Genomic DNA, 72089 nt, shown 5'->3' with positions numbered 1-72089 from the left:
GTTAAAAAAAAGGTTGGGAACCACTAGTTTAAGTCAATGTGTAGGAGGATCAGCCCCATGGCTGCTATACACCATACAGGGTTGATCTGCCTTAACCCAGGGCAAGGCCACCTTAATACCCATCTCCTTCTAAACCTAAAAGGTGTAAACTGCTGGTTTTGGATGCTCCAAATGAGCTTTGATTTGCAAATTGCTTTTCTCCCACACTGAGTTGAAGTAAGAGAGAACTTTCACTTCAAGCCATGCCTCCAAAGTGAGCTCTTGAGTTCTAGCTGAAAGTTGGCTAATAAAGGAAAGTTTGTCCGCCTGTCCTTTGGAAGTTATTCACCACAAAGTATCCCTTCCAGAAAATACTTTTATAAAGAGGAAGTAGCCAAGAAGTAAGTTTTACATGCAACCCCACAATATGTCCAATGGGCCTAAAACAGATGTTCTAAGATACCTTTTCAGAATATTGCAATACAGGGAATAGTGCGATACGGGGCTGACATGAATGCAGCAGCATGAAGGATGACCACAGGTTTAGGATTATGTTTTTAATCAGTTTTTATGTGTTTTATCTGTTTTATTAATCTAATATGTTGTATTTATGCAGTGTGTGTTTGCAATATGGCACTGAAGTGGCCAAACTGTAAGCCGCTCTGAATCCCCTTAGAAGAGCGAGGTACAAATATAGTAAAATAAATAAATAAAATATTACAACTTCTACATAGACATCTGCAGCTTTCACTATTTCATGTTACTCTGTTTTCCAAGTTGTTATATTGAACACACAAAATATCTATTTAATGTCATTCTTAGCTTTGGAGCATTTGTTTTTTCCTGACTTTGTGCCTCAACATCATTTTAACTGATTAGGGGGTTTTTGGCGGTGAATAATTTTAACTTGGTTTTGCCACCAATTTTGGCATTTAAGGATAAGCTGCTAAGCATAGATGATAGATACAGATAGATAGATAGATAGATAGATAGATAGATAGATAGACTGACTGTCTGACTGACAGATCGATCAAATTACTAGACAACTCTTTCACAAAGAATAGTCCTCTTAGTTTAATGGAAGACAAGGTCTGTCTTAAACTTCAGAGTATCTGGGGCTGGAGCTACACTGCCATATAATCCAAATTATCTGCTTTGAACTGGATTATATGGCAGTGTTGACTCATATATTTCAGTTTAAAGCAGAAAATATGGATTATCTGCTTTAATATTCTGAATTATATGTCCAATCTGAGAAGCAGAGGTACCTAACCATTTTCACAGGCATATGCTTGGGTAATTTAAATATGCATAAAGTTAAAACCAGATGAAGCCAGGAAGCAGAAAGTGTGAGTGAGAATGGCCACAACAAAAATGCTGATTTTAAAAATGCCATGTGAAAACTATATGGCTGTTTGGAAAATCCATCTTCATTCATCTTTAGTACTGAAGTACTTGTACACTGGTTACTACTTGTAACCTAGATCAATATGTCTCTGTTCCTGGGTGCTACATATGTTAAAAGTGTGTGTCTGTGTCTGTGTGTGCTGTGAACTCACAACATGTACGTCCCCATTGAAGCAGGCCTTTTCTTGCCATTCAGTGGTACTCTTTGTTTGCAGGGAGGAACCATAGAAACCATTTCAAGGCAAAGATGCAATTATGGCTTTTGTTTTCCTCACCTTCCTTTCACTAGAACCTTGGCCTGGCCATTCAGCGTTCGTTTCTCCTCAGGTTGTGTTGTGTCTTCCTCCATTCTTTCATCCCCCGCCTCCCTCAGAAGGTCAGTTAGAAATGAAGCTTCTATTATCTGCAATCTGCCACCAGCTCTAAGCTGGATCCCCTTCTATGCACTGAGGCCTAGTCAAGCATGAAGGAAAATAATTTTGCCCAATCTCTTTGCTCTAACGCACACCGTCCCTCTTCCTATCTTTCCCACAACTCCCCACCAATCTAAAGGGGAAAAGCCCATTCCACAATGAAAGCACAACAAGATAAAAATCTGCTCTAAATGTGATTCCAGCTTTCAATACACCCCCTTTCAAATATCACCATAACCACTGTTTATCCTATTTCTGGGTTTTTTAAAGACCCAAACCTGTAAGTTGATGATTACCCATGTTCTATATAATTGCAATGGGTATAGGGAAGAGAACTTGATTAATTTCTCCCTATGAATTATGCATCACTTTGCTCCCCCCCCCCAAGTCTCTCTGAAGCTTTATTATGTATATTTGTGAATATTGTCACCTGTCCTCTCATTTCTATGAAAGCTTTCTCCAATGAGTATCGGTTAAAAAATGCTTGGTTCTTAATCTGCTATGAGCACATACACACTACACTATATAAGGGTCTGCTTACGAGAGAGAGAAACACTGAGAAGATGCAAGGACACGATGTCTTTATACAGAGCACAGTGGCTGCAGAATAGTTTTTTCACTAGACAAAGCTATGTTGTATTTGTTAAATGGTGAAAAACTAGAAATGTTTGAGGGCGGATCCAGACAGGGCTTTATCCCAGGAGAGTCCGCATTTTAAAAACGTGGATTTTCTTGGGGGACTGTGCACACTCACCTCAGAAAGGACACACGTTCTGGATGGGTGTCCAAATGCTCTCATGGGACTGGCCCATGAGAACATCTGGAGACCCTACACCCTCCCCCAAAGCCCCCAGGCCCAGGCCCGTAGCCAGGATTTTGTTTCGGGGGGGGGGGCTGAGTTCGGTTTGGGGGGGTTGAGTTTGGTTCGGGGGGGGCTGAGTCTGAGTGAAAGAGGGTCTACCCTAGCAAACCTTTTGTATCGTTACCCTAATACCCCCATGCATATGGGATATATTGAGTATAGTGATCAGATCATGATATGAATAAACATAGCAGTTTAAATAATGCACCAGTAAGGCCTTCTCACGGACCACCATCAGAATTTGGGGGGGGGGGCTGAAGCCCTCCAAACCCCCCCCCCCCCCCCCGGCTACATGCCTGCCCAGACCCCTTAGAAAAGTAAAATAAACTTACCCGGCCTCCAATACACACTTGGAGCAGCTCTCCCGGCATGTAAAAATGACACGGCAGGAGAGCGGGGGGGGGGGGGGGTAGTGATTATTTGTATTGTGTTTTGCTTGCTTGCTTGCTTTGTTGTTTTATTGATGTAATTTTGTTGGACTTGGCCTCATGAAAGCTGCCCCAAGTCCCCTTGGGGAAATGGTGGTGGGGTATAAATAAAGTTTTTGTTGTTGTTGTTGTTGTTGTTGTTGTTGTTGTTATTGTTATTATTATTATTATTATTATTATTATTATTATTATTAATGAATACTCATGTTTACTTGACTCCACATTACTTCAAACCTTTTTTTATTCATGTCAGGAGCAACCTGAGAAACTGCAAGTCATTTCTGGTGTGAGAGAATTGGTCTTCTGCAAGGACGTTGCCCAGGGGATGCCAGATGTTTTGATGTTTTGCCATCTTTGTGAGAGGCTTCTCTCATGTCTCCACATAGGGAGCTGGAGCTGACAGAGGGAGCTCATCCATGCTCTCCCTGGATTGGAACCTCCGACCTGTTGGTCTTCAGTCCTGCCAGCACAAAGGTTTAACCCATTATGCCACTGGAGGCTCTTTTGAACCTGAACATATGGTACACATAAATTCTGCTCCTAAAGGCATTTCGCATGTACACAAAAGTAAACCGATGAGATGAGACGACATGCCAAATTCAAGCTAAATTCCTTCTAACTGCCCTCTCTTATCTGTCAAAGCAACTGGCTCATCACATCCACAGGAATAAGTTACAAGAAACATTTACATCCTTTCTCCATAATAGCCTGCTTGTCTTTGAACTAACCAGCCATGCCAATGGCTAGGTGACCAATTCAAATGACCAATTGCAAATACTATTTAAAGACCACACATAAGAAACTACTTTACAATTTACGTGAGTATGCATGAGGTTGAACAATACATAATAATAATAATAATAATAATAATAATAATAATAATAATAATATTTATTTATTTATATCACGCTACCATCTCCCCAAAGGGACTCGGGGCAGTTTACAAGGGTGCACATATAACATACAGCAGGTTAAAATGGTACAAAAGTAGAAAACAAGTCACATAAAACTATAACAACCACCATCAACACATGTAGCATAAAATCAAACTATAGAAGATAAAACTAACTGCCGTCAATTCACAATTCCACCAGAACATTAGGAAGAACTTCCTAACTGTGAAAGCTGTTCAGCAGTGGAACTCTGTCCTGGAGTGTGCTGGAGGTTCCTTCTTTGGAGGCTTTTAAACAGAGGCTGGATGGCCATCTGTTGGGGGGTGCTTTGAATGTGAGTTTCCTACTTCTTGGCAGGGAGTTGGACTGGATGGCCCACAAGGTCTCTTCCAACTCTATGATTCTATGATTCTCAGTGTTGTTCTTCGATGTTGCTCTCTTGTCACAACCACTTTGGCATCCATAGGGACTGTTATATCTGTGTGTGCAGTACTCTCATGTTGCCAAAACTGTTCACACAATAGAAAATAATTAGAAAAGGACCGGGCTGTGGCACAGCTACATAGTTAATAGCCAGATGCATTAAATCACTACTGACTGAAAGGTCATGAGTTCAAAGCCAGCCGGGTCGGAGTAAGCTTCCAACCATTAATAGTGTTGCTGTTGACGTATGCACCCCAAAGACAGTTGCATCTGTCAAGTAGGAAATTTAGATACCACTTTATGTGGGGAGACTAATTTAACTAATTTACAACACCATAAAACCTTCCAGTAGTGTGCCTAAGAATGAGGAAGTACTCCATCAAGGACCCAGTGTCACAAGTGGATGGTGAAGCGGCAGCTCCCCCTGTAGCTAGAATCAAGCATACCCTCATGAAGTCAGAAAGTTGGAATGTTAAATTGCCACTGTGTCTGTCTATATATGCTGCATGTCTATGGCATTGAATATTTGCCATGTATATGTGCATTGTAATCCGCCCTGAGTCCCCTGCGGGGTGAAAAGGGCAGAATATAAATACTGTAAATAAATAAATAAAATAATGGCCTAATTAACAGTCCACTGGGACTGATACCCAAAGGTAAATAAATACATATCTTATTGCTTCCCTTCTAATGTGTAGGTGCAACGCAGCTCATTAATCTATTTGGAAGATGGAGATTGGAATAATCAGTGAGAAAACATCTTCAAAAAAGAACAAGTTTACATATTTGGAAAAGATGGGGGGTCTGTTTCCTATGCCTATATGAGACAAGAAAAAAGAAAGAAGAGAAAATGCAGTGAAACCTGATAAAATCAGTATATACAATATGTAATGAGGCAACGGAGTGGATAATACAAAGGAAAAGTACACCAAGGAACCCTAGCAAATGGCTGTACCTCTGTTGACCCCTAGTGGCCCATAGACACTTCAGCAGGTGCTTGTGGTTGCACGTTTCTTTACCTGTGATGGAAATGGCTGTGGAGTCAAGTTCTGTACCATTAGCAATAGAATAGTTTGAATTGCAAGGTATATTCCACTCCTGAGTACGATTTGTTGCCTGAGGTTAAGCATGCAAACACAGCTTACTTAACCTCTGTTGCTGTTGGCTTGTTTTGCAAATGGAAATTCAATGCAAAAGAAAAGTCTTCAAGACCATGCCTGCAGTATGAAAAGGGAGGAGAATCAAAAAGAAGTACTTTAAGGAAGAAGAGAAGGAAAGACAACCTACAGAGCCTCCAAGGGGATGCTGAAGCCAAGATATGGGAAATTCCATTTCTGAAACTAATGAAAAACTCCTTTAAAAAGAGATCTACTAAAATATAATGCAACAAAGTACCCACTACAACCAGGGAGCCAGCATGGTCTAGTGCTTTGAGTTGTTGGACTAGGAGTTAATCAGAAATGGGACTGAATATACACTGCCAAATAATACAGTTTCAGAATGCAATTTAACAGCATTGAACTGGATTGTAGGTGTCTACACTGTCATATAATCTAGTTCAATGTCTGTAATCTTCATTCTGAAGCCACATTATAGGGCAGTGTAAATCCAGTCTGGATCTGAATCCCTGCCTGGCCATGACAACTCACCAACAAACTCCCTCTGAACAAATCTCACCAAGAAAAACCTCAGGGTCAACATAACTCAGAACTGGCTTGAAGGCTCATTCATCTCAACATACTTCCACCATTGAGCCAAACTTATTTCATTTGTGACTTCCTCTCACATATTTATACATGGCTATCATGTCTCCTCTCAGCCTTCTCTTCTTCAGGCTAAACATGCCCAGCTATTTAAGCCACTCCTCATGGGGCTTGTTCTCCAGACCCCTGACCATTTTAGTCACCCTCCTCTGGACACATTCCAGCTTGTCAACATCTCCCTTCAATTGTGAAGCCCAGAATTGGACACTGTATTCCAAGTGTGGTCTGACCAAGGCAAAATAGAGGGGTAGCATGACTTTCCTGGGTCTAGGCACTATGCTCCTATTTATGCAGGGCCAAGTTCCCATTGGCTTTTTTTGCTGCCACATAAATTGTTGGCTCATGTTTAACTTGTTGTCCATGAGGACTCCAAGTTGTTCCACTATTGACTCAATAGATGCCATGGCTTGATGTTCACCCATTGCACAGTGGTCAGTAAACTCCTTTATCACTGAGGTTTATTTAACAATAGATTTTGCAGACTTGAAATCTATCCATCCACACTACAATGGATTCTGAATTCAAGGAATAAAATATCAATGGCTTGAATGTGTGTGTGTGTGTGTGTGTGTGTGTGTGTATCCCAAATGCAAGCCTTTGGGGGATATTGTCACTTTATATATGGGACAGCATTTTACCATGCCATTGTATATCATGGGACTTGAGCATCCACAGATGCTGACATCTAGAATCAAGCCCCAGCTGATACCAACCACCCTCTATATTTCATATGCGAAATAAAAACGATTTACAATAGCCTAAAGCAGATGTGAGAAATTTCTGTTCTTTTCGTTGATGGAGAATCTGTATTTCCCATACTTACCGGTCAACATATACAACTATGAGGGTTCTGAGAGGGCCATATGTTACTCATCTTGTTCTAAAGGAAGCTAAGGTCAACTTATATGTTACTTTCTTCTCTAAAAAAACTTCTAGATTAGATTTGATTATCTTCCCTAGAATAATCCAAGATGACTCTGCGAACCCCGCCTCCTCCAAGGTGAACTGAACCACCTAAACTGGGCTCTACAGGCCAATGGATACTCCACCACAGACATCAGAAGAGCTGCAAGACCGAGAACAAGCCATGAGAGTAAGGACTAAGATCCACCCAAAGGAAAAGGGTTTTTACCATACATTATGGAAACTACTAACCACATAGGGAAGCTGATGAAAAGACAAAACCTACAAACAATCTACAGACCTACTAAGAAACTCCAACAAATGCTATGTTCAGCAAAGAACAAGAGGGATGCTCTCACCTCTGCAGGAATCTACCATATTCCATGCAGCTGTGGACAAGTCTACATAGGGACCACCAAATACAGCATTGCCCAAACTCAAATCCAGGAACATGAAAAGCACTGCAGACTACTTCAACCAGAGAAGTCAGCCATAGCAGAGCACCTGATGAACCAACCCGGACACAGCATATTATTTGAGAACACAGAAATGTTGAACTACTTGAACAACCACCATGTCAGACAACACAGAGAAGCCATTGAAATCCACAAGCATGTGGGCAATTTCAACTGAAAGGAGGAAATAATGAAAATGAACAAAATCTGGCTACCAGTATTCAAAATTCTAAAATCAGGACAGTAAAGAAAGAATAATAGTCAAAAACAGTTGAATTCCAGACAAGAAACAATCAGGGCCAGCTAATCACCTCCCAACAAAGGATTCTCCCAGGCAGGAAGCAGCCAAGCCTTGAAACTGCAAGGCTTCTCAATGCATATCAAGGTGATCGATTGCACCATTCATACCTGCCTCAAGCAGACAAGAGTTCTTTCTCCCACCCTGGACATTCCACAGATATATAAACCCCACTCACCTTGTTTCCAACAAACCTCACAACCTCTGAGGATGCTTGCCATCAATGTGGGTGAAATGTCAGGAGAGAATGCTTCTGGAACATGGCATACAGCCCAGAAAACTCACAGCAATCCAATAATTTATCTGTTAGAAAGACACTACAAGAGATCTCTCATTACATACATAGAAGGGGCATCAGTATTGTGTGTTGCAAAGGGCAGGCAGGCACTAGACCACTTAAATTCCAGTTCAGCTGTGGAGTTAGTAGCATGATGCAGGGCAGATCGTCATCTCTAAAGGTGCATCTATATTGTAGAATTAATGCAGTCTGACACCACTTCAATTGCCATGGTTCCATGATATGGAATCAGTTTACAAGGTGTTTAGCTTCGTCTGCCAAGGAATACTGGTGTCTTACCAAACTATAACCCCCATGATTCCATAGCATTGAGCCAGTTAAAGTGGTGTCGAACTGCATCAATTCTACAGTGTAGATGCATCCTTAATGTTCAGTGGTCTTCTAGTGCTGCCAATCTACCCACCTCCTTTTCCTGCCAATTGTTCAGGGGAGCTTGGTGACCTTGCATCACAGCCAGGTATTATTTAAGCTCTTCTGAAGGAGGGGAGCTCTATAAAGCTAGAAGGAGATTAAAATATTCCAGAGGGAGCCTCTGTGCTTAAAATGAAAATAAACCTAACGGAAGGATTACAAAACCAAACATGGAACATTACATGAAGCAATAATTACCTCTATTATTTCTCTGCACTCACCAAAACAGGTATTTAAACAAACAAAGGAGAAAAGAAAAGGAGAAAACAGCACTGAAAGTTGTTTTATCTCAGTTAATCCAGGCTTCTTTGATAAGTCTGTAATAGGATCATTTGGCTTTTTTCTCCCAAAAAAGTGCAGAATGTGTAAAGATCCCCCCCCCCCCATTTTTTAACGTAAAGTTGTTATGGGGCTATGTAGATTGATGGTTTGCCCATCCATCTTCAATAGTATTACAGCATTGCAACAAAAGTGATTTTGACTATGTAAAAAAATAACAGATTGGATTGTTTGGTGGTGGTTGTGTTACTACAGAGATTTTGATTACACTTATTTTGTTTTTTGTTTTGGGGTTTTTTTGGTTGGGTTGTTTTTTTGGGGGGGGTTGCTACATAGTACAATTCAAGAGAGCTATTCACAAACAACACACAGGAGCTCATTAAAACAAAATTAGTCTCAAATAAATCACACTGTAATCAATAAGACAAGTTTGAGCTCTAAGGGCTCATTCATGCTGGCAAAAGCTCCAGGGTTTGGTGGAAGATACACTATGCACACTGTGTATCCTTTATCCAAATTGCTCAGGACCAAAAATGTTTGGGATCTAATATTTTTTCAGATATATATATATATATATATATATATATATATATATATATATATATATAATGAAATCTAAAAATGAAGTTCATTTACGATTCCTGTACACTTTCTTTTTAAAAACCCTCTTTTTGCTCTATTGCAGGCCCTGTCTGGAGTGGGCACACTTCAATATCCAGGTTTAATGCTTCCTTAAAGCTATTTCTACTTTCTACTCTAGAGGAGAGGTAACTAAGTGGTAGTAGTTTTCAGAGAATGCAGGTTTTCTTTTTGTTTCCTGGGATTAATTGTTATTATTACTTTAGAAGTATTTGAAAGAGAGGATGGGAAGAAGAAGAAAAGCTAAAAGGGTGAATCTCCCAAGCCCCCCACCCACCCATTCCTGCATGTCTCCAACTCCCAGTCAGTCTAACTAAATAAAAAGAATCAAGAAAATAAAGGAAAATCAAAAAGGGGTGACCAATAGGAGAGGAAGAGATCAGCTACCATGTGGTCCAATTCCAGATGGGAATCTGTGATGAATGGCCCCTTGCTGGTACTGGCACCCAAACAAAATGTAAGAGCCAGATTGGCCAAAGGTAACAGCTAAAAATGGATTCGTGCTCAAGTCTATTATATAGTATTTTAATAATTTTCTACATGAAACAAAAGTTGTATACTTTGAACCATCGAAAAGAAAAAAAACTCAGCCACCCATACAGTATTTTTTTTATTTTTGGATAAGGGATGCTCAACCTGTACTTACTTGGATTTTTTATAATCCATAGACCATATCTCCTGTCCCAGTACTATTTGTCACAAAACACCAGAAATAGGTGAGACTTTTAAACCCAGTGCAGGATATGGATTTTATTTTTTTCCTCCTGCCCTGAGAAATTCTGATAAAAACAGGAATAAAATCCCACATTTGTGTCTTTTATCTTAAGCCCCAGTTCAATGCAGTTAACTATATTATGAGTCTAGGGTCCCTTCTACACAGCTGAATAAAATCCCACACTATCTGCTTTGAACTGAAATATATGGCAGTGTGGACTCAGATAACCCAGTTCAAAGCAGATAGTGTGGGATTTTCTGCCTTGATATTCTGGGTTATATAGCTGTGTGGAAGGGCCCTAACTGACCATATAATGGAGCCTTTGTTCCTCTTGTACTGCTGGGTGGCCCCATTGATAGTGTATTGAATGGGAATGTGATCTTTGACACATAGGTGATCTGATCACTTCTGTTTGGTGACAAAAAGAACTCCCTGAGTATAGAACAGGAGGAAAACTAGTAACATATAGTAGTAATATATAAATGCATTTGAAAGGTGAAAAGGAAAAGTGAGATTATAGGAGAGGTAAAGCCCTCCTCATTTCAGTGCATGGTGTGCACAGACATTTGACCCAGAGAGTTGCCTACTATTGTAATAAATGGGGATTTTTTTTCTTCACCATACATATCTATATAATCGTAGACTAATTCATATCCTTGCCAGTAGTTGTTTGAGATCCATGCTTTTATATGTCTGAAAACTTTATGGGGGGATGAACAGAGGCTCTCTTTCTTTCTTTTGTAGATGGCTGAGTTGTTCCCAAGATCATATTCCCCGAGGAGGAGATCTCATAGTTATATGCCAGTGACTCTTCCTATTCATTGCAATAATGTGAATTGAAATGAAATATCGGCAACCCATCTTATCCGGCATATCTGTATTTCAGATCTGTATTTTTGAAAAGAATATTGAAAAATATAATACCCAGCCTTCAGTAACCTGCTCCACTTTATTATACAGACCATGCGAGTTTTCCATTTTTTATTGAATTGGCCACTCAGTCATACTAAACATGGCAAGAAAATAAAGGAAAATAAAATGAACCAATAAATAAAGCCAGAGTGCCCAGAGCTTTCATACACTGAAGCTCACTGGAGTGATCTTCAAAGTTTATCAGGGAGCAGATTAAAATAACACTGTGCAATGAGACAGAAAATAAGATGTTACTGCAAGCACAATGTGGATGCTCAGGGCAGGACCTGATGTGTGCTTTGAAGAGGAGAGGAGGGTCCTCCCAAAACCTCTAATTTTTCCCTAGTGTGGTCTCATATTTAAATAACACTGGCTCTGTTCTCCTATGGAGTCTATGCCCTAAGAGCAAACTGGACTCTTCGTCAGGGTATAAGTTGTTGAAGCTAAATAAATATTTTCCCAAAGGTATCTGACTTTGTTGCCTTTAGCTTTCATAAGAAAGCTGTTTAGTATGTTTCAAAAGTGGAGGAGTTTAGCTTGCCGTGACATCTTATTTTCTGTTCTACTGCACAGTGTTATTTTAACAAGGACACTGTGCTCTCTGATAAACCTAAAGGGACCTAATACCTTCTAATATCTTGCATTCAAATGTGTGTCTGTGTGTGTGTTGAAAAGAACTGGAGGAGAGAAGCTACAGTTACTTAATAAACAAATTGTGAAGAAGAGAAATTACAGTTACTTACTATACACATTTTCAAGATTTTTGTGTGCAAATGTGTGTGTGTGGTAGGGCTGGAAAGATATTTCTTTGGACCAGATATTTTCACACTTATGGCGACCTATTAGGAGCAAATTCTCAGCTTCCTTCAAAAAGTCATATATTTGTGAGTTTTCCTGGATATTTTCAGTAATTCAAATATGCACAAAACACCATGTGTACAGGTTGAATATCCCTTGTTCAGGATGCTGAAATCAAAAATACTCCCATATCAAATACTGTCCATGTGGATGGCTAAGATAATGACACTTTGGTTTTTAATCTAAATATGCACAAAATATTGGAAAACATTGTGTATACAATAGTCTTCAGGCTGTGTGTAAAAATTGTATATGAAACATAAATTAATGTTGTTGCTGTTTATTCGTTCAGTCGCTTCTGACTTTTCGTGACCTCATGGACCAGCCCATGCCAGAGCTCCCTGTTGGTCATATTTAAATTTGGGTCCCATCTCCAAGATATCCCATTATGTATACGCAAATATTCATTTAAAAAAAACTGAAATACAGAACACTTCTGGTCCCAAGCATTTTGGATATGGGAGAATCAAGTTGTATTTAGAAATGTGACTAACTAAAATATGCATCTTTTTAAAAATATGCAGAAACACAACTTATTCAATAGAGAAAATTTGCATAAATTAGGGGAACTCTGCAAAAATAAATTGTGCAAATCTGCCAAAATGCATAAAAATATGAATTTCAGTGCAAGAAAAAAACCCAAAATAAAATAATGAAAAGAGGACAACGCAAATGAGATTTGAAGAAATTTGAGAAAATCATAACAAATATTTTCACATCCCTGCAGAGTAGTTTGTGCTGGCCTAGGGAAATTAAGGTTGCAACCAGGCATGTAGCCGGGGGGGGGGGGGCTCGGGGGGCTTCAGCCCCCCCCCCCCAAAAAAATTCTCATGGTGGTTCGCCTTACTGGTGCATTACTTAAACTGTTATGTTTATTCATATCATGATCTGATCACCATACTCAATATATCCCATATGCATGGGGGTATTGGGGTAATGATACAAAAGGTTTGCTAGGATAGACCCTCTTTCACTCAGACTCAGCCCCCCCCCGAAACTCAGTGTCCCCCCCCAACCCCCCCTGAAAAAAATTCAGCCCCAGCTGTGGGTGCTGTGTTGATAGGGCCCAGGGATCACGTCATGCAACTTCCGGTTCCAATCCACACAGCTGTTTCAGAATTTTTGGGCTCCTGGAACCTGAAAAACCCAAGAAAACACCCACCCCCTCACAACCCCCCCCCCCCCCAGAAAAGCCTTGAAAAACAAAAATAACTTATCCAGCCAGCATTTTCGTACTGCTAGCCTTCTCCTGGCACATAGAAATGATGTGCCAGAGGAATGGGGGGAGGAGGAAAATCAGTACTCCTCCCCTCCCCGCTTCTCCTGGCACGTGACTTCTAGTTACTAGGAGAGGGCTGACAGCAGGAAAATGTTGGCCAGGTAAGTAATGTTTACTTTTTAAGGCTTTTCCTGAGGGGGAGGTTGTCAGTATAGGGGACCCCCAGAAAGTATGGAGTTTTTTAGTGGTGTGGGGACAGAAGTCTGGCTTGATCCAGATTTTTAAAATGGGTTAGACGGGACTTTTCCCATCTGGATCTGCTCTAAATTAGTTTGTACTCATTTTCACTGCTCCAGTTACAGGTGCAACATCCCCTAGATCTTTCTCTGAGAATCCTAGCAAGACTCAGGATAAGTAATCTTTGATATTCCATGCTCTGTTTCTGAAGAGTTTTTTTTCTTTCCCATGTTTTTTTAGTGTGTCTGTACAAGCAGGGAAAGACATTTCCTACCTTCACTCCCCTTTGGTGAACCTTCTCTCTTTATCCTCTTTCTTCTGTCTGAATTTTGGTTTTTTGTTAACTGTTGTAAAATTCACTTGACTTATGACAACAACTCCAAGGTGCCCTGTTGCCTTTTACCTCTGACTCATATACACTTTCACCTCTGAGCATGCCAACCACTGAGTGTCTTTTCAGCTTGAATCTACTTGTGTGAATAGCAACAGCGCTGCTCTGTGTATCCCAGCACCTTGTGGGGGACCTTCCAAGCTATCTCCTGGTAATATCTTTTTTTTCTTTTGGACTATCATCATAGGGTTTTCAAGATAGAAGCCTTCAGGAGTTGTATTCCATTGTTTTATTCTGTGCAGCACTAACAAGTGTTAGCTATAAATGCTACTGCTGTTGTCTGTGAGGCCCCATCTGCCATATAATGTGGTTTCAGAATACAGTTTAATTGCAATGAACTAGATTATGGGAGTGTACACTGCCGTATAATCCAGTTCAATGCAGTTAGCTGCATTCTAAAACTGCATTATATGGCAGTGTAGATGGCACCTAAGAGATTATCATTAGTATCATCTTCCAGGCCGGGACCCCATCTACACTGCCATTATAATGCAGATCGAACTGTATTATAGGGCAGTGTAGACTTGTGTGATGCAGTTTAACTGTCTTGAAGTGGACTATATGAGTATCAGTCTACACTGCCATATAATCCAGTCCAGTGCAATCTGCATTCTGAAACTCCATTATATGGCAGTGTAGATCCAACCCAACTACTGCTGCAAACCCCATATCCTTCCACCTTTTGCAGACTCAGTCCAGCCCTAGTTATAGTATTAAAGAGCTTAACATCAGCTTGGATCTTAAAACCTTCTTGGCCAAATAAAACTTGCTTATTTACATTAATGTTTTCTCATTATGAAGTAACTATGCTGCATTAGCTAGACTTTCTTTTGTTAACCATTATTGTTTGACATTTATGTTGTAGCATAATATTTGCTAATCCTCCATGCTGCCATTCTTTATTTTATGATTCTCTTACATTTCATAACTTTCCTTTAAGATAACTCTGTGTAGTCAGTTTTTAAGATACACATCCCATATCAAGAGTCCTTACTTTTCTTAAAACGTGTGTGTATCATTCCTGGAAACATTCCTGGAAAATTTGCAGTCTTGCAAACTGTCTTAATTTGCAAGATTCATTCCATATATCTCTCAATAAATCCTATTGTGGAAGGGAAAATGGGTCAATAGTAGGACAGTGGTTCTCATCTTGTGGGTCCCCAGGTGTTTTGGCCTACAACTCCCAGAAATCCTAGTTAGTTTACCAGCTGCTAGGATTTCTGGGAGTTGAAGGCCAAGACATCTGGGGACCCTCAGGTTGAGAACCACTGTTGTAGGAAATATACCTTGCTCTTCAGTCTCCACATCTAATTTGACTTTTAGGTTTGATAACATGTTAAGGACTATAATTTTGTTTCTTCTAATTCCGTGGTGTTTGCTTCATGGCATGCAGCAGCAGCAACAACAATTTTTCTCAAACCGCATATGCTTTTGTGATCTATGATAATTCAAATTGTTGCATGAAGCACAGATGTTCTGGACCACACAAAAAATTTCAAGCTACACATCATTTATCTCTTCCCACAAGTCTCAATCATTTTTTGTATGACCAGGACAACTATTTGCAACAACTATTTGCAACAGCTTTTCCCCCTTCTTTTTCTTCTCTTTTTGGAAACATTTTAATTTCCACATAGAAATGCTTTTAAATAGGATCATGTTTGGAATTAAAATGCAACAATGTATGTCTGTCATTTAAGAGATATTAAACTGGTTTTACAGATATTTGAAATTGTTGTCTTGTAGGAAAGGTACATACTCGATATAAGCCGACCCGAATATAAGCCGAGGCACCTAATTTTACCAAAATAAACTAGGAAAACAGATTGACTCAAGTATAAGCCAAGGGTGGAAAATGCAGCAGCTACTGGTAAATTTCAAAATAAAAATAGATACCAATACAATTACACTAATTGAGGCATCCATAGGTTAAATGTTTTTGAATATTTACATAAAACTATAATTTAAGATAAGACTGCTAAACTCTGGTTAAACCATTATTCTAACGTCCTTCAGCGTAAATGTGCGTACGTATCCTTCCAATAATAATAAGGTAAAATGATAAATTTAATAATAATTATAATAATAATAATAATAGAGTAAAATAATGGAAATGTAATAATAACAGTAATAACAGAGTAAAAAATAAATAACTTGACTAGAGTATAAGCCGAGTGAGACTTTTTCAGCCTAAAAAAGGGCTGAAAAACTAGGCTTATACTTGAGTATATACAGTAAATATAAATAAAATAAATAATATATTTTGTGCAGGACTTCCAAATTTATATATATACTATAACTAGAATCCCTCTAAGTGTTGTGCTATAAGTATGGTTGCTTACCAAGTCTGTATTTTACTAACAATCACACTATGTGTCACATTTTTCCCTAAGTGCAGAAAGACATCTTGTTCCTAATAGCATATTACTTTCCTCATGAATGTATCCTACTTTTAGTGTGTTTTGTTTGAGACTCATCATTGAAATGTTACACACAGGCTTCATTTGAAGCTCTGATTGACTATTAAACTGAGAAAATTCTATTATGAGAAGGAAAGCAGCATAATTATGGGAAATGTATATTTCATTTAATGCCCCTTTTCACTCTCACATGCATCTATCTATAGAGGACACAAAAGCACACTTAGGAGAAATACCGAAATAGGTCTCCCTGACTAGGCCCACTCCAATAGAATATCTTTGTGGAGTTCCTCTACTCATCACCTTGGGGAAGAAGGCTGGAAGCTACTGTGTTTAATAATAAACCTACAGGAAATGTGTTTGTGTTTTTTTCAAAACTGAATGCTACCAACTCACAGATAGATAGTACGTAGCAATCTCTGTAAATGTCCATCAAAGAAAAAATTAATATTAATGACAAATCAAATACCATCAGTGAGAATCACTCTGGTGTGACAAGCTCAATTTCTAGCCTATGGTGTCTTCCAGTTCAACATATTAAAATTGGACTGACCTTCCTAACCCTATCTGTGAGATCTGCTAGGTAGGATGAATAATAGAAGAGCATTAGGGTCACCTAGATTTTAGGGGTCACCAATCCAGTGTGTGGCTGGAAGCTTTTAAGGGGAGCCTCAATTTCTGTATGCATCATGCTGACTCATTCAGGCCCTTCACAAATCCTAAACTGTTTCTAAATTTCCATTTCCCTGGACAGTTTTGTTGGCTTCCTCAAAGAGGGCTTTGCTTTTTTACTTTTCCATTGGATCCCATGATAATTCTGTGGTGGGGGAAATATAGAAACAATGACATAATGGGCTTTGTAACAGGTTTGTCTTAGGGTTGTCGTAAGTCAGAAATGACTTGAAAGATCATAACAATTAAACAAGAAAAATATCATGGATCCAAAACTCACAAGATACTTTGGGAAGTTAAAGCCATGGTGACATTCCATGTTAAGTCAGAAACAAAGCAAAGGAACATAACAATAAGAACAACAAGAACATGAATCCAATACTCACAAGATACTTTGGCAAGTTAAAATCTTGGTGACTTTCAATGTTAAAAATGTCAATCATTTCATATTAGTAACTCTGTCATAATCTTGTGAGTGGGTTGAATCCCATAGTATTCAGTAGATTACTCAGTAAAAGGTATGTTCAGTATTCCAGGTTTAAGGAGCTACTAGAGGATTTTTTTCATAATTTCTAATCCATAGACTATATACTAGAGGAGCTCTTTGTGCTTCTTCCAGTTTATTTATTTATTTATTTAAAAGTTTTGTATACCGACCTTCTCACCTCTCTTAAGGGACTCAGACCGGTTTCCAACCATAATATCACATACAGTCAATAAAACATCATACTTCATATTACAATAAAACATTAAAACAATAAAACAGCAATTACATTCAATAAATACAATGGTCAGTCGTCCCACTACAATTGATGTTCATCATCCTCCATCCATATCTCAGGGTGTTGGCTCACTCATCGAATGCCTGTCTCCATAACCACGTCTAGTGTCATAGAATCATAGAGTTGGAGGAGACCTCGTGGGCCATCCAGTTGTCTAGTGTCATAGAATCATAGAGTTGGAAGAGACCTCGTGGGCCATCCAGGCCATCCCTACCAAGATGTAGGAAAATCACATTCAAAGCACCCCAACAGATAGCCATCCAGCCTCTGTTTAAAAGTCTCCAAAGAAAGAGTGCCACCACACTCCGGAGCAGAGAGTTCCACTGCTGAACAGCTCTCACAGTCAGGAAGTTCTTTCTAATGTTCAGGTGGAATCTCCTTTCCTGTAGGTTGAAACCATTGCTCTACATCTTAGTTTCCAGGGCAGCAAAAAAACAAGCTTGCTCCCTCCTTCCTATGACTTCCCCGCACATATGTATACATGGCCATCATGTCTCCTCTCAGCTTTCTCATTTGCAGGCTAAACATGCTCAGCTCTTTAAGCCGCTCCTCATAGGACTTATTCTCTAGACCTTTGACATTTTAGTCACCTTCCTCTGGACATATTCCAGCTTGTCAATATCTCCCTTAAATTGTGGTGCCCAGAATTGGACACAGTATTCCAGGTGTGGTCTGGCCAAGGCAGAATAGAGGGGTAACATGACTTCCCTCGATCTAAACACTATGCTCCTATTTACGCAGGCCAAAATCCCATTGGCTTTTTAAGCTGCTGCATCACATTGTTGGCTCATGTTTAACTTGTTATCTATGAGGACTCCTAAAAAAATTTCACACATACTGCTGTCGAGCCAGGCATCCCCCAGTCTGTATCTTTGCATTTTTTTTCTGCCATACTGCTTCATCACACTAGAAAAGGAATCCATTTTAAATCCTGTTTCTGCCTCCTGCAGAATTCTGAGGTTTGTAGTTTAGTGAGGCTGCTAAAGACTCCTCCCTAAACTGCAAACCCCAGAATTCTGCAGGAGGCAGCAACCGGATTTAAAGTGGATTCATTCTTTAGTGTGATGAGATCTTAAGTGGATTATTTTGCATTTGTCCCTGTTGAACTTCATTTTAGTTTTGGCCCATCTCTCTGTTGAGATCATTCTGAATTCTGCTCCTGTCTTCTGGAGTATTAGCTATCCCTCCCAATTTGATGCCATCTTAAAACTTGATGATCATGCCTTCTAACCCTTCATCTAAGTCAAAGACGGAACCCTGCAGCACTCCACTCTTCACTTCTTTCCAGGTTGAAGAGGAAACATTGGTGAGCATCCTCTGGGTTCATTCATTTAACCAATTACAGATGCACCTAACCATAGTTTTGCCTAACCCACATTTGACTAATTGGTTTGTCAGAAGGTCGTGGAAGACCTTGTCAAATACCTTACTGAAATCCAGATATGCTACATCCATGGCATTCCCTTCATCTATCCAGCTTGTAACTCTTATAAAAAAGAGAATAATTTAGTCTGACATTACTTGTTTTTGATAAATCCATGTGGACTATTAGCAATGACTATATTTGTTTTTAAGTGAATTCAGACTATTTCCTTAATGATCTTTTCCAGAATCTTGCCTGGCATCAATGTGCGGCTGACCGGATGATAATTGTTGGGGCCGTCCTTTTTTCCATTCCTGAAGATAAGGACCACACTGGCAAATACACTGTTTTAAAGGGTTATAGTCTTCCTTCTCTTGGTAAAAATATTTAACATAATTTTTCAGTGGTTTTACTAAGAGATTCACATCTGAAGTCTCTTCCTTTGAATAAAATCATCTCATAGTTCTCTTATCCCTTATTTGAAGCTCCATTTCAAGGCACTGCGAATTTTGCTAGCATCCATATCTAGTGGGATAAAAAGCAGTTCAAAGTCATTCCCTTGTATTTTCCTCCCTCTCACACCCTGTAGAATCAGCCCTCATAATAACACATTGCTAGCTTTAAATAGGCCTCTGAGCAGTTAGCAAAGTCAAGGCACAATCCAACCAAAGATAAGTACTTTTAAGTCTCGTGGATTTCCATGGAGCAGAAAAACTTTTGAACATGCCCTTTATAGGTAAAGCCTCTGCTGTGACTCCTATGTTATTAGGAACATGCATTTCTACTGAAATACACATAAATTTTCATTAAATAAAGGAAGTTTTTTCTCATTACAAAGAATCCTCTCCTTTGGTTCTTCAAATTCCACAACTGAGTGGAACTGAACCCCCCCCCCCTGAGTCACCCTTGGGCTGATATGGGCAGGGTAAAAATGATGTAAATAAATAAATAAATAAACTTGCTGCCTTATAGATGTGTTGGACATCTTGAGCTGTCAGATATGACTACAGTGGCACATGCCTTGGTTACATCCCATCTGGACTTCTGTAATGCTCACTATATGGATCTTTGGGAACTATTCAGAAACTTTGGTGGGTTCAAAATACTGTGGCCAGAATGCTGACTGGGACAAAAGAAAACACCTCCCTTGTTGAACAGTTCATTTCCAGCAACAGTTAAAAGTTCTGTTTATCACCCATAAAACCCAATGCAGCTCAGATTCACACTGTCTGGGAAACTACAATTTCCTATATTAACCTATCAGAATATTCAGATCCACTTTCTCTCAGTCCTGTTATTATCACAGTGAGGAAAAAGGAGGGAGACTTCAATAGATGCTCCCAGCCTCTGGAATTCCTTTCCACAAGATGCCAAGCTAGCTCCCCTCCCTACTTTCCTTTTGCCAACTTACAGGGCTTTTAATTATTAATTTATTGCAAAGAGATTTTCATGTGATGTGTGTAATCATCATCATTGTCGTCGTCTTTATTTATACCCTGCCACCTTCTCCCCAAAGGGGACTCAGGGCTGCTAACATGAGACCAAGCCCAAAATTACAACAAATAAAATACAAATACAGCAAAACAAAATACTAAGAAGCAAAAATACCATCAAAATAAATATATAAAATAATGAAATAAAATAAACAGTTCCAAAACAACATGAAAGAGAAATGGGACAAAGTGGGTGGGCCAAATGTCCTAAAAATAAAATTGATAAAATTGATAAAACCCTAGATGAGATAGGTAGAATATGTTTCTAAGAGAGAATGTGTTTCTGAGGAGGGAACTCACAAGGGCGGAACAGTTGGGTTAAACCTTCATTAGGTGAGGGGAAAATGTGTGTGTACTGCATTTTAACTATATTGTTGTGTTTTGTAAATTATTATATATTTTTAATGTGATATTTTAATGTGATTGTTGTTTAATTGTGTTTTAATGTATTTTTAGCTTATCTTATTTAGAAAGGTGACATATCAATTAATTAAACAAATTATAACTCCTAGCATTCTCAGTCATCATGGGCATCAGTTTAGTGAGACACTATTATGACCAGCTGCAACAGTAGGGATGAGGAGTGACTAGAAGAGTGAAAGGGGGAGATAAAGGTCAGCAGCTCCCAGCAATCTCCCCAGTTTAGTTCAGTCACTGCTGAGAACAAGCCTTCAGCAGTGAAGGACATTCTCTAGCACAGTGGTTCTCAACCTGTGGGTCCCCAGGTGTTTTGGCCTACAACTCCCAGAAATCTCAGCCACTTTACCAGCTATAAAGATATCTGGGAGTTGAAGGCCAAAACATCTGGGGACCCACAGGTTGAGAACCACTGCGCAGTTTCGGCAAACTGAGGCATACAGCAGAATCAGCCAAGAATCATGCAGATTCTGATGGTCTGCAAAATTAGCAGAGAAATAAGCTCTCAACAAGCAACAACTGAGATTCTAGAATAAAGAAGCGCTGACTGAAACCTTGTTGTGGCAGTCAACATTGTTGTTCCCTGACTGAACTCAGGCTCTGATTCTCTTGGATGCTTGGCTTTTCAAACCTTAGCTATTATTTCTTCCAGACGTGCTCTTGTAATTTTCCAGCTTTGACTCTGATAATTGAACTTAGACTATGACTTTGGACCATCCTTATTTGTTTATTTATTTATTTGGAACATTTACATCCTGTCCTTCTCAACCTCCGAAGAGGACTCAGGGAAGCTACCAACAGGCACTATTCAATGTCATCACAAAAGAAAACATAGTATAAAATACAATTAGCACAAATTAAAACAGTTAAAAATATACATTAAAACAGTTCACTCATTCAAATTGTCATCCTAAACAGTCCATTGTAGTCCATTAAAAACATTATGTTTCCCAACAAGTCAATCTATTCTGCAAACACTTGATGCCACATCCAGGATTTGAGTTTCATCCAGAAGGTCAGGAGTGAGGGGGTGGGTCTGATCTCATTACAGAGGGAGTTCCACAGCCAAGGGGCCACCCTGGAGAAGGCCTGTCTCTCTTCCCCACCAAAGGCGACTGCGATGGTAGTGGGACCAAGAGCAGGGCCCTGCCAGATGATCTTAAGGTCCTTGGTGGTTCATAGAGAGAGATACGTTCAGAAAGGTAAACTGGGATAGAACCGTTTAGTACTTTATAGGCTAAAGCCAGCACTTATCAGTTATTGGACTTTGTGCTTTGACTTTGGAACAATCAACTTGGCTTTGTTTGCATGAAAATCTGGTATTTGCCTTCCGAACTGTGCCTCTGATAACAAAGCATAATCACGACAGATGCTTGAAATTAGCATTCATGCTTTGACTGCTTAAAGTGTCTTGATAGCCATGTTTTAATACTTTGGAAAATGTATGCCCTGTATTTGAATATATTTATCCAAACGCATTATTGCTGTTAAATGTTTTCATGGAAGCTGACCATAGAGTGCACTGGAAGACCTGGATAATCTTAGAGAGAATATATTAATCAAATCCATGAATAATCAAATCAGCAAAAATTAAACCTGCAAATGTGTCGGGTTGACCGTACTTAATGAATTTCACTTAAGTAACCTCTTTTAGGTGGACACAGTGATAGAAATGTCATTCCTCTCTGCTCCAGTTGCTGGCAGAATGGAGCTTCTTCTCAGTAGATAAACTTGGAGTGAGAAGATATGATAATGGGTTTGTGTAAAAATCATGACTATTTATCATGAATACCAAACTATTATGGATAAGTAAATTTGGGCAACTGTTTTGTATTCACAGTTGCTACTCAGTCATTATTGTAACTTCCTCCAAAACCTATATTAGCTGCTTGGGAAGAAGGAGATCCATTCATCTGTGCTCTAATCTGTCACCAATTAGAACGTAGGTGAACAGTGTTCCCATCAGGTTTGAGGTGTAAGTCTAGGAACAGTTATTTAGTTAAATATACTTAGTAATGTAGTAACTGATACAAGGTTTTCCCAAGTGTGCTTTCTTCCATACATTCTCCCTTCTTCCCCCTCACCCCCAAAACATCATCTTCCCTCCTTTCAGAAAAAACACAGAAAAATATAACTGGACCTATCCATCCAACAAAGAAGGAATAGCTGCAGGGAATCTCTTAAATTTAAGAATCTTATCCTAAATACAACCAATTTTTAGAATTTTGTTAGTTTATTTATTTCAAAATGGCATAAATTTCTCATCCATCTACAATGGACAAAATATTTTATTTTTGTGCTATTGGACTTAGGATTTAAAATAATATCTAAAACAATACATATTTTTTCTACATATTTGCCTTTGTATACTGCAAAATGAACTTTTTCTTCTTTGTTCTTATATACATTATTTTCTGCATCATCCATCACTTTGAGAAGTAAAATGATATTTTCCACAGGCATATATGTAAATGTCTGTGTAAATTTCAAGGGCAGAGGATCCTTCCCTTCCAGCCACAGGGTCCCTTGGGATAAAGATACCCTTGTATTGCAGCGAACAACAACAACACTAAAAAAACCCCTCTGGTGCTAGTAGATTCTGTGATGGATTCTACCAATGTCAATAGTTAATTCAGTAGTCATATAAGTGAATATGTAATGATCTAAATACAGTTTTTTTTAATGTCAAGCACTCAATGCCCTCTTAAGCTTAAATGCATGAATCTGTTTCTGTCTGATGTGAAAAAAAAGTTATGAAGAAAAATTGGTAACTATGCAGCCCAAAACAAACTGAACTGATATTCTCTGTGGCATATGTTTGGAATGGCCAACTTTGTCTGTGGCCAAGATACATGGAGTTGTACAGATCTGGTGTGTAGATGAATATCATATTCTAATATAAGCAGCCTTGAAGGATCGTTCAGTATAAAAGTATGTAAATTTCTAAATAAACAAGTAAAAACATCTAGTAAGGGGCTGCTCACACATAGCCCAAAGGAAAAAATGCAACAGCAAAAAAGTACAAAGGAGAACATAACTGTGCATATATATTTTACAAAAATTATAAAATATAGATATAGCTTTACAAATAACAACTTTAAATCATAATAAAAGTATTTCGATTCTAGTGGAAAAGACCAGGCAACCTGTGTGTTATACATTCTGGAGCTCAGAAGTGCTATCTTTGCTGAGTTGCTTATTGAATTGTTGGTGAGTAACTTCAGAACTCCTGCTTTCCTTTTCCATAACCCTGTGGAAAAGGGGGATTTTTTTGGTTTTATTTTATTTTTAACTACAGTTGTAATTATCTCACACTGTCTATGGCTGCTAGCTAAGGGATTTTTAGTGTTGTGGTCCAAAAGTGTAACTTTACCCAGCTCTGCTATAAATCAAACATGCTTGGAACAGCTCTTGAAACACAGGAGCTAAATGATTCAGCACTTTGGACAGTTCTTGCTGTAAATAATAATGGTGGCAAAGAAATGGGAGAGTAAGTTTATGTTCACAGAGTTGAACAACTCTAACTTGCTAATGAATTGTGATGTTTTGAAGCCAAATGTGCAGAGCACATCAATGTACAACATCCATGTGCATCACATCAATGCACAGGTGCAGTGCACATCAATGTACAATGCACATACATCCAGTAGTGCTAAATGCATAATTCCACTGCCTTAGCCTTGTATACAGTACAGAGGTTTCACATTAGACATTAATGTCCAACCACTTCTGTAGAGAACTTGTGCTTATATCAGACACTAACATAATTCCAGACTGTATGATTCAATTTGTTTCTGCTTTAGTTATTGTGTCCTAAAGAAAAGAAGAAACATTTTAAAGCAACAGTTAGAATGAAGTTCATTAGCTCTTACAGCATGATCTGGTTTGGTTATCCCATCCCTTCAAGTTTTTCAAACATTTAAAGACCCCAAAACAAGTTATCATGGAATTTTCTTAGCAAAATTTGTCCAGAACAAGTTTCCTATGAGGCTAACAGGGAGAGACTTGGCCAAGGTCATAGAGTGGGTTTCTATGGATTCAAACCCAGGTGTCATAGAATCATACAGTTGAAAGGGGTCCATAGACCATTGACTCCAACTTCTCATCCAATGCAAAAGCTGAGTCCAATACACCTGGAGGATCACAGATGTTACAGGTCTGAGTTAGAATATTCTCAAAATGAAGCTGTCTGGCATGTTTTTGAAATAGATCTCACTACCTTTCTAGATAATTGATCTGATTGTTGAGATCTTGCTAAGACAGGTATCCCTCATCCTATTATTGTGCAACCCATCCTCTTAAATATGCTATACCAGTGGTTTCCAGCCTTTGGTTCTCCAGGTGTTTTGGACTTCAGCTCCCATGATTCCAAATAGCTGGTAAGCTGGCTGGATTTCTGGGGGTTGAAGTACAAAGCAACTAGAGGACCAAAGGTTGAGAATCACTACCTTACATAATTCTGGCTCTTAAATCAGGTTTGGGTATGAGTTTAAAACGAAAAAAGGAAGTGGAGAACCATGAATCCTGCCAATAACTGAGGGTCATTCTTCATAAAAGTGTCTTTTTAATATTCCTTACAAAAAGAGTTGAGCTTGGGACCATCTGAAGTCAGCATAAGCATATTGAGATGAACTTTAAAAACTCTTTAGCTTTCATTTGTGTGGGGATGGATGAGGCACCTCTCACTCTGGACAATAGCCAGTGCATGTAAATATATTCCTAGGACAACAGGGATGTTTCTAGGAAAAAAGAAAACTGTAGCCAGACAATATTATATTGTCCTCCACTTTTTTCTCTTCCCCATTTGGGTTTCCTCCCTGTCACAGTCCCTTCTGGGCAACCCCCACCCAATCCTCCAAATGAAAGAAACAGAAGCCAGATAATGCTCAAGAAACCATTAGAAAAGAACTAATGTGGAGCTGTCTCCAAAGAGCTGCTTTCCCTGTGTGGTGAGCGCCTAGTGGATTAACCTTTTGTATATGCAGAAATAGGAAATGAATAATTGAACAGCTCTTCAGTCGCATAATGCCCTCCTCCCCACCACGCCACAGCCTGTATCATCCAGGCACATGCAGCTCATTTCACAAAACCTCTCAGTGACACCTTTTCATTGGTGCATATGGATGATGGCAAATGAAGGTGAGGGTAAAGGATGTTAACTTGGTTCTTTCTACATGTAGACATGTATAGTGTGATATTATGATTTAAAAGCTATGATTTGTTTGATCAACAAGGAACCACTTTAGCCTGCTAGTTATTCAATGAACTGCAAATGATTTCAAGGCTCAAAGTGAAAGGGTGTCATAGATGAAGGAAGCCAAGCACAACATACATCTAAGTTGGGCCAAAAGGCCATGACTTTATTCATAACGGCACTATATTGTTGGTCAACATGAAGCCTGCCTCCAATTATCAGATAACCCTGTCACTTGATAACACCATCCCCTGAACCCATATGCTAGGGATCAACCTTGGGTGATAACAATGAAATCCACATGGATGCTCAGTCACTATGTGACTCCTTGTTACCTGGGAGTACATTATGTTGAATAGCCCACTGTACAGAAGCGTTTATAATAATATGCTTATAACTGTATTTATGTTTGAATTGGTTGCCCTAAGGCTGGAGCGGCCTAGCTGTGAGAAATGTGTTACCATGGAAACGAGGCAGAAGAGGAGGTGGGAGGAGCTTAGAGAGTAAAGGTTTTAAAAAGTGACAGTTAGAGTCAGTCAGAGGGGGAAGACTCTGAGAGAGCAGCAGAGTCAGGGAAGAAGACTCTGAGAGAGCAGTAGAGTCAGTTTTTAGACTCTGAGGAGTGAAGAAGTGAAGAGCCAGGTTTTAGTGTTCGTGAATAGTAGAGATTTCTTCAGCTAGGAAGCTGAAGGGGAAAACCTTGTTAGTTGCTTTAGTTAGAAAGAACTAACAGAGGCTTGCTAGGATCGCTAGTCGGAGGAAGACTGGAGATCTGTGATTTGATCAAGTATAGATCAAACAGAAAGACTATTCATTGCAGGGAACACTGGTTAATAAAGCGCTTCACCACAGCAAGAGTTCATAAGTTGTAACATCGAAAGTCTGAATTGTATCGCAACCAAGTTACATGTAACCATCAAGTATTTGCCAAGCTTAACATCTTCATACTGCAACCATACGCTTTGTTTAAAAATAAACTTGTTCTCTTTGGTTTTTAAAACTGCCTCATCTCCATTAATTCTACGTTCGGTGCACCCACTCTACCAAAATTACCTCACAGCACAAACAGAGCCTTAATACCAGAGCCTTTTACAAATCAGTGGCTCCTCTCTCCTAAACCTAGGCGCTTCCTCACGAGTTGGTAGTGTCTCTCTACAATTGGGTGGCAGCTTCATTACCAGTGGCGGAGGTTCTTTACAATTTTGGTGGCAGACGACGGGATACGTTTAACAACTGATCAAGTGCCTTAAGACTGTTTTAAGAATAAGTTGTGAGGTAAAAGTTATTGGAATATGGCTACCAGGCGACAGAGAAAGCTTGCTGAGGAAACAGAGGGAGACCAAGAAGGAAGTTCGGGCTCTGAAGCAGAAACAGAGCCAGTGCCTGTGTCAGAAATGGCTTATAAGTACAAACTAGAGATGAAACGATTGGAAATAGAGGCAAAAGAAAAACAAAGGGAAAGAGAATTTGAAGAAAGACAGAAAGAGAGAGAACAGGAGATGGAGAGAGAGGCGAAACAAAGAGAATTTGAAGAAAGACAGAAAGAGAGAGAACAGGAGATAGAATTGAAGAGAATGGAATTTGAGCTGCAGAAGCAAAGATTGGCTTTGTCTCAAACATCCAGTGACATCCAGGAAGGGAGATCTGGAGTGGATACCCCAGATTTGATAAAGAGATTCCCTAAATTTACCAAGGATGACGATCCAGAGAAATTTTTGATCTCTTTTGAGAGATGTTGTAGAGATTTTGGGGTTGCTAAGGAAAAATGGATGATATATCTAAGGCCACAGATAACTGGAAGACTTTTACAGATTTATGGAGATTTGCCTGAGGGGTCTTATGGAGATTATGATTTATTTAAGAAACAAATTCTACAAGAGTATCGATTAACTCCTGAATTCTACAGATTTAAGTTCAGGACCCTAAAGAGAGATAAAACCCAGTTTTGCTCAGGTGGCCTCTAAATTGTCTCAACTGTTTGATAGTTGGCTAAGGACGTCTGAGGTGGAAGATTACCAACAGCTGAGAGAACTTTTAAAGTTGGAACAATTTTTTCAATTAGTGCCTTATGATATTCGCTGGGTGATTCAGGATCGCAAACCATCCACTATAGTAGAGGCAGCGGTTATGGTAGATCAAATAATAACCCTAAAAGAAGGATTCAAAAGGGAAGATCTGCCAAGTGATAAAAGAACAAACAGGCAGCCATTTTACCAACAACAAACGCGCCCACAGCAAGAAAAAGGTTCTGACATAGAAAACACCACCTGGAGGAGGCAGGGTGTAACAAGTCAAACTGCTCCTGAGGGAAAAAGAAGGTGCTTCCAGTGTGGAAAGTGGGACCATATAAAGTATCAATGTCCCCTGTTAAGAAAAGAGAAAACAACCCTCTTTGTGAATAAAGTAAAAGAAACAAAAACAGCAGAACCAGATACTTTGTCAAAGGAGAGTTCAGAATCAGAGCCTCAAGAGAAACAATGTTTGTTCATCTTGTCAAACACCCCATCTAAAGATTACTTAGAATCCATTTCCATTGACAACAAAGACGTAAAAGGACTTCGAGATACAGGCTCCGAAGTATGTATAGTACATCCAGAAATAATACCTCAGAAATTTCAGCGGCCTACCTCTGAAATAAGATTAAAAGGTTTGGGACCTGCTATACCAACAGCAGTGGTGACTTTGCCAATAGAATATGGAGGATGGAAGGGTATGTGGGATTTTGCAGTCAGTCCTGACATACCATACAGATGTTTAATTGGAAATGATCTGGCTAAGAAGATTGAAAGCTGGAGGATGACGTGTGAGGAGGAAGAATATAATAACAAAAGCCCTGATCAAAAAGCCACGTGTTTTGCCATACAACAGGATGGGGATGAGAGTCCGGAATCCAGCGCTACGGTTGCTGAGCTTGTTAAGAAGACGGGAGGAGTTGGAGAAATTCGGCAGGAACAAGGAGCCGATGAATCTCTTAAACCTCTGTTCGCTTTGGCTCAAAACCCCACAGTATCGGCAAAAGGACAGCCCTCCGAATTTGTGTTAAAAAATGGTGTCTTATATAGAGAAACCAGAAATGTGAAGTCAACAGAAGGATCAGTGACATGTAATCAAATTGTAGTGCCTCAAAGTTTTAGAGAACAGCTGATGAGGGTGGCACACGAAAACCCTCAAGGTGGACATTTGGGTGTGAGGAAAACCACAAAGAGAATCACTAAGAACTTTTATTGGCCTGGCATGTTCCAGAAGATCAAAGAGTTTTGCCAGTCTTGTGATGTCTGCCAAAGATTGAGTATTGGAAGGGATAAAATTAAAGCTCCTATGATCCCTATGCCGATAATTGGAGAACCATTTTACAGAGTGGGCATTGACATAGTGGGTCCTCTTTGTAAGCCAAGCAGACGTGGTTACAGATACATTTTAACCATGATTGACTACGCCACAAGATATCCAGAGGCTGTAGCTCTAACTAACATCGAGACAACAACGATTGCAAATGCACTGTTATCTATTTGGGGAAGAACTGGTTATCCTAGAGAATTGGTTTCGGATTTGGGAACTCAATTTACTTCCAGACTTATGTCGAAATTGCTTGAGTTATGTGGAATCAGACACCTGACTTCAACAGCTTATCACCCACAGACAAATGGACTAGTTGAAAATCTGAACAAGACTTTAGTCAAAATGATAAAGTCTTACAGTCAAAAGAAGCCATACGACTGGGATGTCAAATTGCAACAACTGTTATTCGCCTACAGGACTGTCCCTCATGACAGTACTGGCTACAGTCCATTTGAATTGCTATATGGAAGGAAAGCTCGTGGTCCATTAGACCTGATAAAGGAATATTGGGAGGAAAGTCCGGCAACAGATCCAGTCCCAGTGTCGGAGTATTTAAAGGATCTTCAATCAACAATGCAACTGGCTAGGGACATTGCACAAGAACATTTGCTTGTGGCTCAGCAGAGACAAAAAGACTATTATGATTCTACTGCTAAACCAAAGATCTTCAACATCGGAGATGAAGTTTTATTTTTATCTCCCAACAAAACCAACAAACTTCAATTGGATTGGTCGGGACCCTGGAAGATCACCAGGAAGCACAACCAAATAAACTATGATATTTATGATGAACATTCCAATGTAGAAAGAAGAGTTCATGTAAACATGTTAAAGCCTTATGTTGGAAGGTCTGCTAATGTATATTTTGTTGTTTCGGAAGAAGAATCCGGTCCTTTCTCTTTTTGGGAGGGTGATCGTGAACAGTACAAAAATTTGGATCAAGTAGAAATGAACATAGAATTGTCCCAACCACAGCGAAGAGAGGTTGTGAAAGTTTTGAGTAAATATAAAGACATATTTTCAGATTTGCCAGGAAAGGTCCAGGGAGTCCAGCATCAAATAAACACCGGTGATGCAACTCCTATAGTATCTCCACCCTACAGGGTCACGGGGAGAATTAATGAGTGTATTGAAAAGGAGATTAAAGAAATGTTGGACCTAGGTATCATTGTTCCATCAATTAGCTCTTGGGCTTCACCCATAGTGTTAGTACAGAAGCCAGACAAGACAATTAGATTTTGCGTGGATTATAGGCGGTTAAATAAAGTAACCCAGACAGATACTTATCCTATGCCACGTTTAGATGGAGTTTATGTTTACAGGATTTTACATTTGAAATTAAACATGTTTCAGGTAAACGGAACATTGTTGCAGACGCCTTATCTAGAATTTCGTAAGGTTAAAGGTTTGTATGTATGTATAAATTGTAATGCTTTTAACCATAATATGTTTGCCTTTCAGAAATGTTGTGTATGTATATACTGTTGGATAATATGTAGAATTATTTTTGCCATTCCGGGATTGAGAATGGTCCAAAAATAATTTTTCTGGGGGGGAAGGTGTACAGAAGCGTTTATAATAATATGCTTATAACTGCATTTATGTTTGAATTGGTTGCCCTAAGGCTGGAGCGGCCTAGCTGTGAGAAATGTGTTACCATGGAAACGAGGCAGAAGAGGAGGTGGGAGGAGCTTAGAGAGTAAAGGTTTTAAAAAGTGACAGTTAGAGTCAGTCAGAGGGGGAAGACTCTGAGAGAGCAGCAGAGTCAGGGAAGAAGACTCTGCGAGAGCAGCAGAGTCAGTTTTTAGACTCTGAGGAGTGAAGAAGTGAAGAGCCAGGTTTTAGTGTTCGTGAATAGTAGAGATTTCTTCAGCTAGGAAGCTGAAGGGGAAAACCTTGTTAGTTGCTTTAGTTAGAAAGAACTAACAGAGGCTTGCTAGGATCGCTAGTCGGAGGAAGACTGGAGATCTGTGATTTGATCAAGTATAGATCAAACAGAAAGACTATTCATTGCAGGGAACACTGGTTAATAAAGCGCTTCACCACAGCAAGAGTTCATAAGTTGTAACATCGAAAGTCTGAATTGTATCGCAACCAAGTTACATGTAACCATCAAGTATTTGCCAAGCTTAACATCTTCATACTGCAACCATACGCTTTGTTTAAAAATAAACTTGTTCTCTTTGGTTTTTAAAACTGCCTCATCTCCATTAATTCTACGTTCGGTGCACCCACTCTACCAAAATTACCTCACAGCACAAACAGAGCCTTAATACCAGAGCCTTTTACAAATCAGTGGCTCCTCTCTCCTAAACCTAGGCGCTTCCTCACGAGTTGGTAGTGTCTCTCTACAATTGGGTGGCAGCTTCATTACCAGTGGCGGAGGTTCTTTACACCCACAAACTGGCCTTGAACCTATTTCCCTACTGCCAAAGCACCTTAAGGGAATCTCTCTAAAAGAATGACAAATAGGACACACCAGCTCTGTGTCTTGACTCAAAAATAAACTGACAAGGGAGTGGCAAGGAAGTGTTTTAGATTCTACTCACATGTGGACCTGAGTGAAGCATTCAGATTCACCTCTGCTTGGAAGGAGGACCTACCTCCCACTCTTCTGGCCAACCATTTCATTGACTGGACACTCCTGAGGCCCACATAAAGTGTGAAGACTCTGGGAAGATGGCCAGTATGCAAGGAAGGAAGATTAGTTACTCAATCCCTAATCTGCAAATGAGCTGTTCTGGAAAGTCTCAGAGGATTGCTTTGTGAGATGTTTTGTTACTTTTGGCTTACAATTCCCAGAATTCCCCAGCCAGACATTTCTTCTGGCATTGGTGTAATAAGATTAGGTGGATGGATAGAGCTGCATGTGGTTATTTGCTGTGGCTTGGATTCTTCATATGATCTTTATAGAATGTTTATTTCCCAGGGTCTAATCAAAATCTAACACATAAACATAAACTGAATTTGTCTATGATACTATTGAAGCTAGCAGGTTTGATCACTGCATGAATTTTTATAGCCAAAGGAACTGGACCAACCCAAGACATTTTGTGATTTGAAACTAAAGAGCAGGCTGTTCTCCACATCAAGGAATCCCACCACGTAAATAGTGAGCAGCCATTATATTATTTGCTCTTCAATTCTGGAAAACTCATTTTTGCTAAAATATGTTTCCTACACAAAAAATAATGTTTAAGACAGTTAACAAGGTTTATTTTTTGCATAAAACAAGAACCAGGGCTCCTTCAATGTGACCTTGATCTGTGGTTCTTGGAGAGGTGAGAGCTGCCATATGTATTCTAGATGCTTGCTCTTCCTGGTTGATCAAACAAGCCAGAGGCGGACTGGCAGCGTAGGTGAAGGTGGTGCATCAATGTCTCTTTGGAACAAAGCAAAGCTTCAACTTGCCTAAGGGAGGCAGTTGTGAGACCTATATTTAAAAAGCCATCATTAAACCCCTCTATAAGGGACAACTATTTGCCAGTGTCTAACCTTCCATTTCTGAGCAAGGTTCTGGAGTGTGTGGTGCCCTCCCATCTCAAGGGATTCCTGGATGGGATGGATTATCTAGATCCATTTCAGTCTGGTTTCAGGCTTCAGGCCTGGCTATGGAACAGAGACAGCTTTGGTCACCTTGGTGGATGGCCTATGCAGAGATTTAGATGGGAGTGTGTCGCTGTTGGTTCTCTTGGATCTCTCAGCAGATTTTGATACCATTCACCATGGTATCCTTCTGGGTCATCTTGCTGGGATGGGACTGGGAGGCATAGTTTTACAGTGCTGGGGATTTCCTGTTCAAACCCCTGGGTGTTATCCTGTCGGGTTCCTTAGGGTTCCATTTTGTCCCCCATATTGTTTAACATATACATGAAACCACTGGGAGAGGTCATACAGAGTTTTGGAGTATAATGTATGTGGATGACACCGAGCTCTACTATTCCTTTTCACCAAAAGCCAAGGAAACTGTCCGGACCCTAAAACAGTGCCTGCCATCAGTAATGGACTGGATGAGGGCAAACAAATTGAAACTTAAACCAGATAAGACAAAGGTACTCCTGGTTAGTCAAAAGGCAGATCAGGGAATAGGGATTCAGCCTGTGCTGGATGGGGTTACACTCCCCCTGAAGACACAGGTCCATAGTTTGGGGGTTCTCCTGGGCTTGGCATTTAACCTGGAGGCCCAGGTGCCAGCGGTAGCCAGGAGGGCCTTTGTACAATTAAAACTTGTGTGCCAACTGCTCCCATTCCTTGGGAATCCAGATCTGGCCATGGTGATACATGCCTTAGTTACATCCTGTCTGGATTACTGAAATGTGCTCTACCTGGGGCTCCTTCTGAAGAGTGCTCAGAAATTTCAGATGGTCCAAAGAGCTGCAGCCAGGTTATTCACTGGGGCTGACTACAGGGAGCGGACAACACCCCTGTTGCAGCAGCTCCACTGGTTACCAGTCTGTAACTGGGCACAATTCAAAGTGCTGGTTATGACTTTTAAAGCCCTAGGCAGCTCAGGTCCAGATTATTTGGCTGACCTTATCCCCTTATACAAACCTGCCTGGGCCCTGAGATCTTCAGGAGAGGCCCTGTATAGGTCCCACCTCCATCTAAAGCTGGATTGGGCCTTCTTGGTGGCTGCCCCTCAACTCTGGAACTCCCTGCCCAGGGAAGCTAGAATGACCCCTTCCTTGCTGTCCTTCTGATGGCTGGCTAAATCGTTTTTATTTAGACAGGTTTTAAAAGATGAATTAATATCAATTCGGGGGGGGGGGGGCTGTGAATTTGTTTTAATGATTTTTTACTTGGAATTTTTGAATACTATTTATATTTAATTCTACTTTTATGTTCATATGTTCGTATATTGGCCCATGGGATTGCTCCTATTACTACTATTATTATTACAAAGGCTGGATGGTTATCTGTTGGGGCAGGCATGTAGCCGGGGGGGGGGGGGTTGAGGGGCTTCAGCCCCCCCCCCCCCCGAAATTCTCATGGTGGTTTGCGAAAAGGCCTTACTGGTGCATTATTTAAACTGTTATGTTTATTCATATCATGATCTGATCACCATACTCAATATATCCCATTTGCATGGGGGTATTAGGGTAATGATACAAAAGGTTTGCTAGGCTAGACCCTCTTTCACTCAGACTCAGCCCCTCCCCGAAACTCAGCCCCCCCCCCCCAAAAAAACCCTGAAAAAAATTCAGCCCCCCCCCCCCCCCGAAACGAAATCCTGGCTACGGGTCTGTGTTGGGGGTGCTTTGGCTGTGCTGTTACTGCATGGCAGAAAGGAGTTGGATTGGATGGCCTCTGGGGCCTTCCACTGAAATACTGTTAAGTTCAGGCCTGTAGCGAGGGGGTGGTTTTAGGGGTTCAAACCCCCCCCAAAATGTTTCAGATTTTTTTTAAAAAAAACCTGGTTTACTCATGAATTTTAACTGGTTAACCAAATCCCCATGCTAAGTCTATGAGATGCAAAAAATTAAGAGTCCCTCCAGAACTGTAAGCACTATCTCAAGCAAATATTGACAATTTATTCACACTGTCATTACTTGCAGCAATAGCCGATGTAGTGAAGCAACCAAGTTGGGGTGTGTGTGTGTTGAATGCTCTCATTAAGGAGGCCAGACTTGGTGGAGGTGGTTGACAGGGGTGGAGCTGCAGGCTATTGAAGGTTGCTCTGCCCCCTGCTGTGCTCTTTGCTTCAGCGTGAGCTAGGAGGCAGGTTTCAACACCCCCCCCCCCCCGCCGAAATTTTCAACCCTCCCCGAAATTTTCAACCCCCCCCCCCCCCGAAATTGTCAACCCTCCCCGAAATTTTTTTCTGGCTACGGCCCTGGTTAAGTTTATGTTGGTCAAAAAGTTTGCCCGTGCCTGAGATAGATAGATAGATAGATAGATAGATAGATAGATAGATAGATAGATAGACACATTCTATGTAATATATAATATAGAAATATTTCTTGGGGATCCACTTTTGCTTCGAAAAGGGCTATGCAATTGAAAATGTTTGAAAACTAGATCAAGGACAGGCAACTCCATGGGAACCAGGAAACAATTTTACCATTACCACCTGTCTATAGACATACCAAAATGCTTATTGCATCAAACAAAACTGTGGTGCAACACAACTTATGGTCACCATATTGGCCAAAACACAGCTGAAGAAAAATATATTTTGGGGCTATGGCGTTTTGAGATGGAACTAGCTGTAATCCCAACCTTCCTCGAAACCTATTTGGACACCAAAAACTGGTACACATCACTTGTAAGTTAAGTTTTATTTGTAATAAATGATGCAGCAGGAAATAAAGTTTTGCAGTCTTTTATCTAATAGAATGCAACATTCCTTTGCAACAAATGATAGAACTGGACCCCCAAATAACTAGTTCCATCCAGATAATCTCAGAACTGACTCTCTAGTTTCATGCATCTGGCTAAACAGGGACTTTGAGGTGCAGTACATTCTGCTATAGGGGGAGGCCTCAGGAAGATGAATTCACAATGTTTATATTGTATGCAGGTAAGAAACCAATAGATATGAAAACTCTGGAAGCAGGTTGCTTCAAGGAAAGTTTGTTCAAGCATTGAGTGCTCCTTAGCATTGAATTGCCAAGTTAAAGTAAAACTGTCTACCAGGGCCCACTAAATAGAAACCCTTTTAATAGGATTAACATTTGTCCATGATGCTAGCAAAGACACAGAATCCTATCTACCTGGTGACAAAGACTGCGGCATGCTAGTGTAGGCCCTTAAGGACCACAAAAGTGGGTCCAGGCGCTGTTTTTAGCCTATATGCTGCACTTCCTGCACCAATGGCCTAGATCCTTAGGATTCATAAAATATCAGGACCATAAGAATGTAAAATGTTTTATTGTATTTATTTCTGCATATATATTACATGCATAACTCATCTTTTTTCCAGTTAAGTCAAGGTGGGATCCCGTTGCCCCCATTATCCTCACAGCAACATCTATGTGTGGGTTAGGCTTTTGAGAGTGATCAATCTGAAGTCATCCAGTGAATTTCATGATTAGTGAAGACTTGAATCTGTTCAACAGTTGAAACACTATGTTACACTAGCTAATGTTGTGCCTTCTTGACATAAATGGGAAATGATGAAATAGCTTGGGCCATTCTGCAATACCCTCAGCTTTTCCACAGTGACTCATATTGCAGAGATTGAATCAAACATAAACTAATGCTACATACAGTACCTTGTCCTTGATGCTGAGTTGATTCAAATGTCACCATGTGCCTTTCATTCAGTGTTGTAATAAAGATGTAGCCATCCTCTTATAAAAAATAGTATGCTTTAGAGAATGAGTGAGTCAGTGAGGGTGTAGGAGAGAAACTTCCTTTGTCTGTAGCAGAGCATGGTTCTGGATCTGCAACTCCAACTCCCAGATTTTCCTGAATAGGTTGGGGGATTCTAGAGGTTGTAGTTCAAAGAAGTTAAATTTACTATAGGAGAAGCAATTCCCATTGCTTAATGTAGTGTTTCTTTACCTAGGGGTTGGGACTGCTGGGGTTCAGAATTCTCTTTGATTGTAGGTGAACTATAAATCCCAGCAACTACAAGTCCCAAATGTCAAGGTCTATTTTCCTCAAACTCTACCAGTGTTCACATTTGGGCATATTGAATATTCATACCAAGGTTGGTCCAGATCCATCATTGTTTGAGTCCACAGTGCTCTCTAGATATAGGTGAACTACAATTACAAAACTCAAAATCAATGCCCATCAAATCCTTCCAGTATTTTTTGTTGGTCATAGGAGTTTTCTGTGACAAGTTTGGTTCGATTCGATTCCATCATTGGTGGAGTTCAGAATGCTCTTTGGAGGTTAACTATAAATCCAAACAACTACAACTCCCAAATGACAAAATCAATTCTCATCCCCCCCCCCCCCAACCTCACCCCTTCCAATCCCACCAGTATTCAAATTTGGGCATATTGCGTATTTGTGCCAAATTTGGTCCAGTGAATGAAAATGCATCCTGCATAAGCAGATATGTACATTATGATTCATAACAGTAGCAAAATTACAGTTATGAAGTTGCAACAAAAATAATTTTATGGTTGGGGGTCACCACAACCTGAAGAACTGTATTAAGGGGCCACAGCATTGAGAAACTCTGGCTTAATGTTTTAAAAATATTTATAGTGGTGTTAATTCTACAAGGATTGGTCTACTCAAAGCTACCCATAGTTTGGAGTTGAGGCAGGGAAACCTGGTAGATCAGAATTTACTGTTGAATTTCTGGATGTGCCAGAATGAGGAAAGAGACTGAAAGTTGCAGTTCAAAAACATCTGGAGGTTGGCATGCTCCCCATTCCTTGGCCCAAAACCTACCTGTCTCTCTATGTCCAGATGCAAGGGACCTGTCACCCCCACAATAATATGCAAAAAGAATAAACCTGCCTATGCCCTGTCTCAGGTGCAGAGAAATGGCATCTCAAAGATTTTGTGCAGCTGGAGAATTGGATTTCATGGCTAAGTCCCAAGAGACCATATTGTGTGCATCTTGTAGGCTTCTGAGAAAATAAAAGGCTACATCTGTAAAGCACCAAATGATTTAAAGTGGTACAACCTAACCATGTGAATTCTCTATTGGGAACAAGCACAGAAAGAATAGCACAATGAAGGAGGTATAAAATATATGCATCCAGACTCTCTATTAAAATATGCATCAATCAGAATTTGTGGACACAATAAAATATTGAAGCAGCAGAATGCCAACGTGTTTGCCATGTGTTAATGTCACAGCAGGCTATCAATATCATCTTTGCAAAAATATTACAAATGCATTTCATTGTAATTAACACTCCTGGGCAGATTTTTTTGTGCCTTTTCTCACTTTCAACTTCTTGTCATCATCAATCAAAAATAAATGTTCCTGTATGAAGCTGATACTCTATAGGACATAGCAGGCTGTCACCAATTCATGGTCCTTAAATCTGTGTCATATGAAATAGTCCTTTAGTTAACTGCCTGCTTTCTGCCAAACTCCATGGCTGTTAAATGCCCCTTCTTGATCAAACCACAAGATGGCACCATAATACTGTTGTGTCTTCTCCAGAAGAAGGGGTTGAAAACAGCAGGATTTCTTTATTTGTCACTGAGCCAAACATTGAGTGATTTCTTCCTGTAACAAGAATAATAATGTTAGCGAGATATAATGGATAGCATAGTTCATCTGCTGCTCTGAGCCCTTTTCACACTACTAATTTATAGCACTATGATTCCACTTGAGTTGTCATTCAATTCTATGGAACCCTGGGATTTGCAGGTTAGTGAGGCACATTTAGAATTTTCAGTCAGAAAGCTCTAGTGCAGTGGTTCTCAACCTATGGGTCTCCAGGTGTTTTGGCCTACAACTCCCAGAAATCCCAGCCAGTTTACCAGCTCTAGTGCTTCCCTGAACTACAGAACCCAGAATTCCATAAGATGCTGCAATGGAAGTTAAAGCAGAATCATAGTACTATAATTGTGTGGTATGAAAGGGCTCCTGCTGTGAAATAGGTATGCACCAGTTCTTGCCACACAATAATGTCCCCTTAGCATGTGAAGGCAACTACATAACATTCCGTGCTTTATTTTTTGTGCTCTTTTCATTGTTTTACTCCACCAATGATATCCATGGGGCAATGGATCCAGCCCAGGCTGACATTGGAACTTTAAGGGAGCTCTCCAAGGTACTGGCTCTTTGAGAAGGCCTTCAACTAAGTGCTATGTTTTTGGAATGACCACCGGAATGGACCATGACTACGAGATTGATTATGACCCTAAACAAGACGAAGCGGATTTTTAGTTAAGTAGCTGTGTATTAGTAAGATGTGTGTTGTGGTCCTGATTTATTGTAACCTGTTGTCCTTTGTGTTCTATGTTCTGTACACCGCCACGAGTCGCCTTCGGGCTTGAGAGTGGCGGTTAACAAGTGCAAATAATAAATAAATAAATAAATAAATACTGTACTCAATCCACACCCCACCCCCAAAAGAGGCCCAGCAGTTTTGATAGCTCCTAAAACCTGCAGAAATGTACCACTTTACTGGCTGTGATTTATCCATCACAGGAAGCAACTTCAACCTATCACCAATTCATTGAAGAGATGGGACCCAAGCTCTAGGTTGGCAGTTCAACAGCATACATGACAGCTAGGAAGGTAAAAGGATAATAGGAGACAAATATACACAAACTCTACACACAATATTTCTCCACATGTCATCCCTTCATTGAAGGGTGGTTCTATTGAAGGTTGATTGAACATCTAGAGCCAAGAATCTTAACAAAGAAAGCTTGAAATTCATACTGAGGTTTCTACACATTTTGAAGCAGTGGTGACTATGGTCCAAAGCGAAAACTTCATCCTCAACATTTAGAGGTGGGAAATCTCACTCTGAGGAGATAGTGGCCTCCCTCTGCATTCAGCTAGAGCTCAGGAGGAAGACGTCACAATTTAAGCTATTGCCCACAGCTTATTTTCTCAAGTGAGCTTGCCTTTCAAAATTAACAAGAGTGGCAACAAAGATATAATGTTGGTGAAATAGTGGGTGGGAATCTTGTGGTTCTCCAGGTGTTGCTGGACTTTAACTCCTAGCATTATCATTGGGTTTTCTGGGTAGGGCTGCTTGGATTTGCAGTCCACCACATTAGAAAGCCATGGGATTTCCAGTTTCCAGAAGAGTTTCAAAGCCCATTCTAATCCCCATCCCCATTCTCCATATCCTTGACTTAGCTATGGGTTCCATGTAAATTACATTACAAGACCCATCCTGACCACCCATGTCTGTAAGCCAGCCAATTTCCATTTCTATCTCTCCTACCAAATTCTGTGAATATCCCTGGAATGTGAAACAATCCTGTCTTCATTTATTCTGTAATGTAGAAGCAACATTATGTTTCTCTTTCAGCTGCTTGGGATGTTTGTCCTTGGGGCTTGAGGACTTTAAAGGATTGAGACCGCATGTGACCCATAGGTCACAGCTTCCTCACCTTAATATGGAAGAGCAAATTGCATACCTGTAATTGGGTTTTTGAGTGGTATATATTCTATCCTTCTTGTGTCTTATACCACTTGGAATAAGTCACCACATTTTAAAATCACATCATATAAAAGGATGCATTTGATTAAAAAAATAAGGGGCAACAAAAATGTATAGAGGACACAGACCAAAGCCCAATCTTTAAGAAAACAAAAAAGTTTTCTAAATAGATCTATCTTCACCAGTTGGCAAATGACATACAGAGAGGGGAGTAGCCTCCACCTTACAAAAAAAGGTGGCCCATCCATGCCATGCATTCAGTACAGTTGCCAAGAAACTTCTCCCTGTTGTCACAATGCCTCTACCACATGGTAACCAGAGAATAGTCCTACCTCTGACTTTATAAGGCAATCCTTCATGCACCCTGTATTCAAGGCATCCCAGGCTTGGCAGGCTATCATCAAAATTTTGAACTGCAACTGGAAGAAAATAAATACCCAAACAGACATTGCATGATAGTTTTAACATGATCCCATGTACATGTCTTTTAAACTTTGATCCTGCACTTTGGACTCTCTATAGCAAGCATGGGCAAACTTCAGCCCTCCAGGTGTTTTGGACTTCGACTACCACAATTCCTAACAGCCTATCAGCTGTTAGAAATTATGGGAGCTAAAGTCCAACCCACCTGGAGGGCCGAAGTTTGCCCATGCCTGCTCTATAGCTTTGAAGACTCTTCAAAATTGGTCCCATATGAAATAGAGTACATTAAAAAGAAAATTTTTGTAGCCAGTTTTGAAACTACAAGACAGACGTTTGTAGAAGAAGCTTTCCTAGACTTAGAGTGCATCTATATTGTAGAATTAATACAGCTTGACACTACTTTAACTGTCATGGCTCAATGATACATAGTATCAAAAGGAGTTGTAGATTTACAAGATCTTTAGCCTTCACTGCCAAGGAATGCCGGTGTCTCCCCAAACTTCAGATCCCATGATTTCATAGCATTTAGCATGGTAGTTGAAGTGGTATCAAGTTAGAGCCTGGGTCTATTGCATAATTGCAAGCAACATACTCTTCTTGTGCTTGCTGCATGGTTGTGCACAGAGAAGGGCACTATTATTGCACATGAAACATGATGCAGAGAACTGTGTGTCCCGACCCAAAATGGCATCACCTTAACTGAAAATAGGGATCATGAAAAAATTGGCAACAGTATAAGATTTTAGACATTTACAGAAATGTACTAAACACAATGTTCAGATTCAGAACTCAGCAGAAAATGCTTCAACTGTACTCATAAAAAGAAAAATCACCCTGTTTAGCAACTCTAGGAAAAGCTGGGGGTTTTAAATCAATACATGTTTGATATATACCTATTTTATAGATCTATATGCCTGGGATCATGTAAATATTTCTCGGGTGGAAAGGGGTTACAACTGGAAAAAGTTTAAGTCCTGATGCAGAAGGCAAAACACTTAATGTTGAGGCATTGTCCTGAAAAATACTTTTAGTGTGGAAGCTAGTAAATCCTGACAGGCTATCTTACCAGATGGGGAAGCTTATCTCAACTAAAATTGTATCAGTGGCAAGATTTTTTCACTTCCCTACTTAAGACAAAACAAAATGTACACTTGATTAAAGGGTAACTGTTGTCCCATCAGTGAGTCATCCATCCAGCGTGCCTCTACTCCTAACTCATATCTATGAAGAAAAGCACAGATGCCCATATGATCACAAGTGGGGCCTTGCAGCAGTTCCAAAATTAGGCCCTTTGTTATGTGCATGTATGAGCTAAACACTGCCATGGCAATTCAGAAAAAGAACATATATTGAACAAAATGCAAAGTGAAATTGACAGAAGCAAGTAAATTTTATGATATGCAAAGAGATCTAAGTCTACTCCCTCAGATGCAGGGAATGAAATGCCTTATCTTCTGCTGCACAGTTCCAGACCTGTAACCTTAATCAATGCATTTGTATTAAATTATTTAAGAAAAGCACAACATGTTAATGATAATGGAAACATGAGTAGTATTTGGGGAACACACTGCATCATTTCCCTTCTGCATAGCAAGGAGTCTGTAGCAGTTGCACAAACTGAATCATTCATAGGTCAGCTCTGCAGACCATATAGTAGTCCAACACTGTCTGTGGGGAAAGTTAGGGGGAGAAACTTAAAACCTGATTCCCACCCCAGTACATGTGCTTCAGCCTCCAGCATCAGCTAAAGTGTCAGGCCTCTTCTATACTGCCATATAATCCAGATTATCGAATCTGATATTCCATATTATCCATTGTGAACTGAATTATATGAGTACACAGCCATATAATCCAGTTCAAAGCAGATAATCTGGATTGTATATGGCAGTGTAGAAGGGGCCTCAGAACTTTTGCTTAGGTGCAAACATTTTAAGAGACAGTTTATTAGTCAAAAGGAGTGAGAACTATTGAAAACTCTAGGGGAAGTAATGGGTTAGGTCAGACCTATTTGAGTTATAGCTTTGTTCCTGGACAGATGAATTTAAGGATAAAAATTCAAAAAGTTTTGGAAAGATTTATACTTCCCTTGAAAAATCAGGCTCACAATCTAATAATGCTTTTGGATTTGTTTTAGTATCTGGTTGACAACTGGTGATGGTCAAATGTCCACATTTGGCTGGTTCAGTCTGTTCCTAACATATATCTATGGGTGCATCTACACTGTAGAATTAATTTACTTTGACACAACTTTAACTGCCATGCTAAATGCTATGGAATCCTGGAATCTGAAGTTTGATAAGGTGCCAGCATTCTTTGGCAGGAAAGGTTAAAGGCCTTGTAAAACTACAACTCCTCTGATACTATATAGCAGTGAGGCGTGACAGTTAAAGTGGTGTTGAGCTGTATTGATTCTACAAAGTAGAGGCTCCCTCAGTCTGTGAAAGCTTCTGCTACAAATGTCTTTCTTGCAGTTTCAAAAATGGCTACAAAATACTTTTTCTCACAAAAACACAACTCATCAAATTCTGCCACATTTACTAGTCAATGCAACAAGGCAATAGTGATTCTTTCTTTCTATTTTGCACAGTGTAAAAAATGTGAGAAAATGCTTTAAACATGTATAAAATCTATTTGGGAAGGAAATACTCTCACCACATCATAGTGTATAGAATTTTCTTCATTTTGCCCTACTTACTACACAAAGAAGGACACAGCCAACACTAACATGCTTACTCTTGTGTCTTACCTCTATACTGGAGGAGAGATGGCATGATGTCAGTGGAGAAGTAGATTGGTCTGGTATCTTGCCCAGCTTCTGTAGAAATGTCTAAAGCTTTCCACGAGCATTCATCTCCATCCTCCTTCTCCTGGGAGCTTCTTTGAAAACACATGCAGGAACAACAACAAAACTTCAGAAGATTTGAAAGCAAGCTGGCATGTCTGAATTAAATTAGGAACATTGGGATGGGGTCTTCCTTCTGGAAGAGGAATCATTTTAAGTAATGCAAACTGAATAGAACATTAATTTGGGAGGAGATATCTGTGAGGAATTAATCTGGAAGGTTCCTTGTACAAAATTGCTGTTAAGAGAAAATATTTTCATGCAGAAATAAAAATTCATTAAAAAAACTTATCTCTAGAGTAGAATTTGTGGCTAAAATAAGATGCCTTGCTCTGCATTAGTTCCCAAAGCACTTTTCACAATACTAAAAGTTCATCCTCAAGGATTGTAGATGTAGATTGATTTGGGAGTAAGTGAAGCCCCTAAAACTGGGGTGCAAGTGATACAATGAGGGAGAGGTAAAGAAGAAAGGGCACTCAGCAGCAGCTTTCCTGGTAGCTGTGGAGAGCACAGAAGAAGTCCTGTGTTCAGGATTGGGAGTGGGATGCCAAAGACTCTGCGGGCAGGTTTGCCAAGAGCAAAGTCCATCCCCCAGACCCAGGTTCTAGGTATGTGATCCAAAGAAGTTTAGCCCATTTTAATTTTTACCCCTTCGTACTGCCAAATTGTGCAGGCCAGCTCTAGAATTTCAAAAACATGTGCTTTGGGGTGTCTATGGAAGCATTTTTGGAATGAAAACAGGACAAGATATTACTAAGTGCATCTAAGGCAGTGGTTCCCAACTTTTTTTTTACCAGGGACTACTTTGACATTAGTACCAAAAGGGTTATGAATCTGTTCAGTTTGGTTATTTGGAGTGCTGATTCAGAAAATTGTATTGGATACATCACATCAGCTCTAGTTTCTGACACAGAATATATTCCACCCAGTATTTGCTATTTGCTTACCCACAGAAAATCATATTTAATAATCTAGAGCTGATGTGGTAGTAGTAATCTTTCATGGGTAGTCAGCCTCAACCCTCCTGACATCCCTGTTGCCTTGGCACTATAAGGGGTTTTTGCAAGACCTGTTGCTCTCATTGCTGTGTGGTTTTGAGGCAAAAGTGTAGTAATGGTGAGGCTGCGGACCATATTTTTGTTTTTGTGGACCACTGGTGTCCTCGGACCACAGGTTGGAAACCACTGATCTAAGGTAAAATTTTGAGAGTGTGCCTTTGTAGAGTGGGTGGGACATTTAGTACATTTGCCTTTTGAGTCATCAACTATCCCTCCTACCAGTGGAAGGGCTGAGAAACTGGCCAAGCCAGACTTCCATTCCTGAAGGTGGTCAATATCCTCCCTGGGAACAAATAAATTCTCTATCACATGGGTGGGAATTGTGTGGCACATGGATGTATATGGAGGCATTGGTTTATACTGACTGTATCCCATTCCCACAAACACCCCCACCCTAACTTTCCAGTCCTTCCCACAAATAAATCAGCCTTAAAGCTCATTTTTATTAACTGGAAAAAACTCACTGGGGGATGTAGATTGTCAATTAATACTGTTTTGGAGGATCCCACCCATACCAATCAAGAATTGTCTCCAAAACCGAACAGAAGAAACCAGAAAATTACTTCCAATTCTGGGAAATAGTGGTAGTGCAGCCCATTCTATGACCTAAAAAGAATTCTCCAACTAACTTCTGAGCATGCCCTCCTAGCTCAATAGAAATCAAGACAGTTTTAGTATCCATTCATATACACATTGGAGGGAATGTTATTATACTCTGTGATGGTGACACTTGCCAAATTACTGAAACTAAATACAGCTTGATAGTGGCTCTAACCTTCTTCAGCATGGTTGCTGTGTCTTGTAAATAATGGTGTGCAGAAGCAAGAAACTGGAATTACATCCCTCTAGACAGCCATTCTGTAAGGGATAGAATAAGGTACACAACCTGTAATGTTATGCATTAAAAAGCACTTAGGCTTATCAAACCAGCATTACAATAGCACATAAACACTGCTGTCATGATCACACTGGGACTTTAGAGTTCAAATGAGAGCTCAAGGAGTCTCATAGAGACTATGTGGGATGAAGAGAAACTCTAGTGTCTTACAATAATATATTAGGTGTATGCAGAATATTAGTGCTGCCTTAAAGGTTATAGACAGGCACTCCCATGTGGATCAACAGAATCAACGTAGATGCTATTTTGTGGGGTTCATGGATGCATAAATGCCCTTCCTCTGTGTACTCTCTGACATGCTTGCTCTTATTTTCTCTCTGTGTGGGTTTTCTTGGGAAGATTTATTCAGAGGGGATTTGCAATTGCCTTCTTCTTGAGCCGAGAGAGAGTAGGACTTGCCCAAGGTCACCCAGTAGGTTTGCAAAACTAAGCAGGGATTAAAATCCTGGTTTCCCAAAGCCATTGTCCAACATTCAAATCACTACAACTTGTTAGCTCTTTTTTATTTCCTACATACATTTGAGATAATGAAAAATGAGATAATATGAAAGTCACTACCTCACATTGTCTAGCATCTAGCAGTACCCTGAAAGAACATAGTATACTTCCTCTTCCACCCCCAGCACAACACAGTTTCATGGGACTGTAACAGGAACCAACTCGATAAAGTTTTGCTCCATGGAAAATAAAATAATTGTTGCATTTCTCAATCTTTAACAAGTACTCTATATGTTTTCTAGTATTTTCTGGAGGTCTGGGAGAGCAAGAACTGTTCATTCCTCTCACCTACACAACTGCAGCTTGACACTACCTTAGCATTCTCACCTTCTCCCAGACATTAATGAAGTCTAAGAGTACACCTTTGCATTGGGGCAGAGTGTTGCATAAGGAGGTAGTGGATGTTTCTTTGTGCAACATCTCTAAAATGGTACAGGCTCACAAAATTGGTGTTCTCTGAGTTAGATCATTAACCCATGTAGATTTGAGCAACCTTGCTAAGCACACTGTTCTCCATCCTGGATACCCTAGTCTACATCACTTGCATAGAATTCCACCCATTGTTTTCAACTGATATAGTCCAATTACAACCCTATGCACACTTATACATACTTCTGTGATGACTCCAAAGAAGGGACCACAATTCATTAATCTTGCACATTTTTCTTTCCTGTAGAATGTTCAAAATTCAAAGGGTACTAGAAAATAGCTCTCCTAGCCAATAGTAGCTCAGGTCAAGATGTACCAACGTCCTAATTCAGTCTACAGAAGCTTCATAAATGTCCAGACAGTGAAGCAAGTAAATCTACCATGAGTTCTAACAAAGACCTTGGAGGAAATATCCAAGGTACAGAATCTGATCTTCTACGAGAGTGATTCCTAACTTTTGGTCCTCCAGTTGTTTAACTCCCAGAAATCTCAGTCAGTTTACCAGCTACTAGGAATTGTGGGAGCTCAAGGCCAAAATACGTGGAGGACAAAAGGTTGGGAACCACTGTTCTATAGGTTCTGTACTTTAGATAGCTCCTTGTAATGATGAGACTAAAACCCAGAATGGATTCACTATCCCAGTGATACTGCAGCCACTAAGCTCCACTGTCAACCACAAGGTATCTCAACTCTGAGGTTATTAAATGCAATATACAAATAGGCACTCATCATTAGGTTTTCTATCTAAGAAGATAGGAATATATTTTATCTTATTGAGTAACATATGATGTGTAAAGGGAGAAATAAAAAGAGAGAGAGAGAATGAATTGGTAGCTGACATTGTTTTCACTCAGGCTACAATCATATGAATGCTATGAATCTTGTAGACAAGAGAGAGAGAGAATTGTCCTTTCAAGTAAACAAGATAGCTAAAGAAGATGTTCCAGCTAGAACAAGCAGATGAACATAAGCACTAGAGTAGCTAAATTAAGCAGGTGTTTTGCCTTCAAAAGCTAGCATTTGGTCGAGGATGATGAACATTAAGGTTCATCATCCTCTGGCCTAGGCCAGATATCTAGAAACTAAATACATTTTCTGCACATTAACCCACATTGCCCTCTTTCTGGAAGGTGACAGTCAATCTTGACTCCATGTCTTTACTTTCACTTTCAAATGGATAGAGCATCATTAATCTTCTCTATGTGGCCAGATTCATTCATCTTTTTTAAATATGCCATGGAATTCAAGCTATTGTCCCAGTTTTTCACTGTCTGCAGAACACTTTCCATTATGATTCTACAGCACATTGTGTCATTTCACTTCTAGTGAACATGGGTACTTTCAATTTTCTCCTTCCCAAGGTCCCATCCCTGCTTACTTTTCGTTAACAAGTAAAAGCATTTCTTTGCCATCAGGCATTTGGGGGAGGATGAGGGGTACACTCCTGGGGAAGTTGTGAGCAGAGTCGGGGAGGATATTTAGTTTTAAATGCAATTTTTTTGTTATATCTTAATTGTATTTTAACTTATATCCATGATGCTTCCACCACCGTCACAAGCATGGCTGATAGGAATGAGGGAGAAGGCCTTCTCTGTGGTGGCCTCATCCACTTCCCTAGCCCTATGATATGCTGTTTGCAGTATCCCTTTCCCAGCCCTTTTGTACTTGGCCACATACATTTTGTAATCCTGGCCATTGGTTTGTTGAACCTCTACTGATGGAGCTGCAATGAAATGGTTTTTTAATATTTTTTATTTTTTAATATATTTAACAGGATTTTGGTATTTTATTATGCTTTTAGTTTGCCTTATATGTTGGAAACTGCCCTGAGTCCCTTTGGGGAGAAAGAGCAGTATACAAATAATATTTATTTATTTATTTATTTATTTATTTATTATGATTAAGATAGAAATAAAGTCTGCAGTGTTGTGAGCCAGAGAAGCTACATACTCTCAAGCAGTCAGCACAAAGGTAAAGAAAGAGTTATAGAAATAATGCCCAAATAAAGAGAAAGTTATGTATTCACTATATGAAGAGGAGATATGACTCCTCAGGAAAAAAATGTTTGGGAAAGTAGAAGACAGTAGGAAAAGAGGAAGCACACACTGTAAATGGATAGACTCAGTAAGGGAAGCCATGGCTCTGAGACTAGAAGAGTTGAACAGGGCTGTTGATGACAGGGTAACTTAGAAGTATCTCATTCATGGTTAGTCATAAGTCAAAATCAACTTGACAGGAGTTAACAACAATAATTTGCCTTAAATAATCTGTCAGTTTATGATGACCACATGAATTTCATTCAGGCAAGGAATAAGTTCATATATTGCAAAATATGATATGAGCAATACCTACTGAATAAAAGAAAGAAAGAAAGAAAGAAAGAAAGAAAGAAAGAGAAGAATATAATCTAGCAGCTTACAAAATCTGATTTAAAATGATTGAAGTTCATGACTAAACTATATAAAGAAGACAATCATCCAAAAGTATCCCCTTCTATGAACCATCACGGAGGTTAAGATCATCTGGGGAGGTCCTGCTGTCAGTCCCACCTCCATCGCAAGTGTGGCTGGCAGGGACAAGAGACTGGACCTTCTCAGAGGTGGTTCCTCAGCTCTGGAACACCCTCCCCAGCAAGATTAGATCAGCGCCCTCCCTCCTGGCCATGGTCATGGGATCAAGCTTTTGGCTATTATTGGTTATTATGATTGTGTACTGTACATTGGCATTGAATTTTTCCATTAGTATGGTGTAAACTGCCTTGAGTACTCCAAGGGGTGAGAAAGGTGGTATATAAATACAGTAAATAAATAAACAGTAAAATAACACGATAACATGATAATGGAGCCCCCGGTGGTGCAGTGGGTTAAACCCCTGTGCCAGCAGGACTGAAGACCGACAGGTTGTAGGTTCGAATCCGGGGAGAGGTGGAAGAGCTCCCTCTATCAACTCCAGCTCCTCATGAGAGAAGCCTCCCACAAGGATGATAAAAACATCAAATCATCCGGGCGTCCCCTGGGCAACGTCCTTGCAGACGGCCAATTCTCTCACACCAGAAGCGACTTGCAGTTTCTCAAGTCACTCATGATACGACAAAAAAACCCATGATAATCAATTATTTTATAAGGATCAAAATTAGGAATCTGCCTATCTTAGAGAAAGAGGAAATTAGATGTGAAATGAAGAAAAACTAGAAGAGCTCTTGTGGTTCATCTGCCTGGTAAAGAATTAAGCAAGACAATTGTCTGGTTTCTCTATGATTAGTCTGGAAGATGAGGGCATAACCAATTCCAGACTTGAAATGTTTCACAACTCCAAAGTGTCAGACATGCTATTTGCATTCCCCAAATTTTTCAGACATTGTATAGGTTTATTTTTAAAAAATGCTTTAGAAGACACTTTAAAGAAATATTTCTCAGTTAACTCGACTGATGAATATCAAGACTATAATAAAAATGTCAGCTTGCCAAGTTTCAGCAATCACAATGCAGTTCATGATTCTAACTCATGGCATGCACAGCTTGTGGTGGCCTCTGCGTGTGCTGGCTTACAGTTAAGAATGTATGAATGCACCATGTTAATGTAAGAAACAGAAGGCTATCAAAATGCCTGCATCACACAAGTCCCTTTAGGAAGGAGAATGAAAAAGCAGGACATGCAAGAGTCTTGAACAAATGCAGTTGGCTAGATGAGGGGTGCTTTAAACTAGCTGCTGCAAAGCCAAATCCTCAGGATTTGCATACAGAAAATGGATCTAAATAAAGCCATTAAATGAGAGCATTACCCAACAACTAAAGCGGTCATGGCTAGATTTGAAGATTCAGCATACTTTTTTAAACATTATTTTTGTAGGAAAGGAAAGAGCTGTGGGAGTCCGTATTAATGCCAAAAGTTATACTGCAGAAGCCGTCACTATTAGACAAGCTGTCCATTTGAGATGTGCCAGTGCAATAAGCTAAAGAAGAACCAGTCGAGGATAAATGGTTGAAGGAATTGTTCTCCTACAAACTGAAAAGCAGAGGGAGGAAAAAACAAAATTGAATTTTAGGGGCATTTTCTTCCTTTGTTCCTTTGTTACACCTTTCTATCCTGTCCTCATCCAAAAGAGTTTGCCATTGTATTAGCACAGAGAAAGAGACAGACAGACAGAAGACAGAGACAGAAACATGTCCAGATGTATGTACATATGATATTAGTTTCTGGGTACAAAAACCACACAGGAATTTTTAAAAAATGAGGATCAGCTTCTTTTGGAACACATTAGGATACTCCCACATCACCACATAATATCACCACAACTATTACTTCTCCATTGTCAAACAGTTTCTGCCGATCAGTTTTTAATAAGCATAATTTCAAGTACTTCTTAACATGCCTTAACTTACAGAGAATAGTTTTATGGAAAAGGATGAGATGCTAAGAGGAGATTCAAGAAAGAGTCCAAACATAACACAATATATTTTCCTCCCATGTGGAAAATAACATTTTACTGTATATCCAGGGCAGCAGTGAGGACTCCATTAAGTTGCTAACCCCAAGTGTAGTAAACCCTGTGCATCAATTTTACATTTTAAATATTTATTTATTTACTTATTTCAATATTTATTTATTGAAATAAACATACATTTGTAAGTGTTTGTTGCATACAGTACAATAGTTTCCAGCTATTCATATTCTATAATCATTTCTCAGTTAATATCTTTTCTTTAAGGGGTTACAGGGCCCTTCCACACAGCCATATAACCCAGAATATCTGTTCTGAACTGGGTTATCTGTGTCCATACTGCAATATATCCCAGTTCAAAGCAGAAAATGTGGGATTTTATTCAGCTTTGTGGAAGTGGCCACAGTTTTCTATTTGAATAGTACATATAAAGGCATCATAGGCTCAAAATTAGTATCAGTTTCCTACTTTAAATAATAGTTTTAACTCAATGTGTATTTTAATATTATAATTGCCTACATCTTGTTGTTAGTCCCTATTAGAGTAGACCTAGAATAGATCAATGGGATTTACCTATGTCTTGTTTCATCTTTCAACAATTGATTCAGTTGGTATACCTAAACTGGGATTAACCAATGAGATTTAAGCAAACATGCTTTGATATTATAATCTTTCTGTTTTGCTGTATTTGTTATGTTTGAGCCATTCTGAGTCCCTGAACTGAAAGAAAGGAAGGATTAAAATAAAACAAAACAAATGTAACATAGTAGCATCTTTGAGACTGAGAGAAATATATTTGTAGCATAAGCTTTTGTAAACTTAATTATGGGTGCATCACTCTATGCAACTGATGAAGTGGGCTAAGTCTATGAAAATTTATGCTACCAACTTTAGTCTCTCAGTTAGTCTCAAAGGTACACAAGATCATTTGCATATTGATACAGATAAATATGGCTGTGTCTTGAAAACATGGGATTTAAGTTCATTTTGACTTACCATTCAGAAACTGATCTGTTCTAGTTGGGACTAACAAAAGCGTTTAGGACATGATAAACTGCCTGCCTAAAACATTCAAATGACTGAAAACTTGTTCAAGGGAAAACTTGAATGAAATAGATTATTCTTCTCTATTCCATAGGCCGAGAATTCAAAGAAATGTCCCCAGTTCTTCTTGCAGATATATATATATATATTTAAGTTTCCTACTCAGATAGACTCATCTCTGAGTGGTGGGTCTCTATTTATATTCTCTCTCTCAGTGTTCCTGTTCACATTATTTAAGGATTCCCAACTTGTTTCATTATCTTCACTGCACATGACCTAAAGGCAAAGGTTCTTAAAGAGGAGAATCAAAATAGAGTTCTTCCTCCAAACATCTTTTTATTCTGCCCATGCTCCCCACCATAGCTGAAGACTGAAAATACATTCATAATCAAGAGTTCCACCCACCCAAGGATTTGCATTTGATTTCCATGTTATATAATTTTGGGTGTCTGTTGCTGAAGAGATGAAATGGCCATTTAAGCTCTGGGGTATCTAAAAATGGATGAAGCAGGGATGTTATCTGGAGTCAAATGATTAATCTAAAGTTAACAGCTACTGATATTCCAGTGTTCACACTGATATCTGGACAGCCACATTGATTTTAATTAAACACACTTTTTTTAAAAAAGGACATGTTTAAGATTGACTCACTAATCTTTGAAATTATCTTCACTCCTAAATTCAATTGTAATCCATAAGCAAAACCAACAGGTGCCATCTTGATGCTAAAACCAGTTGTGGCTGGTTGCTTCCATGATAGTGGGATAAAGAACCCACTCTAGGTTTAATTATCATGTTAAAGGGTTATTCAAGATGCAGAACTCTTTTTCCAAATTAGGCTTAGACACTTGGCTAGCTAAAATAAGAACAATATAGATTGGATTGAATCCACCATTTCCACCCCACCCCCAACATGACAGCCACCAGCTGCCACTGGCTAGAACAGGCAAAATGTGTCCTTCTGAATAAGCACAAATAAAGTCTGCCTGTCTCTTCACTTGGGACCTTTCCTCTGAACACTTGACACAGATAAGCCAATATATGGATTTTTTTAAAAAAACATACAATGCTATATTTTAACAATAAATAGACATTTCATAAGTGGGTTTTTGGTAACTGACTTTGCTTACTCCAGATGGGGCTTTTAACCGAGTACAATTGTGTTCTTTTATTGGTATGATTTTTAAATGTGTATCTTTTTTTAAAAAAAATCTTCATTTGGATGCAATTTCATTTCTTTTTTTCAGTTGTAAACTGCCTTTAGCCTCAATCATAGAAGAAATGTTGTGTATAAACTGAATAAATACACTAAAATAAATAATATTTGGATTTAAATGTTACTTTCCATCCCATACTTTTGGAACAGGGGGAGCTATAAATAATTGAAAATTGGCAATCACTTTGAATGTATTTAAAATCTCATATGTATTCTCATCAGTGAATTTGCTGGAGCTGCGACTCTGACAATTGTCACCATCACTGTAGTGCAGCCAGCTTCAAACATTTAATTTTAAGACGACATCCCCTACCCCAAATCAGCATGGTCAGTAGCTTAGTTGGCTGGGGATTCTAGGAGTTGTAATCCGCAAAAGTAACCTTTCTAACATGTTGTTAATGCTAACATTGAGAGCATTTCTTCTGTGCAATTTCTTTCACGTTTCTCTGATGTGGTACGCCTTGCATTCCATTCCACCTAAATAGCACTTTGACCAGAAAACTTTCTATAATTAATTCTGTATTTGAAGCATGCAGTTTCCCTCAGTTCCTTGCTCTTTCACCTCATTTGCATCTGGTCCCTCACCCGCACATATTTAATATACACATGTGATTTGCAAAGCATTGCCACAAAACCTTCCCAATCTTGATGCAACTACCTGTATAATTCTATCAACCTACATTTGTACGAGTTTTTTAAAAATATTGTGAACTTGTGATCTAGCACATCAGTCATTCATGCAAAAAAGAATCCAGATGCAAATGTGCATACACTTGATTACATCAAGGCTCCCTTCTTTGCAATATTTTGTGAATAGGTATATACACATTGGCACAGGTTGAATATCTGGTTATCTGTTATCCAGAATGCTTGGGACCAAAGGTGTTTTGGATTTCAGGTTATTTTCAGATTTTTGAATATCTGTATTTGCACATATATACATAATGAGATAACAGGGAGATAGGATTCCAGTCCAAACACAAGAAAATATGTTTCACATGCACCTTATGCACATAGACTGAAAATAATACGATATTATTAATAATTTTGCACATGAAACAAAGTTTGAGTACATTGAAAGCAAAGGTACTCACTATCTCAACAACCTATGTGGACAGTTTGGAATGTAGGGAATTCTGGATAGGGGATGTTCAATCTGAAACATGGACTGGGTAGACATACATTAATGCAAGGAATGAACGTAAAGCTAGAGCAAACAGTGCATACACAGGACTGCATTCACTCTGCAAGAACAAATAAATGCAAACAATGGGGAATTCCTAATGCAGAATTCCCAGTTTGGAAGCAAAGTCAGCTAATACAACAAATAAATTTTAGACTCTAGGAATAAATTGCAATGTGAAGAATTCTGAAGTTCCCAATTAATTCAAAATTATCCTATGGTTGACTGGAGGCAGAAAAATACTAGGAAGGGCGGGTTTGAGAAGTTTTCAGACATCACCAAAAAGATGCCAGGTACCACAGAAAGAGCTGTCTGAATACATCCTCATCTGAGTTTCTATGCCATACTAACATTTTTATAATGGGTTTGCAACTTATTACAGGTAGTATAATGGAACAAGTCTGGTATATCCTCTGTAGATATTCTGCTTCAATTCCCTGTTGTGGATAGGTATATTTATAGAATAAGGACATTGCATACATTGATGTGGGGTTACATTGCATCGAAACTAAAAGGATTTAATTCCAATTAACATATGCGTAGTCCAGCATTTAACATGTTAGACTGCAACTTGGAAAATTCATATTCAGGAATTGATTAAACCATGCAACTTACTGTATGATCTTGAGCAATTCACCCTCTTTCAGTTGGCCAGGTCTTCCGCATAAATCTGTGAATGTAAGGTGATAGGAGAAGGCATGAATGCTTCCTGAAGCTCATTTGAGGAATGGTGGGTTATAATTGTAACTAAACTAACTAACATATAAATACCAGAAGTTTAAAGGGTGTCTTTTCCCCCTATAGCTTGACAAATGTACCCTCAAAAACCACAACAGAAAACGTTCTTTTCTCTTGTCTATCATATCTTTACTTCAAAACAGCATATGTAACAATGCAATTGTATTGTGTTGAATATTTTTTCAATTAAATAAAAATAAAGTAAAATAAAATAAAATAAAAAGACTGCATACACCTTTTACCCAGCTTTATTTCCATAACAGCTTTGTGGGAATGAAGACTAATGACAAGGTCACTCAGTGAGCTTCATGGCCAACTGTGGGTTGAATATGGATCTCCAAAGGCCTCAGTCTGGTGAGTATATCTACCTTCCAAGTCACCCATCAATTTATAGTGACCCCATTAATTCCATAGGTTTTCTTAGGCAAGGGATACTGAAAGGTGGTTTACCATTCTCTGTCTTTGAAACAGAAACAGCAATTGGGGTTCCTTGGTGGTTTCCCATCCAAGTACAAAGCAGGATTGGTATTACTTAGCTTCCAAGGCCAGCCAGGATCCCTTGCCTTCTGGGTATTTAGCCTGGCATACTAACTGCTATGCTACACTTGCCTTTATATACCAAAGCTTCAACTTCAGACTGAGTCAACAATAGAGAAACAGTATTTGTACTCTCCATTTATGGTCACGTGACAGAATCCAATCAATATGAAGTGCCTTTGAGAACAACTGAATCCATCAGGAAAGAGTGAATTATATGTAGCATACAATCTACTGAAGTCAACACAATTATAGAATGTTTTGGTTCCATCAGCTCTCTTTCTCTCTATAGATGCATATGCAAACAGATTTGTGTGAAAAGTAACACATCCATAGACCTTGAAGACAAAACAAAACCTTTTACAGATTCAAATGCAGCTGTTTATTGTATTCTAAGGACCATTCTGTTCACCTTCTACACTGGCACAATGTTTGTCTCAGACTCCTTCCCTAGAAGCTCTCTTGTCTTTTCAAACATTTCTTCACAAGGATGCAGATACATGATGGAACAGATATGTGGAATGAGCACACGCAAAATTGGAATGAGCTAAAAAGAGAGTGAATGAGCCATCCCAATATACATCTGCATATTTCCAATAAATGATAGACTGATAAGGAAGCAATAACACAAAGACAAGACAGCTATGAATTCTTAGTGACATGAAGCAATCAAAGATTAAGAGTAAGAATCACAGAACTGTCATCTAGCCAAGCTAGCCAAGTTAATAAAGTTGTCTCTCTGCATCTAGAATACCAACGGTGGCCCAAGCATCTATGCTGGCTTGTCCGTATGGTTTTCAAATAGCCATCCATTTAAGGAAACTACTTTAAGAACTGTTTATGTGCCACATAAAACCTTTGTTGTTGCTGCAACAGAATGCCTTAATATCAGAAACAATCTGAGGTTCTATAATTAAGAAGTACAAGGACAAAGCCTTGAAGAAGTTAGGAGGTTAACTCTTTCCCCATTTATCATATTCCTTTTATCACCCCTCCTCCAGGCAACAACTAAACAAAGAAAGTTTTTGTGGGAAGAAGATTAGTATCTCCTACCCACACACCTTATTGATGTTAGAAGTGCTAGTCTGCATTTGAAGACAGGTGTCTGTTGCTTCTCATGGCTTCCAGACATCCTTTGTTATGTGTAGTTTTCAAGGGAAGGAATTTAGGTGCTCGCTCATTAAAACACAAGCATGCCACTTGAGAAAGCTTGACATTTACTACAAATTCAAGAAATAGTTCTGTGTTTTTTTCCAAATGCAGCTAATTCTCAGCCATTCAATGAAATAAATTGGGTAGTTATAGCTATTGAATGATTTATCTGACAGCAACATATGTCGTCAGCATAAGGAGCTGCTGAGGAAGAAAACAGAGGGAAACTATAATTCAGCACTGTATGCGTATGCACTTTAAAGTCCCGTGTTCACCCCATAATAGTTTCTTTCTTAGACAATGGACTTTAAAGATAGTCTGCATAGAGCCTGGTATTCTTGAGTGGTCTTCAATGCAAGTATTAACAGGGAGGATTTGGTGCCTTATGGGTATGTAGGCCTAATTTAGTACTAGAGTGGTTAAATTCGCAGGGATACAATCTGAGACAAGCAATTGAAGCCTTGGTCTCAAATGGATGAATTTGTCAATTTTGATTTTTCACGCATTCTCTCATACACACACACAACCAATCTAGATTCTTTACATTCCAATTATGAAAATTTTTGCATCTTTAAAAAAAACAATAACTGGCAGAGAAATCTTGTCCATTCCTACAACAATACAGTGGGAGAATGTGCTTGCTCTTCTTTCTAAATTTGAGTTTGTCAAGTGAGAATGGGGAAACAGCTTCAGGACTCCTCCACTTCATCCTTTTCAAAGGAAATGGCTTGAATTGTTACCACTGGAAAAAACAATCCACATAAGTTCACATAGGGGACAATAAGATGGATCATGGAGCAGAATTGAAGGTCAGCAAAATTAGAAATTTTGCTTTAGCTTGAGGCCACAGTTGTCCTTTCTGTTTTCTAAGTACCTGAATTTGGCCACTGACTACATGCTTTTTCCCTCTCTCTTCTAAAAGCCTGTTTTGTTTTCAAGTGCTTTCTCTTATTTTCTTTTTTCCAAGTGATTATTCCAGATAGTTGCCTTTGTCAGGGGTCTGGATATCAATCCCTCCAAAATAAATTACAGGACTTTCTCTCCGTTTGTCAGTCAGGTGGAATATTTTTCAAAGATGTTCAAGTGCACAAAAATTGGGTAAATTGTGTAAATTTGCAGGTTGTTAAATTGCACTAATTACTACAGTAGCTGCTGCCTTGTTCCATTATTATAATCCAAAGCATGGGACAAATTGTTTGCATCTTGTTGACGATTATAACTGTTGTTGCTATTATTATTATTATTATTATTATTATTATTATTATTATTATTATTAATCTGCCTCTCCGCATGGACCAAGGTGGGGAACAACAACATATGAAAATACAAAATTAATCAGTCTTAATCTTGCTCTGTGTATGTACATGCATGAGGACATGTGCAGCTTTGTGTGTACTTTGCTCCACAAAGGAAGATATTTTTTCCCTGAAAATAAAGTTGGGGCATTAAATTACATGGGTTCTTGACTCTTCACCAATTAGCATGTCTAACAGGTAGTGATCCTCTAGCTTCCTTCTCCTTCTTTGCAATCACTTTGCTAAATAAAATAATCCTCAGATATCATATAGAAATCATAGAAATATCATATAGAAATCATAGAGGTGAATGACATCACAAGGTCCATCCAGTCCAAACCCAACCACACAGGAACATACAATCAAAGCACTCCCAACATAACTGCCAATCATACTCTGTTTTTAAAAAAAAACCAATGAAGGACACTCCACCATCCTCTGAGACAGGCCCGTAGCCAGGATTTTGATTCGGGGGCGAGGGCTGATTTTTTTCAGGGGGGTTTCGGGGAGGGCTGAGTTTCAGGAGGGCTGAGTCTGAGTGAAAGAGGGTCTAGCCTAGCAAACCTTTTGTATCATTACCCCAATACCCCCATGCATATGGGATATATTGAGTATGGTGATCAGACCATAATATGAATAAACATAACAGTTTAAATAATGCACCAGTAAGGCCTTTTTGCGAACCACCATGAGAATTTGGGGGGGGGGGGGGTGAAGCCCCTCAAGCCCCCCCCCCCAGCTACATGCCTGCTCTGAGACAGTCTGTTCTACCATCAAACATTCCTTATCATCATCACGTTTTCCTAATACAGTATATAGATAGAATTACTTTCCCTATAGTTTGAATCCATTGCTCCCAATTCCATTGGACCCAAACCTGCTGATGTTTCTCACCCTTGTCCTAAACTGGAGTTAGTAAATGTATGAAGCACTGAGGTAGATCCATCAATATTGGTGGGATCCCAGTATCTGGAGCAATGTCCCCTGATGCACCCAAAATTGATTTTGCATCTGAAATTCACCAGTGCAGTCCACCAGTCAAGCACAGGAAGAGAAGGGTCCCTGCAGCTGCACACCTCTGGTCTAGACACTGCTTCTTAAACTATGGGTCCCAACCCCAAATAGGGTCATGTTCAATGTTGGATTCATGAAAAATTTGGCCACTAAAGGTTTTCTGCATACCACCAACTGTCTGTTTTAAACATTTACACAAATCAGTTAGCAACAATGTGCTGTGTTTATACTAGACGACTCTACAGGAAATACTTCAACTGTATTTCATGAAAAAGAATTTTAGCCAATTTAGCAAGTCTTGCAAATGCTGATTTATTATCAGCAAATGTTTGATTTTATGCCTATTTTATATACCTATATACTTGGGGGGGGGGGGTCACCTAAAAATACCTTGAGTAAAAAGTGGTCATGAGTGGAAAAATATAAGAGTGTCTATTGAGTCTGAAAAGTTCAAAAGCTGTGAAACAGTCTTGGGGAACAGATGTAACCCCAAGGTTGCACTTTGCCCACAATAGCTTGAAAAGCAGGTTCTTCCGTTAGTTACCCTTCAGACTTATTGGGTTTAGTGATTGCCTGGGAATTGTGTAGTTTACAGTCCAACACAACTGGGGGATGCCAAGTTAGGCAAGCCTGCTTTAGTGTCTCCAAAATAGGAAGATATGAGTAAGGGGGAATAAAAACCCTAAGCTATTACATTATTGTTTCCTAGCTCAGTTCACTCAAATGGGGAAGACGCTTCTTTTGTTGTTACACTACTTGATCTATAGGGAAGAAAATTCCTTCTCTACTTCATCATTTGGCCTAATCAAAGTTTCAGCTGAGGAAGAGGTTATATTTCTTCTGGCAACTGCTTCTGACAAAGGCTGCATCATGATTTCAGAACTCTGGACAATTTTCCTCCCCACAAAGGAAGGAAAATATGGAGATCCGGAATAATTCAATCATATTTTAGTCCCTCTGGAATCGGTAGGATTGAAATTAGTTATAGCTAACTTGTCCTGCTGAATTTAATGAGACTAAACTTTGGCTAAATCTGGATCCAGTTCCTTGTCTATACTTCCCGGTATGGTAACAATCCAAAATCAAGTAAATCTAGACCTTCATAAAAGTACAATAGATGGTGTCTTGGGCCCCGGGGGGGGGGGGGGAGGTTGCTTTGCTATTATGACTATAATAATTCAATTAAATGCATTACAACATGAAAAACTTATTCTGTTGCCTATTAAAAGCATAAGTATATGAAAACATTTCAGTGACACCAAAGATGTATTCAAAAAAAACATTAGCTTTTCTGTTTATGTACAGTTTGTACTTTTCTTCTTCTTCTTTTCTGTGATGCTATTCAACCAATTTAGAGGTTGCTGATGAATATTACTTTTGGCCAAGGGCTGCTGGTTTTAATTGTGGTGAGATTATTGTTACCAGTGTGAATCATTTTGGAATATGAAGCCAAAGAGTTTAATTTGAATAGCTTCAGGGGCAGGCAGGTACATAGATAGTCAGTTTGAGATAAAACATGTTTCCAGAAGTTGAGCTTCCATACTAACATAGTTTTGATTTCCTGAGACCACAGAATTGTTTTGGGGTTTTTATGAAAGCAATAAAAGAGAATTGTCATCAAAACCACAACTTAATCTCAGAATTTGACTGTAGCCCATGTAAAACCAGTCCTACCAGAAGACAGAGTAAAGTGGTAGCCTAAAGGTGATGATTTTGTGTGGCACGCAAGGGCATCGTATTGTTATATTAATAATGAGGGAGAAGACATTATTTTACTGGCAATTAGGATACAAGTATATGTGGGATTTTTCTGGGTCAGGTGTCAAAATGACTTGGTAAGCCTTAGGCACTCTGAGTTGGAAAGAGGAACATTTAGTATTCTGCTTCAGACAGCAAAACAACTTTTAATTGCCCTTTTAGCCAAATGATTAGTCATTCAGAGGAATAATCCACATTCTTATCTCCCACCTTCCCAAGCGTATGGTTATCCTTGTATGATGTCTTTTACAACTGGTTCCCATTCCCAATTGATGGCCAACCTGAATTCAGACAAGTGAGTGCTGGCTTCCATGTACTTGGTATCACATGTAGGCAAAAAATGGGGTTAGAATGTAACTTACGTCACAACAAGTGCTCCATTATTTCACCTTCAAACAGTCTTCCGTTTGAAGATGCCTTTTGTTTGAAGGATTGTCCATTCCAAGTCTGGTGTGAGTATTTAAAATAGTTCTTCTCTGCTAGTTCAGCCCAGTTATGGAATATCTTTGCTTGAGAAGTCCAATTGATACCAAAGTTACTGTCATTCTCACACCAAGTAAAAAGCATGTTTACTAGAGCTGTGGTGGCATGACATTCACATGAATCATTTTAATTTGTTTTAAAGTATTGCTGTGTTTTAGTGCTAAATAGATTTTAGCCATTTCTATTATATTTGATTTATTATATTAATAACCTCATTTTCTTCCAGCACATGATAAGTTACTCATCATCCCAAACTGTTTTCAACTGTTCAAGTTTTAATGAATAATAAACATACATCTCCTCTTTTGAGGGAAAATGCAAGTAGACAGTAGGCACCCTAAATTGAAATGAGCCTCAAAGCGGTTTGGGCAATGGGAGTGGGAATGGAAAGACATAATTTTGTATATTTACAGGGAAAACACAGAAGCGTATTTCACTATGGGATGTGGAACACGTTAACTGTGTTTCGCTATTATGTGTATTACGTTTCTATATTTTGGAGTCATAATTGCTAAGGTTCTTTTTAACACAAAACCAAGAATGCAATAGTTTTTAAAAAAAATCTAAATAGAAAATTGGAATTTTACCAAAGATATTGCATCTGCCTTTGTGCTATGTCTCTTTAGCTTGATCTGTCAAGCACCACTTTCCAGTCAAAATAACAACAGTTAAGTATGTTTTACATGTTAAAATCACCTAAATCAATATACATGTTATGGATCCTAGAAGTGGGGCATCAGCCCTCTTGCAAAGTGTGAGCTAGGCGAGTGTAAAGGCCCATTGAAATTTGGAGCATCAAGCCTCTTATGTAGTTGAGCCTCCTTAGGAATGTTTTGATCAGAAAGTTACAAAATTAGCAAGCCTGAAAAAATAAATCATGAATTCAGATCTCCAACAAACAACAAAGACTAAATGCCATTTATTCTATGCATGTTTGCTTGGTAATAAACTCCACTGAATATATCTAAGTGTATATATATCTATATATCTATATATCTATCTATACACACACACACACATCTAATGGTGCTTGTAAGAATGTTTATAATTACGGATGACTAAATTGTCATGGATTGGTATGAGCAGCATCGTGCTTTTGGGTACTATGATAAGTTATGTGATGACCTGTGAGATTCTAAACCCTAGAAAGAAGTAGGCCACATCTACACTGACCGTTTCATGCAGTCCAAAGCTAGTTTCAATCTATGGTGAGAGACAACAAAATCGCATGAAAGAAAACTCTTAATATGCATGGTTTCAGTAATCACCATCCGGGCACAGATTTCCTAAGTAATCATCTGCACAGTGAAAACACTTTCCTCAATGCCAGTTTGCAACTAGATGAAATAGTCAGTGTAGATGTGGCTATAGACTGTCCTACTCTTGGTGGACTTAGGAAACATCTATACCTTTTCGTTCTTTCATTGAGGGCCCATTTGCCTGCTGGAGGGGGAGGATGGGGCAGAGGAGAATTCAGGATCACTTTTAGAGAATAAACTGGAGCAGAAAGGCCTATGGAAGTACCATGACTCAGAATTATCCTTGAGGAAGTAGCATCTGCAAAGTACATTATTTTTCTGTGATTTCTGCTTCTACTGTTTATATGATCTGAAGTTAGTTTCTCTCACTATGTTGGCCTTTAAGGATTGTATTGAAGCATGACATATTGTGTTGAGGCACAACATTGTGCCATTGTAAGCCACCTTGGGTCCCCTTGTCAGGGTAGAGAAGGGTGGGTACAAGTATGGCAAATAAATAAATAAAACAAGGACATCCCTGGCTGAAATCTGAGTCTTTAAATCACAGAGGTAGAAAAGATCCCAGTTTTACCTTTGGATTCTTGCTTGTGCAGAAATCCAAAAGCTAAAACACCCTGAGAGATGGCCATCCAAGCTCGACTTAATGATTTCTAATGACAAAAATACTATCATTCTCCAAGGGAGTCCTATGTGTGACCTTGTCATAGACAATTATAAGCAGAAGAAAATATATTATACATTACTATATTAGGTATAAGAATTTCATTTGTCTAAAAAATAAAATCCATTTTCCCTATGGCCATAGTGATAGTCCAATCAATTAATACAGTATGGGTTTTAAGTGGAATAAATTCCTAAAAATGCCAATAAGAGAGACTTAAAGTTTGAACTGTACAGGCGGTTTATATTGACATGTAAGCTAAATATACAGGAGGCTTTTTTCTTCCTTTCCACCTTTTTGTCCTATTTATAGATCCCACCCCCCATTTTAAAATCCAATACATGTGGGATTTCTCCCAAAATAAAAAGGGAAGCCCATCTTTTGCTTCTTTCTTCCAGGGAAAAGCCCTCACTACATTATGCAATCCTAACTAAATAATACAGCCGGCCCTCCACATTTGTGGGTTTGCTTTTTGCAGATCTTATTAATCATAGATTTGATTAATATTTCTCTCTAGGAATGTTTCCATGTTCAACTTCCTTTGGATGTTAATCATAAAGCCATGCTGAAGGACCTAGAGATTCCTAGATATTAGGGCTGTGCAAAACTCCGGATGTGGGTCGTAAGTTGTATGTATTTCAGTAAATTCATACTTACAACCTGCATTACGAAGTCAGCACCATGCCCCCGCACACATACATACACACACAGAAACAAATGAAAATATCCTTTTACAGAGATTTTGTAAGAAGTTTGTTGCTTTTTGTAAGCCACTGTGAGTTAGCTTCTTCTTCAGTACAAACAAACTCTACTGAGTGATGCAACCAAAAATGGTATGTCACATGTTCTCCTCAGCTTATCAGAGCTGAAGGAGAGGGAAAAGGAGGAAGAGCTTCCTTTAAATTTTGCATGTGCCATGCAAGTTTGGCTTAGTTTGCCTCAGCTTAGGATTCCTTTTAGGATCACCACAGCCAATTTTAGGATTCTTTTAGCAAAAGCTAGAGTAGGAACACTACAATATATTAGTTGTTTTTATTTGTATAAACTTTTAAAAATTCCTAAATGTCAGTGGATAATCAGATCTTTCTGAAACTTGGCAAGAATGATGTCTTGCTCCTGTTCCGTTGCTTTGAGGAATTTCCAGGGGATACCTCTTTTGGTTTTTTTTAATGGGCAAAATTTAAAGAATTCCCTTAAAGTCAGTGGATGTGCAAATCTTTTGGAAACTTGGGAGAAATTGTGTTCTGGTTATGTTGTGTCATTGTGGAGAAATTCAAGGGGACAGCTCTTGCAGTTTTTAAAAAAGAAAATGTTGTTTGTAAAAATGTAAAAACTTTCCTTAAAATCAATGGATGAGTGAAATGTTCTGAAACTAGGAGAGCGGTTATGGTGGTAAATGTGTGCTACAATTGTAGCAATATTCATTCCTGATAGCCTTATAAATTAGGGGAAAGGGAGCCCTAGAAGTGTCCCCATTGGTGCAAATGGGCGAATAACATAACAAAAAAAACTTACTAAAGTTTCAGAACTTCATATTATATATGACACATACACCTTATGAATTCATCAAAACACTTTAAAATCAAAATGGGGGACACTTGAATTTTGTAAATAAAAATTAAGTGGATTTTTGGCATTGTGCACACTTCTACTAGATATAATACTTCTCTGGGTTTCTGTAGTTGCACTAGAAGACCTAGAGATTCCTAGAGAGTTGTTCTTTCAGGTAAAAAGATGTGTGTTCTGATTTACATTTCCATAGGTATCTTCCACCCTTCCTCTCCAAAAAACTGGAGAACCTACTGTATTTTTCTCTAACAATTTCAGGGGTTTTGACTTTGGGACATTCAGAACTCTGGCCAGCTCACATGTTTTGCCAGAAAGCTTGTTGTAATACTCTGAAGATTAGGTTGTAAGACTTTTACGACTTAGAAAAACTTGTGAACATGGAGGTCCTTGTCATTTAATAGCCTGGTGAATGTCAATAAATCAAAACACAGCTGACAGCATTAGGCACAAGAATAAAATTAAGTTGGCCTCATTTTACTTAAAGTAGTAAATGTCATTTTGGAATTATTTAGAGATCGAAAACTAAGACAGGGAGTCATCCAAATTGCTCTTTTAGATTAGACACTGATCTTTGTTCATACATAGATGGCAGCAAAGCCTCTAATCCTAACAATTTTGTAAGTATCACTAATTTTCTTTAAACCATCAAAGAAAAACTGAGAACATTATCAAAACAGACTCAGTTGCAGATTCAGAAAGGACATAAAACATAAAGACTGGTTAAGTTCAATATACTACAAAGAGTCCGAAAGAAGTTACTAACAGGGATTTCAAGTGCTTACCTTTTTTCATCAGAACTTCAAATTTTGAAGAGTGTTCTAAGCTTTACAGGGCAAGACAACATGGAGAGATTTAAGAAGATTCCACAAACATGGGCTTCTGAGGTGGGATTTCATGCAGACGAGGTATCAGGATTTCACAAGAAAAAAGAAACAGATCTGAGAGTAAGGAAACCACAGTTATAAGTAGAGAGATACATGTCCTACATATATCTCAACATATACTTTTATGACTCACAGCAACTAACCAGAAAGTAGCCTGAGCTATAACTTTTTGAGGAAGGGGCTCCAGACCAATAAGTGTTTTGATTGTCATAAACTAGGTCACCTACAAAAATCACTAAACCTGTGTTTTGACAAATAGCACTTAAAGGGTTTCAGTCTAAGAATGCTCAATTAATACAGAAAGCCTAGAGTTATAAAAACATATACTAGCAGGTTTATGGTAGTACACATAAATTAATATAATGCCCTGCATTGCATTCAAGATATAGTGGCAAAAAGAAATCGCAAAGCTTCCAAATCACAACCTAAATTGAATTTCAGGTAGCCCTGTCATCAATGGGTCTAGAATAGCTTAAATCCATCCATTTAATTGAGTTGTAGATCAAATTGCCTATCTGTTAAATCCCCCAAAGCATTTCTGTTAAATCAACTTGCTACACATACATGATTTTTAAAAATAAGTCAAACAAAACATGACACGTGTTTTGTTTTGAACACTTACTAAAATTCCAAAAAAACAATTGATATTATAATAAAAATGGAAACATACATTGGTTTGCCTTAGTGTCACCATAAGTCAGAAATTATTTGAGAAGACCCACAGCAACAAGCAACAAAAATGTGGGTGGGATTGGTCTATCAGTGTGGCACTGCTAAACTTTTAAATAAGAGGTGAGCATTTTGTGTTTTTCCAAAAGTTGTTGGACTGTAACTCTCAGAATTCCTCATTGGTGGCCATGCTATCTAGGACTAGAAGCTGCAGTCCACCAACATGTGGACAGCCAGGTTTAAACGGGAATTATAGTAAGTGAAGTAATTACAATGCTGCACCGAGATCTTTTGTAGCCTAAATAGAGTTCACCTAACATCTTTTCCAACACTGAGGGCATTCAAAATCCAGTAGTCTAAAAGACTGTGCTGAACCATTTAATTTTCACCTAACCCTCTACATTTCATGGCCTGAATCAGCCCGCTTATCTATTTTTATGGAAGGGGTGGCTTTGGGTGATCATACTGAGAGGACATCCAGAAAAAATGAAAAATATAAACCTTGCACAGGAGGAACATTCATATACTCTGGGACAGCTCTGTAATGGAGAATATTTGAAGAACAGTAGAAAGATTTACTCACCCATTCTAGAAGCTGATACAGTTCTCTATGTCCAAACCTTCTTGCGGCAAGGCAGCAAATCCTGAAAGCTTCTCAGAGAAAAGAGCTCAAGAGAGAGACCTGACTCAGTTTCAGCAAATGAATCAAGAATTTTCATGCAACCCAAGACTATAATAATAATAATAAATTAAGAATCAACTCAAACACGACTGAAACATGTAATTATGCAAAACTGCTTTAAATGGGCATTTGTTCAAAAGCAGTGGGCTTAAAAAGATTAATAAAATTAAATACTATGCAACAGCGTTTCAGTTCCCAACCCAATTGGGTCTTTTAAGTCCCTTTGGGCTCTCATGGAAATGTATGGCCAGGCTCCCACTGATTGAAATGAGACTAGTTAGGAAGGACTGGGCCTTTGTGTGGTTCACTGGTTTAATTTTAGAATTCCACTGCCAAAGTCAAGCACAAAGCCCACGTTACATATCAATAGCGTCTTTTCAATCTGTTAATTCCGTGCATGTTTCTTTAAACAGGTTTTCCCTTTCTACAGCCTTGTAGCAACCTTATTATTAACTCTGGATTATAAAAAGATCATGGATTTATTTAAACATAAGTTCATTTTTTTAAAAAATGCACCCCACATCCAGACATTGATCTCTTTGTAGTCTGTCTGACATGTTGCTTGTGACATTATTTTGAGGAGGTTTGGTGCATTTGTCAAGTTTTTTATTCAGATGTATATTTCTGAAGGCAAGTAGGAAGTTCAGATTGCTACATAGCCACTCATGGAGATAGAAATCTAGGAGGAAACTGAGAATAATCCAATAAAAATGGTAAAACTGAAATCCTGTGCACATTTATCCAGAAGTGTGTCCCATCAAGCCCAGTGAGACTTACTTCTGCTCATGCATGCTTTCAGTCATATTTGGTGGCCCATCATATTATCTTTAATCAACATCATTAAAATAAGGATCACAAATCAATGAATATTTACATAGAACTAAGTCCTTCTAGGGCAGGCATGGGAAAATTTTCTGACTTGGAGGTCGCATACTAGCACTCCATACTAGGAGGATTGGCTGTCTGGTAATGGAAGGAAGGAAGGAAGGGAAGAAGGAAGGGAAGAGAGGAAGGAAGGAAGAACAAAAGGGTGGAAGAGAATGGAGGGAGGAAGAAAGGGGGAGGGAAGAGGGAAGGAAGGAAAGACAAATGGGAAGGAAAGGAGGAGGGAGGGAGGGAAAAGAGGGGAGGAAGGATGAAAAGGTGGAAGGGAAGGAAGGAGGGAGGGAGAAAGAGGGAGGTAAGGAAAGAAGGGAAGGAGAAAGGAAAGAGAAGAAGGAAGGAAGGAAGGAAGGAAGGAAGGAAGGAAGGAAGGAAGGAAGGACGAATGGGTGAAGGGAATTGAGAGAGGGAGAAAGAGGAAGAGAGGGAAGGAGGGAGGAAAGAGGGAAGGAAGGAAAGACAAAAGAGAAGGAAGGAATGAAGGAAGGTTGAAAGGGAGGGAGGGAGAAAGAGGGAGATAAGGAAGGGAGGAAGAGAGAGAGGGAAGGAGAAAGGAAAGAGAGGAAGGATGGAAGGATGTAAGGGAAGGAGAAAGAGAAGGAGGAAGTAAAGAGGGAAGGAAGGAAAGATAGGATGGTGAGAAAGAAAAGTGCCTGTGAAAAGAGCCCAAGGGGCCGCATGCTGAATAGATTTGCCCATACCCGCTGTAGGGCCCCTTCCACACAGCTGAATAAAATCCCACAGTATCTGCTTTGAACTGGAATATATGGCAGTGTGGATCCAGTTCAAAGCAGATATTGTGGGATTTTCTGCCTTGATATTCTGGCGGATATGGCTGTGTGGAAGGGCCTTAAACTGAATAGAACAAACAGCCCAGGTTTGCTCCCTTCCCCATGGCCACATTTTGCTTGAATTTGTATAATGTGTTTTGCTAAATTTGAACTAATCTTTGTAAAAATATTATTTACACAAATAAAAGAAGAAGACATTTTAAAAAACCTGAAATCTGCATCTTATTTTTCACCATGGGGAAGAATTCCATTTATGTTTCTGCAACTTCTCACCCGAGTAGGCCTGCAAGAGTCAAATACTGGAGAAAAACCATTTAAAGCACTACGCTTCTTTACCTAATGTACAGACAGATAAAAATGAGCTTTTTCCATAGCGGGTCTTACTGACTTTAATGCTAGAATGTGCTGCTGACAAGAAGAAAGGGTTTGGCCTTGCTTTCTTTGAATACTACTTACAAAGAACAAACTGCATCTCTATCTATTCCCCTCAGTGAAAATCTCTTATTGATTTAAAAACCAGATGGGGCTATTCTGTATTATGAGAATCTAATCTGACCTTCTCTTTTCTTTTGCTCTGTAAATGAAGAAAGAACTTCCTCTCTGTTTTGCTTACAATTGTACATGTTTGCATTATGTTGGTCTCTTAGTATAGTAAGAGATCACATCATGTTATTACTATTATTATTATTAAATATGCTAATATGAAACATAATATAGATATGCGAAATCAGTACATAGATATAGAGCACATTATTTTAGGATATGTATATATGACTGATATATTGAAATATTGTATTTTATATTTGTGCAGTAATTTTTCACATCTATTTATTTCTTTATTTATTTCATTTATATACCGCTTTTCTCTACCCCTAGGGGGACTCAAAGCAATTCGCAACAAAGTAAAATTCAATGTCTCACAAGATATAAACACAACACATCACTAAAATCGCATAATTATAGATTAAAATCAGTGAACAATAAAACATCAAACATAAACAACAACCATCACAGTACCAATCACCAGTTCAGGATCTGAACAGCCTCCTTAGCAGCAGGTGGAAAGGAGTAATAGAGTTAAACATCATCTGAATAGATATGGCATTGAACTCCAAAACTCTGGATGATCTCTCCCAGTGGCTTCATGTAGATGTTAAACAACATGGAGGACAGTACTGAACCCCGAGGAACTCCAAAGGACAAAGGCTATAGGCCGAGCAGATGTCCCCCAGCAGCACTTTCTGAGAACAACCCTCTAGGAAGGACCAGAGCCACTGTAAAACAGTACCTCCAAGCCCTATATCCATGAGGTGTCTCAGAAGGATACCATGGTCTACTGTATCGAAAGCCACTGAGAGGTTCAAGAGGACCAACAGGGACACACTCCCCCTGCGTAGATCTGTTCAAGCCTGTTTCAGTTCCATGTCCCGGTCTAAAGCCAGACTGAGAAGGTTCTAGATAATCAGTTTCTTCCAAGAACACCTGGAGTTGTGAGGTCACCACACGTTTCAAGACTTTACCCATAAAGGAAAGATTGGAAATTGGCTGAAAGTTGTTCAATTGAGTGGGATCCAGTGTTGGTAATCTACATTACATTTGCATAATTATTGTGAGCATAATGAGCATAATGAGCAAAATGAATGTTATGAAGGTGTGTGTTTGTGTGTGGCACGTGGCTAAGAAGGGATTGATGGCTGGGAAGATGAATCAGTGAATATGTCAGAATGAATGACTGGTTCATCTTTCCTATCATGTTTCCCTGAAAATAAGACACTGTCTTATATCAATTTTACCTCAAGAAGACAAACTATGGCTTATTTTTAGGGAATGTCTTATTTTTATTAACAGTCTGCATTTATGGGATGATCTCTCCAGGCTCAGCAGCAGACTGCTTGCTGAAGTTTTTCTCCTATCCCCTGGTGTTTGTGTGGGGTGAGAGAGACCCACAGACTGTTGCTGGTAGGTGCTGAAGCTTTACTGGCATTTGTGGGGGGTGAGGGAGATCCACAGACTGTTCCTGATTGATGCTGAGGGAGAGAGACGCACAGTACTGAGTAAAACAACAGCTACAGCTTTACTTCTTCTCCCTGAGGACACACAGCTTTATTTCTTCCCCCTGAAGACACACAATACCTAAAGCAGAGTGTCCTGCTCCTCATTTCACTGAGGAGACTGACTTTCTATGTCTCCTTCTATGCCTCAGCTTGCAGCATGCACAGAATGAGTGGGACCTGATGGGGGAGCCGACCTTGTATGTTGCATAGCCATGCCAATCACTATGTCTTATTTTGGAGATATGGCTTATATTGTGCAAATGCTTAGAAATCCTGCTACAGCTTATTTTATGGGTATGTCTTATTTTAAGGGAAACAGAGTAGTAGTATGGAACATGGCCATACTACCTGGAAAACTCACAACAGCCCTGTGTTTGTGTGTGTGTACATGTGTGTGTCCCGCTGAAAACACTCTCCTCTTTACCAACTTCATCCCATGATTTTTATTTATTTATTTTGAAAGAAAGGGGGGAACTTCATTGTATATTCCAGAAAAGTATATTGGTTGGTAAGCTTTCGCAGGAGCTAAGGAATATGTGCAAGGAGTGAGAAACTATATTGATGGATGGATGGTTAAATGAATATAAATGAACTGATACCTTTACAGCAAAATAACATTTCTTTTCTTTTCTTTTTTTATTCTATAGATCAGTGGGTTTTGTATCTGTAATTCTTTCATATCAGCAAAGAGGAAATAAACTCCCATGTAAATCATTTTTCCCCCCACCTGGAAGCATATTAAAACCATGCCTTATTTTTTTTCTCTTAAGCAGAGCCCCCTCCCTCCCTATTTGCTTATCGGTTCATCCACCATTACATTTTAAATGAAATTGCAAAGACACCCTCCTCCCCTAAATTCTAGGGCGATGTAGGAAAGTCAGAAAGCATACTTTTCTTGCTTTAGAATACTGACCTAGATTCAATTACAGATAGGGCAGGAAGGGAGAATGACACCTTTGCATGGCTCCTTTTTTTAAAAAAAAAATTAGAAATATATATATACTTCAGGAAACAGACCCCCCCCCCCTTTCTCTCCCCCTTTACAAAAAAAATATTTAAAATATTAGAATATTTTGTGGCTTTTGTGGGAAGAAATACCCCACGCTGAGTGTTTTCAACGG

The 72089-nt window shown here is 39.1% G+C and overlaps 1 long non-coding RNA gene across 1 annotated transcript; it reads right to left on the bottom strand.

Annotated features, from left to right (window-relative positions):
* Positions 1–39436: 39436 nt before the first annotated feature.
* On the bottom strand, positions 39437–66458 carry LOC132769871 (uncharacterized). The gene is made up of 5 exons (XR_009630930.2): positions 65789–66458; positions 55156–55210; positions 45607–45689; positions 43678–43808; positions 39437–40927 (listed from the first exon to the last, which is right to left on the bottom strand). It is a non-coding gene; the product is annotated as an uncharacterized lncRNA (long non-coding RNA).
* Positions 66459–72089: the final 5631 nt, after the last annotated feature.

The sequence above is a fragment of the Anolis sagrei genome, chromosome 3, assembly GCF_037176765.1.
Source record: "Anolis sagrei isolate rAnoSag1 chromosome 3, rAnoSag1.mat, whole genome shotgun sequence".
Classification (NCBI taxonomy): Eukaryota; Metazoa; Chordata; class Lepidosauria; order Squamata; family Dactyloidae; genus Anolis; species Anolis sagrei.
Note: the sequence above shows the minus strand (reverse complement) of the source record. Positions and strands in the feature narration are given on the sequence as shown.